Source organism: Setaria viridis, chromosome 8, assembly GCF_005286985.2.
Source record: "Setaria viridis chromosome 8, Setaria_viridis_v4.0, whole genome shotgun sequence".
In the NCBI taxonomy this organism is placed as follows: Eukaryota; Viridiplantae; Streptophyta; class Magnoliopsida; order Poales; family Poaceae; genus Setaria; species Setaria viridis.
In genome coordinates, this window is record NC_048270.2 from 3,009,530 (window position 1) to 3,080,060 (window position 70,531).

Sequence of the window (70,531 nt, forward strand, 5' to 3'; positions counted from 1 at the left end):
ATACCAACGTTTCTTAGTCGTGTCCTTGCTTCTCTGTTGCAATTGTGGCTTACCACATCTTTTTTAGCTTAATGTACCCTTCATGTGATGTAGTCATCTTTGTCGAACATTACCTTAACGTGTGGTGAACAAATTTTTAGCCACACCTTAGCCATGATAGGGCAAAAAAAAAATGTGTGACAGTGTTTGCACATCAATCAAACACGCATTTCCCATTCATTGATGGTCCATTTTGGAACATGATTCTCAAAACACAATGATAACGAATACGAAGGATTGCAGTACCTTGGCAAATCAAATCATAAAGAAAATGGAAAACACAAGAACGACCGTTTGGATGGAATACAAGAAACAATATGCCGCAGCTCGCCACGCCTATGCTTAGCTTCTGTTTGGTTGCCCCTGAACTGAAGAAATGTTTGGTAGCTTTGGTGTCTCTTCTGTTATTTGCATGGACGCAACTCGCCAAAAGCTTGACGTGGAAAATGCTCGCCGCAGCTTAGCCAAGCCGCATCTTAGGCATGGCCAGTTAAGGTATGGTCAGCGACCAAACATGGCATAAATCCCTCGTTAAAAATAAGTGCCCTCACATTAAGTATTTATGTATTTTTCTATAAATTCGGTGAAAACTAAAAAAAGGTTGATTAAAAATAAAACTAAACGATTTATAATTTGGAACGGAGGGAGTGATTCCATAATACTCATATATCTCATTTATGTTGTAATGAAACATAGTAATTAAAATTTTCTTTTCGAGATCGTACCGAAGTGCAGAAATATGTCATTTCTTGGCTGGTCAAATCGGAAGAGAGAAAGGAAAAAATAACAGGCGATAAAAAGGGTCCCAGGTTCACGCACTGGTGTCGTTCGTTCACTCATAGCTAATCGTTGCCGAGCCCAGCAGGATCATCGGCATCGGATTTGGGTCCTCTCGGGGCACAGCGCGGTTACGCATTTACGCAGCGCAGCCCTCGAACAATCACGAAACACGGGTGGTTTATTTGCCCCTGCGCCTAGGGAACGAACGAGCCGATGCTCTCTGCTCGCGTTATTTGCAAGCGGCCAAGGTCAAGATTCTCATACGGATCGTGTCTGGTAGGCTACGCTACGAGTGGGTTGGTTTGGTTTTTCTGGTGTTGGTGCACTGCCAATTCGACATCCATGTTTGGCACTTTCCCTTGCACAGATCCCTCTTGCCCAGGGCACTCAACAATTCCTCTCATTCTTCATATGCCATGTGTGAATATTTTTGTATTATGCAATTTGTTATTTTATTTATTGTTACAACGCTAGGTCTGCTTGTCTAAAATATAAATAGTAGATAGTTGTCGAGGTCGGTCTCGATAGTGACGGTTCCCATCAAAAGAAGGTTCATGTGTTGTGATATTTGAAAGATGCATATATGATCGATAGGGGTAAACCACATGTCAGAAGATATAGAGCTAAAATATCAAGTGATTTGGATAGAAGGCGGTATCCATTGAATATTCATCAACGATCTACTGCTTGCTTTAATTGTGATAAAAACAAGGTTAATAATGAAACCACAATGGTCTAGTTAATTAGGCCAGTCTCAATGCACAATATCAAAACTGCAAACTTGATAATTGTGCCTGATGTGTTTCATGGGGATAAAATTCCTCTTTCATTTTATGAAACTACATCCTCTCTCTCATCGTAAAGAACCTGACAAGTCAAAAAAATTGCTGATGTAGCATAAAAATTAATGCTGATAAAACTCTCTATAAAACTCCTACTAAGAGTGGCCTTACTTTTCTCCATACGAGAGATGTGATTTTTAAGCTTCTAGAACCAACATCTATTTCCACACAAAAACAACACAAGTGCAAGCATCCACTATCGAGCCATCGTAATCTTTCTTGGATTGGATTATGTCATCACCTAGCTAGTGTTATTAAACAATGAAATGACACACGTTTCCGGAATCGTGACTTAATTCCAAACTAATATGTATATGGTGGGCATTTCTTATATCATTTTTTTTCGATAGCTCGAGAAAGTGATGCATTTTGTGTGTGTGTCCACAAAGCTTTTTAGGTTTGTGACTGAACAGCGAAGCAAACAGAAACGGATCCAAAGCTATGGCATGATAGCGTTTCCCTTTCAGATTTGTTGGACTGGTCAAGAACCAAGCACTTTGTTATCTGAACATCACACTTGAAAGGGATATATCTTTTGTTTATGGATAGATCTTGAGCAAACCTAATGTTCTCAGGCATTTACACACTGCTTTTGCAGAATCTGAAGTATGAACACACAATGTCCAATATCTCGTGGTACAAGGAGAGAAGCGTCTTTTCACCAACTGATGAGACCGGATTAACCCTCTCCCAAAAAGGAGAATTTTAGTAAGCAATGGATTGACGTGGGCGTCTCCAGTTTGATTCCTAGTCAAGTGTATCTAACCACGACGATCACAGTACTGCTCCCTCCGTTCCAAATTATAGGTCTAAATTGTAATATCTATAAACTAAAAAAGTCAAAACTATTGAGTTGCATGCACCAAACAATTCAACCCATAGGCCGCATAGGCTGCAATTATTTTATTTTAATCGCGCCCGCCAAGATTCAAACTCGAGTCCTCTCGCCCTGATACCATATTGAGTTGCATGCATCAACTAGTTCAACTCAAAAGCTTAAGCTGATGAGGAGAGACGGATAATTCACTTATACTCCAACAGAAACGACCTACAATTTGAAATGGAGGGAGTACAAGATTGAAGAAGAGATACAGATAGATGACTTAATCATGATTAGGGCTCATCCGAAATAGGAAAATGCAGGAATTTCGCATGAAACGATTCAATTTCCATACAAAATGGAACAAAAGCTCTCCACTTCTCCTAGCTAGTAAACCTGGTGATCATGCTTATTTAGATTTTAATGAAATGATTACCAAGCATCAACTCAATTATTCAGTTGATACACCTTTACTGGAAAAAGGTTCCAATCGAGCAAAAGGGACAGCCTCTGCCAATCTGAATGGCTTATCTCTACCCTTTGCTTTCTTCTCATCTTTATGCAAGAAAAGAAATACTACTCTACTATATAGTAGTATTTGTTAAATGTTAAACTACCCCACCACCCCCTCAAAAGCATACACGACCGCATAATTTGCCCTCCAAGAACACCTTTCTGAAGGTCCATATCGTCATCATTGTAAATGCTCCACATTGTACGATGAGGGGTGTATGTCAGTATGTGTATCATGTATGAGTATATTCACAAAAGCAACTAGATCAAATACTCTAGCTAGGTTTGTGAATCTGCCACATGACATGTTCCAATTGCAGCATGTTTTGTTTATGTTATCTGGATTGTCTTGTTTGGAACAACTTTTAGCAGTGTTGTACTGGTGTAAAGCTTTGCTAAAAGTTGACAGGTGGAAATTAAAATGAAAATGGAAATGCAAGAAAGATTTTCACAGGGATCTTGATTTTTTTTCCCGTAGATATGCTTTTGTCCACTGCATTCTATGCACTAAACTAGTTGAAATTTTATTTGAACCATTGTCAACTTCACAGACTTGCATGAGAGTTGAGAATACTCTAAGACCTTGTTTTGAAATCATGAATCCCTTTGGCATGTGAATGAATCCAAAAATTGGAAGCACGAGAAAGTTTAATGCTTTAACGTATGACAAATGTAACAAAACAAAAGGACTCAGGCAATCAAAACATTAAACATGGATTTGGTATAGAATTAAAGTGATTCCCCATTTTGCCCTTTGTGGAGGGAATGATGGCTGTCTCGGGAGCCGCGAAGGCGAAAAAAAAAAGGAAAGAAAAGGGAAGTAAACAAAGCAAGGAGGAAGAAAGCGAGCGAGACACACACACAACAGTGACACCACCACAGGCGAGGAGGAGGGGCAGCAGACCAGAGAGTGGAGAGCAGCCAGCAGCAAGGCTGAACCGCCGTCAGCTGAGCTAGAGCATCCGCCTGCAGCAGCAGCAGCAGCTGCTAGCGACAACGCTGAATCCGAGGGGAAGGCTCGCCGCAACCGTGGCTGCCGTCACCGGCGCCGCCGCCGCCGCCGCTGTTTGTGAGAGGCGCCCGCCTTGTATTTGGGACGAGGGCGACCCCCGCGCGGCGAAGGAGCTGACAGCCGGCCCCGCCCTGTGATGGCTGCTGCCCGCGCGCCGGCGGCGAGGGGAGGCGTGGGTGCTCCGGAGGCGGCGGCGAGGAGGGGAGGCGGTCTCCGCGCGAAGCAGGCCGGGCGCGCCAGTTGCCGCGGCGCCTAGTGCGAGCGGCGGGCGGCGGTCTCCCTCACGGTCCGAGCCGGAGAGCTAGGGTTTTGCCGCGGAGGGTGCTGGGGTTCTAGCTGCGCGGCGGGAGGAGAGTGGGGAGGAAGGGAGATGGCGGTAGGGGACGCGCTGCGGCGGCTGTGCGAGGAGATCGGGTGGTCCTACGCCGTCTTTTGGAAGGCCATCGGCGCCGCCGACCCTGTGTAAGCCGCCGCCCGCTGCCGCCACTGTTTCCTCAAATTCTTCCTTCTTTTGTGTTTATAAGCTTGTCCTCTTGCTGAATCTCGTAAAAATCTGAACTTTGTAGCCTTTGTGCTCATTCTTCTTCGAGATGTTCGATTTCTGGTTGTCTCTCTCCGGAAATGCCCATTCCCGTTGCCTACTCTGTTTTGGAAGCTTGAAAAGTTTGGCACAAGGGGATATTCGAGCTCAAAACCGAAAATTTGGAGTCTTGTTCGCAAGCATTTCCTGCAAATTTCAGATTCCTAAAGTTGAATACTTGGGGAGTCGACTTATTCATTTGATAATCTTGGATTGTTTGTCTATGCTTTGAACTTTAGCTTCTCCTTCCTAACTTTGGTTGAATTTTCTCCTTTTCATTTACCACGTTTTCTCCCTTTCTCATTTCTATCCTTGGAAATGTGCAGGCGTTTGGTGTGGGAGGACGGCTACTGTGGCCACACGTCATGCCCTGTCGGATCTGAGTCTTCTGAAGCTCTGCCCAGTGACACCGGGTGCTCTGTTCCTGCTGCTGACACCATCTGCTCGCTTGTCAACAAAGTTATGGCGTCGGAGATTCATGTCGTTGGACAAGGGTAAGCAAGCCAGTGACTGTTTCTTCCTTTTCTTCACTTTCCCTCATTTGGTTAGATAAAATCTTCACCATCTTGGTTTGGTTACCCCATCATTTCTTTGTTAGAATGCAACAATGCTCTCGACTGCTCCTTGGATTCATCATTCATGGCGGGTGCGCTTGTGTTTTTGTTTCCGGCAGGACCGTAGGCCGTGCTGCGTTCTGTGGCAATCATCAATGGATCGTCCACGGTACTGCCAATGGTCACGAGCTCTCCTCCGAGGTACGGGCAGTACTGGAGTGCTTCCCTTCTGAATTCTGAATTCTCGAGTGAAATAAATGCGAACCCAATTTCAGTTTTGTCTGGCTCCATTTTGCTGCCACCTCATTTAAAGCACTGTGGGGGTCAGTCCTTGAACTTTTGTCATTTAGTGAGCTGCTTTTTATTTTGGACAGCTCATTCTGCAAAAATAAAGACACATGGGCCTGTTGTAAATTATAGAGGAAAGAAAAAAGAGAAGGGTGTTTGAGGAGTATGTAATATAGATTGCCTTTCCTGGCAAAAAGAAAAACAATATAGGCTGTCTTTGAGTAGATGACGAAGTCATTTGTGTGAAGATCTTATAACTGTCTCTTCTCAATTTGGTTTGGTGTTTTGTTACAATGTTCTGGAGATCTTACACCATGTTTCCAACTTCATAGGTGGCTGCTGAGATGAACAATCAGTTCAGAGTTGGCATTCAGGTGAGCAGAACTTGGATGTTGAATGTTATATATTGGCGGTGTGCTTTTGGAACTCATTCAAAATACTCGTGCAGACTATTGCGATTATTCCTGTGCTACCGCGGGGTGTGCTGCAGTTGGGTTCTACTGGTTTGGTATGGCTTCAAGGCTCTAGATACATGCTAAAAAGTAGAGAAAACTTTCAACTTTTACACTTTGAAATTCAGTACCTTTTGTTACTACTAGGTCATAAGGCACCACTAATCCATAAATGTTATTGATTGTGGTCCAGTATTTATCGAGATCCCTTTATAAAGAATATAACTGCCACACTAGGCTCCAGAAAGGCAATTCTCCAGCTGTGGATGGTAGTGGAAAGTTGAAAAGAACAATAGTGCATTCCCAAATGAGTACATGCCATTCAAAATTTTGAATATGCAAACTGCTAAACATGGTATTTGAACCACGCCACTGCAAATCTGGAAACCTGTTATTATGCTAATTTGAGAATGTCGATTGCAAATTCATGGCAACATTTCATCTATGCCTTCAGGGATGGCATACACATACATCTCTGGTATCCTGTTTCATGATGGAATAGTTAGAAACCTTTGCATATAAAAACTTCGCAATATATATTATTATCGTTTGTTGCGCATGCTGTTAAACATTATTGTCAAGAACAGAAAAGGTCATGAAAAACTTCAGTGTGATGTTATCAGTGGGTTTTTGTTTGCTCTCTATAATCTACGTCTAAAAGTTGAAAAAATGGCAGGTTATGGAGAACACAAATTTTGTGATGTTTGCAAAGAAGTTGTGCTCTCAGCTAAACAACCGTTCAAGTATGGCTGCATCTGCTTCAGTTAAAAATGCTTCAAGTCAGCATGGTCAGTCACGTTCTGTACACGGCGTGATTCATGTTCGCTCTGATGACAGCAGCTCAAAAATCTGCAGTCAATTTCCAGTGACTTCTGAACAAAACAGCTGTCCTGGTACTGCAACTGTGTCAACTAGCACACCACCAAATGCATTACTGAATGCATCTTTGCTTAAGGTTGCGCAGCAGAATGGTCATCCTGTTAGAGAGAACTTTGTATATGCCAAGCCTGATGTTAGGTTTATACAACAAGCATCCTACTGTGACAGTCGACTTGGAACTAACACACAGAGTGTTGCTATGAGCTCAGGTTTGATCTCCCCTAGCTTGACCTCGGTGAAAAAGCAGTCACTTTTGATGAATGGCATTGGAGAGTTAGAGTTCAGTAATAATGCACATTCATCAGCAGATTTGGCTAGAAATGTTATTTTGAGATCCCTTGTGCACCAGGACCCTTCTGCCTGTGAGAATACAAATATCAATATACATCGTGGAAGGTATGTGGTATCCAATGATAGAAATGGTCATGGGGATTTTGATTTTCTAACTGTAGGTGCTAGATCAAGTGGGGCTAACTTATGTACCAGTGTTCCGAGTCAAGTATTGGACCACACTTCAGGAACATTGCAGCAGAAACAATCTCAAGTTCTGTCCAAGGTTCCCCAATCTTCTGAAATATCTAAGAAAATGGCAAATCCTGAAAGAGGGTCATTTCGAGTTCCTTCAGCTCCAGCTTCTGAATCTGATGGCCAGGTTTCTAGCAGCTTGAATGTGGGCCAAGAGAATCAATTAAGTAGGTCAAACCATTTACTACCTGACCAAAATATTAATAGAGTTAATGATCCAAGCGCTAATGTCAGCACACAGAGAATGAAGAACCTGGATGTATGCGAGCTCCCAGGAATGCCCAGCGAGAGAGCTTCCTCATTGCTTGTGGAGCCTGCTGCAGATAATGACTTGTTTGGTATGTTTGGTGCTGAATTTAATCAGTTCACCCAGAGTGTGGGTGCTGATTTGGTCAGCTGGAGTGGTGCAGAGTCTCAGAATTCAGATAGAAATGTGCCTGAATCATCAACATATCTAGATAACTCACCCCTCTTCAGTTCACTAGACACTGAGCTTCACTGTTCTGGGATGTTTTCACTAACTGAAACTGATCAACTATTGGATGCTGTCATCTCAAACATCAATCCAAGTGGCAAACAGTGTCCTGATGATAGTGCTTCTTGCAAGACTGCATTGACGGATGCTCCTAGCACATCTCATCTTGGTCCAAAAGACTTGAAGCAATGTGAGTCCTCCGGCGTCCCTTCAGTGCTAATTAAGCATGAGTCAGTGCAGTTTGTTAAACAACCATGTTTCTTTGAGAAACCTGAGGATGGCTGTCTTTCCCAAAATAATGGAATGCACAAATCTCAGATACGTCTTTGGATTGAGAGTGGTCAGAATATGAAATGTGAAAGTACGTCAGCTTCTAACAGCAAGGGTGTTGATACGCCAAGCAAGGCAAATCGAAAGAGATCTCGACCAGGAGAGAGTCCTAAGCCGCGGCCAAAGGACCGACAGCTGATACAGGACCGGATAAAGGAGCTTCGTGAGCTTGTACCAAATGGAGCAAAGGTATCCTCTTGCCGTCACAACTTCTTTTGTGATAATTTAAACATTTGAATTGCATATTTGATTTTCAAAGTATCTGCAATAGTGTGCTAACACTTGTCATCCAATTCATGTCAATAGTGTAGCATTGATGGTTTGTTGGAGAAAACAGTTAAGCACATGCTTTTCTTACAAAGTGTGACAAAGAATGCTGACAAGCTCAAGGATTCTACCGAATCTAAGGTATCCACATTCTTTACAATCTTAGTCTTGGTTTTGGTTTATGACAGAGAAAGTGGATTATAGCTTACTTGACAAGGTGGAACCTTCAAATATTTAACTTAATCCTCTGTAATTTTTTTTTGAGGGCAAACTTAATCCTCTGTAATTGGAGAATGTCCTTATACAAAGAGTCGTCTTCATGCAGATACTTGGTGGTGAAAATGGACCCCTTTGGAAAGACTACTTTGAAGGTGGGGCAACCTGGGCTTTTGATGTTGGCTCTCAGTCAATGACATGCCCAATCATCGTTGAGGATCTTGACCGACCTCGTCAGATGCTTGTAGAGGTAATGGCTATTCTTCTAGTTATTCTTGATGATATGATGTTCCATAAGGGACACATGTAATTGTGGCAACTTGTTTGTCGCTGCAGATGCTTTGTGAGGATAGAGGAATCTTCTTGGAGATAGCTGACTTTATCAAAGGACTTGGATTGACTATCTTGAGGGGTGTAATGGAAATGCGTAAAAGTAAAATCTGGGCACGATTTACTGTTGAGGTAATATAGCTCAATGTAGTGGTTAGGCATTCTGTCAGTTGAAAACCCAAAGTAACATTCAAAATGTTCATTCCATCATTAGAGCTGAAATAATGCTGATGATTGCTACTTCTTGTGGATTTGCTTTGCTGCTGATTTATCAACCTCCTTGTTGATGCTGATTGAGGCTGTTCATGCAGGCAAACCGGGACGTAACCAGAATGGAAATCTTTCTATCACTTGTGCGCTTGTTGGAACCGAATTGTGATGGCGGAGCAGCAGAGAACGCTAACAACATGAACAAGCCTCTGGGTTTGGTGCACCAACCTATTATCCCCGCAACAGGTCGCATCCCGTGAGCAAAGTGGAGGAAACCCTCAAGCATCTTCCAAGTGCTAAGAGCAGGAGGTGTTCAGATAACTTCTGCCATGACTAGCATCACCAATATGCCAGTGCACCACCTGCTTCGCAGTGACATCATAATCTGGGCAAATGTGGCATCATCCTTGGCCCCTGATCGCAGAAAGTCTCGACACACGATGCATGGACGAAGGAAGACGGCGACATGAGTGATCATTAGGCAGTGTTCTGTTTGTATGATCTTAGTTTGTTTGTTAATTAGTTAGCACTGTTTGGTGGTATATTAGTGGATTTTTTGTACTGTTATTCAGAATGGAAATTCTTGGGTTGATTTATTTCACGCAAAAAGATGGAATACCGCCTTTACAAGTCCCTCACATCAGAACTAGATAGCCATTGTCTGAGCTGATTCTGAGCCTCTGAAGCATTACTCTTATCTGATTCTTGTGTTATCACTCATTGTTGCATGCCAACATTCAGAGGTACTAGATCACTTGATTCTAACTGAAGCCAACATATATGAATATATCCTACAGGGGCAGAACTATCCACAATGTCATCCAGCACATGGTGCTTCCAGTGAGTTTTCAATGTGCTAGGTTTACATATACATTATTGCAGTAGCCAAAACCAATACTGAATTATACTACATACTAATTGGCCAACTTCTACCACATACACTTCCAAGTTCCAATTCCAATATACCCCTTTCACATATTGTACTGTATACCCCCCCAATTCCTATGATCATCTACATATAAAATCTTGTACAATGTTTAATTTGGGTATCAACTAGTTGGCTATCATCCTATACCTATATACATCGCCCCATAATATATCCCATCTTTTCATGCCCAAAACCTATAGTCCAAGCTTAACTGCATGCTTAAACATGTAAGCATGTTTAGGCCTGAACCTTTTATTTCTATACAAGCCCTAAATCGATTAATCGATGGATGGAGTGATTAATTAATGGCATGGACCGCTGCTACGCTACCAGCTAGGCGACGAAGTCCCTCATGAGCTGCGCCGCGAAGGACTTGGTGCTCTGCATGTTCATGTCGTAGCCGCCGGCGCCGCCGTGGCTGCCGCCGTCGCCGCTGGCGCTGCTGCCCATGAGGAACGACGCCGTCTGCTCGGCGCCGCCGCCAGCGCCGTGCGGGAGGCCGAGAGTCAGCGACACCCCGCCGTTCCCGGCGAACGCGAACGGCTCCGAGCCGAACTGCCCGTACGGCCCCGGGGCGAAGAGGGAGTACCCGCCGCCGTCCTGGTGGTGTTGGTCCCTGGCGCCGGCGCCGCCGCCGCCGCTCTCCATGAACTTCATGAGCAGCTCACGGTGGCTCACCTCCTCGTGCTGCTGCCTCGCTGCCGCCGCGGCCTGCGCGTGCAGCGCCGCCATGTCGTGCACGTGGTGGCTGTGGAACGGTGCCCCCGGCTCGTCTCCCCTCGCCTTCTTGAGCCTGCGCTCGACGTCGTCGGCGTCGTCACCCTCGTCTTCGTAGAAGCCGGGGTGCGCCGTGTGCTGGTCCCCGGCGAGCTCGAGCAGCGTGGAGCCGTGGACGCCGCCGCCGACGCCCTTGGCGGACGACGCGCCCTCCGCCCCCACGCGCCCCGCGGCCTTCGACATGGCGGCGCCGCTGCCGCCGTCCGCCCTCGGCGTGACGCCGTCGACCCCGTTACTCGTGTCGCCGCTCTTGGTCCCGCCGCCGGACTTCCCCTCGTCGTTGCCGCCGTCCTGGTCCTTGGTCTCCTCCAGGTACATCTCCTCCACCATCGGCTTCCACAGCCGCACCCTCGCGTTGATGAACCAGTTGGACACCTAATAAAGATCAAATTTTTCACAGTTTTACTTAAACCATCGCAATAGCAGTAAAATCGATCAAGCAAGAACACGGACGATAGGAATTAAAACAAAAGGATTCACGGTTTTACTGGCTCACCTGGCTCCTGGTGAGTCCGGTTTGCTTGGCGAGCATGATCTTGTCCGAATCCTTGGGGTATCTGCGTGACAACACACAGGGATCCATGCGGACCAATCAGCGTCCGACACGATGAGGCGAGACCAGTTGCATTGCATGCATGTCGCCAATCGCCATGGACACGAAAGCGAGCAAGAAATGCAAAGAGCCAAAGAGCGAGCAATGGAGTTGCTCGTAGGGCTCGCGGGCCCCACGTGTCGAGCTCTCGAGCAACAAGAGAGTACAAGGCTCATGATGAGCAATGGAGCTATAGCAATGGCGGAGTGGAGTGAAGTGAGAATTGAAGGGAGATAAGTAATGAATAGCTTACGGGTGCAGGAAGTGCTCGAAGAGCCATGCGCGGAGGATGGAGACGGAGCGCTCGGGGAGGCCGCGCTGGGGCCGCCACGCGCCGCCCTGCATCATGCCGAGCTGCTGGAGCGCGCGCTGCTGCCGGAGCTGGTGGTCGATGTAGCGGAGGCGGGAGCCGACGGTGCGGCCGCCGGCGGCGACGGCGGCGTCCGCGTCCTCGCCGAGGGCCCGGCTCGCCGCGCGCACCTGCGCCGCGATCGCGTCCCGCAGGCACCGGAACTGCCGCGAGATGGTGCGCAGCGCCAGCGCCGTGTACGTCCGCGCCGACCCGGCACCCGCCGCCGCCTCGAACGACGCCGACACCGCCTGCATCTGCCCGTGGTACTGCCGGTACCGCTGCTCCACCTGCCACGGCACACATCGACATGGTCCCAACAAACATCAGAATTAACAATCATTAATCAGGGCGTGCTAGCTGATTAAGTAGTTGATTAGTGTCCTAGTGATGATCCAACGAACTGTTTGTTCGTTAACGGGCTCTATCAATGCTGATCGGTGCAAATCACAGCCGCATGCAACCGCTCCTAAGTTTTTATTACATCGCAAAAAATGTTTTTTAATCTTTTGTACTGGTGGCTAGAGTACAGTGTACACTCATGAAGCAGGCTATTGCAGACAAAAAGAGACACACATTTGATCAAGCAAAGAATTGAAGCTTGTTCGTACTGGCATGGACAAAAAGGACAGCCAAAAGAATGGCACTAGTTCATTTTATTTTACCTGTACAATCATGGATGCATGAATAAACTAGCATCGATCCTATCTGAAAAATATTGTTAACAAACCTCCACTTGCTATGTTTCATTTAGATGAGATAGTAGAGGATATGGTTTTCTTCATTGCCACTTGTTAGTTTCATATATTCATTTGTAACTAAACTTCTAATAAAATTTAGTTTCATATATTCATGTACAACTTATCTTCTACCACACTTTATTCGGTTTATATTGTTTTCAGCTTCTTCCTAAAAATATACCGTGTTCACCGTATTGTTAGAACTGATTTTTTTTTAGTGTAAACCCGTAGCCGTAGACAATTTTGTGCGTAAAAAAAGAAGTGGTCACAAGCTAGGTGTTCAAGAATCTAATTATGGGGACTGGGAATAAATCACATAATAACTATTTTTTGATAGGTGCAAATCACACAATTAAAGGGCCAATAATTGGAACTAGCAAATTGTTACAATATGCATGTTTGATTAAGAGAATGATTTAAATTAAAGTGGATGGAAGTTTGGAATATATATCCAGGAAACTGAATTTAAAGTTGGACACTGTTCCAACAACTTGTGTCACTCATCTTTCAGAAAAAGAGACAGCAAAACAAAGATAACCGAAAAGCAAATGGCTCGTAGCCTTTAAATATAACGCTGTCTAAAACTGTAGAGGCAACCAAACAGCAAAACACCACCAAATATCTCTGCCAACCAAATTTAGACGCAATATTAAATTCTCGCAGATAATAACAAAAAAAAGTTCATCGAAATCAAGAACTCACAATGATTCAACAGCAATTGAAACAAGTTTTCTTTTTTTCTAAAATATCTTAGAAAAAGGAGAAAAAATATCAAATGGGAAAATGAACAATTAATCCTGCTGAATTATGCTACTGACCTCGTCAAGCATGTTGATAAGCTTGCTCTTCTTCATCTGCAGCTCCTGCCGCTCCGCCGTGGACAACTCCGGCGCCGCGCTGCCGCTCTTCGCCCCGCCGCCGTCCTCGGTGCCGCCACCGGAGACGCCCTCCGAGTCCTCCTTCTTCTTCACCGCCGACAGGCTCTTGGTCGCGGCCTTGGCCTCCTCCACGCCCTTGCTGACGCTCACCACCTCGTCGAGCAGCTCCTGCGCTGCCTTGAGGTACTTGGAGCTCATCACCATCTGGCCCTGCGACGTGGCCGACGCGCCCACCAGATGGTACTTCCCCTCGTCGGCGCCTCCCACGGCGGCGACCGTGACCGGCGGCGCCTCGCGGGACGATAGGCTGAGCACGGCGCTGACCCCCGCGGCGCCGGGAGTCTGCGCCTGCGGCGGCGACATGTCGGCGGCGCCGCTCGTGGCCGGGGCCCAGAGGTTGTAGCCCGCCGGTGGCGCCTGCAGAGGGATGCCGACGAAGTGCTGCTGCGCCGCCGACGGTGACTGCTGGTGGTGGCCGAAGGACGCCGGGGTCATGGTGCTGACCGCCGAGTTGAGGAGCATCATGTTGGCCGGGCCAGGAGGGGACGCGCCGGCGTCAGCGTAGCCGGCGGTGTAGCTCGGGTTCATGAGGTACAGCGTCTGCAGGCCGTCGGTGCTGGCCTGGATGTCCGTGCCGGCGCCGCCGTGGTAGTACGCCGCCATCTCCGATGGATCGACGCCGCCCAAAAATCTTGGCTTTGTGCTTCAGTGCACCGAAATTCTCCTCAATTAGCTTCAGTGAAAGATCACAAGCTTGTGGTTTCGCCTGCGTGCCAATAATTAAGAAGAAGAATCGAACAGGTTAACACTTCGGAACAAGGAAACAAAATTTTAACCAAAATAAAAAGAAACAAAATACCAGAGCAAGGATTCGAGGAAATTGTGGAAGAACTGGATCCATGAAAGAGAGGTGTAGAGTGAGAGAGAGATGCAAGGTGCAGCAGGTATATATGCATGGAAGAAGAGGAAGAACACTAGCTGGATATATCTGGCTGTAGCTCTAGAAGAGGAGAGAGGATGAGAGAGATGTGGAATAGGCATCAGTATCAGAAAAAAATATATTAATAAGAAAAAGGCAGGCATCCATCTTCATCAAGTGATTTAACAAAGAAACGGTGCACAGATGTCAACACAAGCACACACACATACACATCACTCAGCTCGCGCACCATCTATCTCTCATCATCTCTCTCTATATATCTACCTGCTTCTCATATTACCTCAAGAATTGATGCAGCTCATGAGCTCCTGCACGTGCTGTCCCTTGCTTCACATAAGAAAATTATCTTACTGCGTCTCTCTCTCTCCTCTCTCTCTCTAGGAGATAAAAAAAAGAGAAGGTCGTTGAAGATCCTAGCTAGAAAGAGGCAGCAAGAGGAAGGGAGATAGGAGGAGCAAGAAGAAGGTTGATGTAAGAGTACCAAGGTATCAAGAGCATGAGATCACTCATGTCAGTGTTGAGTACCTGCAAGAGTTCCTTTATTTCCCTTTTGCTCTCTCTCTCTCTACAGAAGGCACCGGCCTATATATCACTCCTCCCTGCTTGCTCTCTCACCTCCTCCAGCTGAAAGGGAAAGAGAAGAGATAGGGGGAGAGAGAGAGAGAGAGGGAGAGGGAGGGAGACCAGCTAGCAGGCCAATTAGTAAAGTCTTTTAGAGAGAGAAAGAGGGATGAAAAAGGGCAGTGGAGGAGGGATACCCACCTCCCACTTCCAATATTATCCTCTCACAACCCCCACACAACTTTTCCCCCACTTCCCCTTTTTTATTTTTTTTCTCTCTAGATTTCTAGCTAGCTACAAGATTTTTCTCCCTCTCTCCCTTACTTTCTCTCTCATCTGCCAATGAAAGCAATTTAGGTGTGCACACCCATCTGTACAGTTTTGGCCTTGGCTGACAAGTTTGAGCACACAACACAATCAGAAATAATGGACTGGTGTGTACAAGTAGGAGTAATTAATTGTGCACTCAAATATTAACCGCGGATTAATTTTGCGTACTGTTACAAACTCAATCAACACTAATATTTGATTGCAAATAGATACAGTTTTATTAGAAATTAACTACGGTGGCCTCATCCTCAGTTTTTCGACAGAAGATTGTACAAAAAGAAAGAAATTTTTATTTTCCGCAAGCACAAGGTTGTATCTATATTATACATAGGAGATATTTTGACGAATAAACAAGTAGTAGTGCCATACAAGAAATCATTTCAAAGAAACCATTATTGAACCAACTGAATTGAGGAGTGTTTTCCATAGGAAAGGTACCACACAATGTTTTGAACTTTGAAAGTCCATGTGATTTGACACACTTTTTTCTCCTCATCATTAGTTGCAGAGTTGTGCAGAGAGAGAGAGAGCCGCCATAGTACTACTCTGAGAGAGAGAGAGAGAGAGAGAGAGAGGGGGGGGGGGGGTTTGATAGGGATTTATATGTCAGGGTGTGTGTACTATTGGCACAAGGTGTGTACGTAGGCCATAGGGCACATGAATTGAGATAGATATGGTGAGAGATGGATGACAGACGGTCTGCCAATGTACACTGACCTCCTGCATGCCCTGACTGGCACAGCTGCTTGTGTGTGTGTCAGAAGAACTAGGAAATGTCCACGTCTAGGCCTTTGCTATCTCACTTTTTTTCCTTTGCCTTTTGGAACCTGTCTAGGTCACAATTTTAATACACTACTTGTACTATACATATACTTGTATGTGTGTGTGTGTGAGAGAGAGAGCTATGCTTGTGTTCCTTTTGCTTTTTCCCTTTTTGCCCTCTCACTCTCCAAAGCCCAATCTTCTGGGCATGTATTGACTGTCTTTGATGCGTGGCCTTTTGTTTGTTAGGGTATTTGTTTATGCACTAGTCTATTTCACATCTTAATCTTCCTGCTAAGTGAAGCTAGCATCATGCATGATAGTCTTGTCTCTGCACTAGTGGTTAAGATATTAGTTTGGGTTTTTTCTCTTATGTCAGGTGATGGAAGGCTTCAGAGGTAAAGCGATTGAAAGCTCAGGAATCCAAAACCAGTTGCCTACATCCAGGAATTGATTGTTATTCCAGGAAGCTGGTATATTCATTTTCAGCTAGCACATCAACAAACTTTGCAATGCAAAATGACATTTTATTTGACATTATATTATTTCTCAGCTGTTCACTTGATTACAATCAATAGTTCTAGATATCTATTTGTATGAGTGATAATGGGAAATATGTTTTGACAAATATTCAAGAATATATATTGCTCTTTATGCGGCTAGGTTAGCTAGCTAGCTCTAGTGTGTATGTATTAATTTATAGTTTCCATGTTTCATCAATATAATCCATTACGAACCCAATGTGTTCCACGATCATATATGATAAGAAATAGAGCTGAAAAGTTATGTAATTATCAAAGAAAAGGATGTCATATGATCCAGAAACATATCATTTCTGCTTGTGCACACAAAAAGGGAGTGATGTTAATGTCAATGTTGACAATCAGCATCATCAGCCTCTTACGCATGACATTACCTACGAAGTTAGTCATAGTCTATCAGTTTGACCTATTGGCAAATGCACAATATTTAATAACTGCATCAAGAAACTAAGCACAAGTAACATATGCATCTAGCTATAGAATAGAATAACTTTTGTGATTACTCATTAAGAACAATCCATTCCCGCATTCCAACCTAGTTCACACATATCTATATATAATTGAACCTTGATAACACGACACATGATCCACATTTGTAGGTACGTGCAAGATTGTAGGTACATGCAAGAACATTCCTGAACATATTCTTTGATATAACTGGGTGTGTATTGGGTAGATAGATCGATGTTGAAATTTCCTCAAAAAAGGCCCAAAAGGTTGCAAAAGCAACGGAAGTGAAAAGGTTGTCCAACCTTGCATGAAAATGATGTGTCTTTTGTATTATATTTTATTTGTAAATGATGAACATGGATATGTCAGTCATGCAAATACTAACAGAATGTATTCCTTTTGAGGAACTAATATAATGCATTCTTATAATTGTAAACACAATGCTTGTTTTGAAGATTTTGATTAATTCTATCTACCCCCAATGCATCAAAATTTTCAAAAATTATGCTACCACTCTAAAACATATAAATGTAGTTGATATCTACTCAAATATTAGTATATGTATCGCATCTTCTCTCTCTCTCTCTCTCTCTCTCCATCCACTGCTTCCACGGTAGCTATAGCTTAACAATCACTTGTACACATATTTTCATCATATATATTTAGCATGGCCATAGTAAGCTGTTTACAGGCTTACTTTATTTTTCTTGCAATATAGGAAGTTATCACACTTTTGTTATTACTCGTCATAGACTAAACTCTAGACATTTGATGTTGTCTAATGCTTAGTGTTACCATTGGCGTGGTGCTAACATAGATGAAAATGTAATAGATCAAGAACGGAGGGAATCAAAGCGAGGTGGGCCCTCTACACTATAGAAAGTGTAAATTGGGTGCAGCATTATCACTTTGCTTGGTGCATATTCTTTTCCAAAACCCTTTCTTATACGCAATCGGATCTGTCTCATTTGCTGATATTTATCCGTCCTCTTGAAGTTCCAGCCACGTAACCCTGATCCCTATTCCATTCCTTTTCCACTCCCAACATAGTGAAGTCTCCCGCTCATCGTCCCTTTTTTTTCCACCTTTCCATGCATGCTTTTTATCGTTTTGTTATCTTGCTACAAGACGCATTCTCTATATTGACCTACCACACGTCTTTATCGATTTTGCTGGCAATTTGGTGTGGTTGTCGTGATATATAGTAATACTAAACCAAAGTATTTCCCAACAATTTCGATAACACAAATTTGCAGTTCTATTATACTGCTACATCGGTAGTTGTACCTAAATATATATATATTAGTATATGTGAAAATTGGCATATTAATCCAAATTAATCTTATATAATAATCTAGCAAAGGAGGTATTGAAAGAAAGGAAAGAAAGTAGTTTTCTTGAAAAAAATGTGCTTATGCAAAGAAGATATTGTACAGTGGCCATATTTAATGGTGCTGTACCAATTAAGAGACATGAGAACGCAAATGAACGGAAAATAAAAAAAAAAATCTTCCAGCCCCGGCGCGCACGGCCGGCCCGCGTCGCATGGGGTGGTAACGCTGACACGTCGCCCCAGCCCGCTCCGCACCTGCCCCTCGCCCGCTCGCGCTCACTGGCAGCTGAGCCCTACGATTACCGGGTCCCACCCGTCATAGCCGCCGGCACCTGCCCGGTCGCTTTTGGTGGTGGGCTTCCCCACGTGCCAACCACCCTGACGGAGCCGCGCACCCGCGCGTGGCCCACCGGGCCCCACCCATTTACTCCGTTCACACAGCGCTAGTGGGGACACGTGTCGACGATTGATTGACCCCAGCAGCCACAAACGCAGCGAGAGAGGAGCCCGAGGGCGTCCGTGCGCGTGGCCGCAGAGGATCCCGAGGGATTCGGTGGGGGGTGCCGCCGGTTGGCCCGCACGTCGCCGTCGCGGGCCCCGGGCCGACGGGGAAAAGGTCAAGGGCCCGGCCAACCGGCGGTCGGCAGCTCGGCCCGCGCGTCGCTGTCGCGGGGCCCACGGGCCACTTTCCCCGTTGGCGCCTCCCGCCCGCCGCCTGCCTGGCCCGCCTGTAAGGAATATGTGCGGGGCCCGCGGGGGGAACCGGCCGCGTGGAGCCTGTCTCGCGCCATCTCCTCTCCTTTCCTTTCTTCTCCCACCCCGGTGGGGGCCCGCGTGGATCTCGTGCGGCCTGCGGCTGCGGCGGCCGAGCGCGCACGCCGGAGGAGCGCGCACGAGGCGCGGCGTGTGGCCGTGCGGGATGGGGTGCGGTGGCGTGTCGGCAGGTGAGGGGGGCGTGCGGCGTGGGCGTGGTCCGCCATTGTCGGGGCTCCTTCTCTCTCTCTCTCTCTCTCTCTCTCTCTCTCTCATCCTCTGCTCCATGCATACAGTTTGGTGATGGAGATTAGCTAGCTAGGGTTTTGGGATTAATGGAGGGACGAGGAGTTTCATGGGCGTCGGTACGTCCGTGCGGTCGATCTCGTCGGCCGGGCACGCGTGCAGGGGCGATGTGAAAGCAGTTCTTGGCCTATCGTTTTCCTAGCCTGCACTCCGATCCTTGGGAATGCAAGGACTCCATGCATGAGATCTTGTCGGTGCCCCCACGGCTGTTTCATCGGCAGAGAATTTAACATTTAACACCGGCTCTCTTGAAGGTTGTTGAGAGCTTGCCTCTGTTTGCATCACGTTGGAGTAGCTTTGATGATCGGCCATGCAGAGTCCGCTTAGGCTGGTGAAAGGTACTCCGTAGTACTGTACATTCTACTTGCGCCCTGCTTGTTTAGTTCATTCTCGAAATGTGGTTACTGATAGCACGCGGTGGATTCCGTTGGTACAGCTTCTGCTTAGACTGTAAAAGGAACTATGGACTTCATTTTCAATATACTTGTTGTATAGTGTGGACAATAATTAAAGAGGGCAAAGGACCATCCTATTTGTTGTATAGTGTACACATCTATGTTTTTTTTTCCTTAAGATATTATGCCAACTCACTCTAAAATGTGCATGGGGCAGAATAAGAAAACATAGGTAAAAGTTACCTTGGAGTTGTAGAACAAGTATAGCAAAAAAAAAAAGGTAGAAGAAGCTATTAAACAATAAGTACGTATTATGAAATGATTTTACATCCTTGAATACTGATGGCCTATTTGGATTTCGTATGCATTATAAGAATCTCGATAGTGGATAAGGATCATTCTGGCTAATAATAATCAGTGCTGTTTAGATTTCTAGATTATCATATACTCCCTCCGTCCAAATTATATGTCATTTAGCTTTTTTAGATGCATAGATATTATTATGCATCTAGATATAGGGTATATATCTAAGTGCATAATAAAGTTTATAAATCTAATAAAGCAAAAACGTCCTATAATTTGGGACGGAGAGAAGATTATAATCACTCTCTTTCCAAATAATATCCAAACAGTGGTGTTGATATAGATAATGGGATTTTTTCCCAAAAGGACGGCAAGAGCTTTGCTGCAGATTTTATTAGACAAGGGAAAAAAATGGAAAAATAGAAGGGATCTGAGGTAGTTAAATTTTTATAGTCCACACAAAATTCTGGGTATTTGAATCACATAGGAATGTTTAGCGCTTTCTGTAATCCCTGTGAGATCCATACATGCTGTTTAGATTCCTAAATTCTCATGTAGATTATAATCACTTTCTTTCCAAATAATCTCCAAATAGTAGTGTTGATGGAGATAGTTGGATTGTTTTATTTTCGAAAAGACGGCAAGAGCTTTGCTGTAGATTTTTATTAGACGAGGAAAAACAGGGAAAAAAGAAGGATCTGAGTAGTTAAATTTTTATAGTCCACACAAAAGTCCGGAGTGTTTGAATCCCATCGGGATGTTTAGTCGACTTCTATAACCTTATACTAATGCTTATCATATATACCGTGAGTCTCTCACGCGCGCACAATGGCTGCACACCTTTCGGTTTACTGCAACCCATAAAAGTTGCTGTGCAACTCGCAAACTAAAAGTTTCCAAAACCATCTGAAAGGAAAGATGAGAGACGCCGATAAAAGAACTACAGTACAGGAAATGGTTTAGTGAAATCACTTTGACTAAGACAAGTGCACATGCATGATGGACGAACACATGAGCAGTGCTCTTGCCTCAGATCGCACAGCTCAACTATGGATCGAGATGCATGGTTCGTGCACAGGGCCAGTGATCTGAGCAGTCTTTTAAAATCAAAGCTGAAAGAGAGGAACATTAGCAACGCCGCTAATCCCCCCCACCCCCCACCCTACTATACTTTTGATGGTCTTTTGCTCTCAGGCGGCCGGGCCTCTTTCCTGCACGTCGCGCTCCGTATCTTTTCTTCCGATTAGTTGGCCGGCCCTGCACCGAAGGAGAAAGCCGTGAAGCGCTTTCCGGGTAATTTTCTACCGGCGAGCTTCCCGTTTCGGAAGCTCTCGTCGCCTCGTGCGATCGTGTCGCAAGCGATCGCGATCAACTTGAATGTTTTTTTAGCTCAAATCACGCGTATATGCATGCTTTGTTACATCATAGTCAAACTAATAGTTTTTGGAAAACCACTCGGTTTCGCCTGTGTTTTCAGCTAGCTAGCGGTATCTATCCATCGTGCAACGATAATTTCAAAGAAATATCATTTATAAATAAATCTATTCTTTCTACGACAACACACCTAGGAGATCTGCGCGTCATTATATTGGAAATCCGGTGGTTGGCGGGCAATGACTCATGACATGATCTCTCGTAGCTAACCACCGGACCCCACAGGCCACACGCACAGCTACTACACCTGTGTTGATGCGTCCAATGACATGACAAGCCTTTGCATGCATTGTGCTGTGTATGTAGCTGAAAGTGCATACACGCATTAATTGTTTGGCGCACCTATCATTCTTTTGGAAGATGATCGACGAACACGATGGAAGTTGGAGTCCAATCGGCAGATCTCGATGCTGCCGAGCAAAATCTATCTGGATGTGACGAGGGATAGTCTCCAATTTTCACCTGATGCTAACTGCAGATAACAAAGCACGTACTCGTGCGCCTCCGTAAAGCTGCTGGAGATCAGATGCGAGACAGGTTTCGGAAAGGTATCAGAGAGATAAGTTTATGCAGGTCTTTCGTGTCCCCAGCGACTGATGGATCATGATGCCCGGCGCCTTTTTCGGTGTCGATCTTGCTGCGGCACAAGCTTCATTAGACGGCGATTATTCCAGATGATTTCTTCTTTAAATATACGCCAGGGTCTTAAATCAGAACAAAGCAGTTTTGCCGGATACACATCTCTTTGATATTTTAATCAAATGGGCTTTCACTGCTGGAAAACTGAGCATTTGTCCCGAGGCTTAAGTACCGGTTGCATTTTGACCCGGTACTAATGTGAGCATTAATACCGGACCTAACGGATAGTCCTTAAGATGGCCCCTGTGATCCCCTTTAATACTAGGTGGAGACTCTCACCCGGTACTTAAAATGCTCCACCCGCTGCCGCTTCTTATCCGTCTGCCCCCCCCCTCTATCTCTCTCTCCTCTCCCAGCTTCTTCCTCACCCGGCCCTTAGCTTCCTCTCCTCTTCTGCACCCTCACCCTTAACTTCCTCTCCTCCTCTGCCTCTCCTCTCCTCCCCCCTCTGCTCGCCCCTCACCGGCAGTGAGGAGCAGTGGCGGGGCGAGGTGAAGCGGTGGCGGGGCGGAGGGCGGCGGGGCGGAGAGTGGACGACAGCGGGGGGAGGGGGTGGGGGGAGGGGTGGCGGGGCTGGAGGGGGATTTCTTTTTTTTAAATTTTTTTTAATACCCCTAAAGGCCCCCCTTAGGTACCGAACTAGTAGTATCGGTTGCGAAACCAGTCCTAAAGGGATTCCCAACCAGTAGTGATGGGGCTTTCCCAGTAGTGTTTTATTCCATATGAATTTGAAGAAGAAAAAACCAAGCATGAGTTCTAGAATTTTTTTTTAATCTTTGATCGACAATATCTCTAAAAATAATTTATTTTGAATAGAAAATTTTACATTGTACAATAATTGGTTTCAGATAAATATTCTACTAACATCATTTTTACATTTTAATACTTTATAATAATTGGTTTCATGATAAATCTACTAAAGTCATTCAAAAACAAAGTTATGATTAATTGCGCATATGTGTGTGGATAGTGAATCGTGAAACACCAGCTCACCCGAGAAGCAAAGCACAAAAGAATCAACCAAAGGCTGCCCAATGTTGATGGTTGATTGCCCTACACTTGAGTCTGTGGAAGACACCCTTGCCAAGAAGTCATCATTGGGAACACTACCCAATGCCCATATATATCTCAATATCTGCATGCTGTGCACACCATGCAGAGAGATAGGAGAGTTGAGCGGATCATAAGTCCATGTCCAAATAGGAAGAATAGGACAGGGACCTCTAGCGCTCTAGGCTAAGGTTATCTGGTTGGGAGTAACCGGCAGCTGGATCAAGAAGACCACCAGAGCAGTGAGAGACGTCCCAATCCGGTCTTCATCACGCCCAGGTGCGCGCAGCCTTGTAGGACATGCGTGCTTGTACTTCCTCCTACATACTCACTCAAATAAAAAGGTCCCTACACAAGACTGGATAGCTGGTCAACTATGGCACATTTGAACTATGCATGGGTTGATGATGATCACTTTTGTCCACGAGGTGCACTTCAAGATCGATGCAAGAGAGACTTTTTATAAATTAGCTTCATCATTATAAATAAGTTTACCTTATCTTATTTGTCATCATCATGCCCTTGGAGAAATCCACTAGGTCTATGGTATCTCTCTTTTTTTTTCCTGTTTACTCTAACTTTTTTTTTAGGATACTTTTTACTCTAACTTTAACTACTGGAGATCTTGCGAAATTCCGATTCTCCAAATTAACGGCAATTGTGCATAATTTTAAGCGAAATGGTACAATATTGGGCATCTTTAAAAAAACACCAATAACAATGTAAGTAACAATGTGACTCGCAAAAGAAAAACCAATAACAATGGACCGCGTGTGGATTTTATTTAGTTTTATAAATTTTGAGGTTGTGAGCAATAATAACGTGACACGGGAACACGGGCCGCGCAAAATCCACAGATTATTATTGATTCCTCCAAGCGTATAGTAACAGTGAAGAGATATAAAACCTAAAAGATCAATGAGAAGAAGAAGAGATAATGAAGATGCACAGCAATGGTGCACTATGCATTAGGCGATCAAATGGATGGATCCAGTGGTTGGCCTGATCCGTGGACGTGACTGCACGTATCTCTGAATAATCCCGAACCACCGAATCGACGACATCTGCGTGATGTATCATGGCCACGGTAGGACCTGTCACCTGTGCGTGTATCCCATTAATTTTTTTTTGTTTCTTTTCAAAAGAGTATTTTTTTTTATAAAAAAACCCATTTTATCTATGCATGCATTTTCCGACATGCACATTATTTCCCTCGCGTGTCATGTCCCCTTTATTAACTTGCACGCGTGCTCGATCCACTTGGTTCCAAACAGTGCAGAAAATCTCTGGCCTCTCCAGACGCCACACACAAATGCATGTACGTGCAGGTGTGGTACACATGTACATGTACTGTAGGAAGCACGAGACGACGCCGGCCGGTGAGGTTGATGACGCCACGTGGTGCGTCATCGTCACGTCCAGCTAGGTTGGTTCATGCTTTCTTTTGTGCAGGGAAATTAGGGCAAGAGTACTGCACTTACTCCGTGGATTCTTGGATGGAAGCTGGAGCAGGTCGGACGGGTCTTGTCCTGTCGAGCGTGTGCCGGGACGGGATCGGATGTCATCTCGTACGTACTCGATCATAGGCCGTGGGTTATTGATTAAAGCTAGAGGCCGGCTTTATTGCTTTGCACCATGTCTTCTCCATCGGTCGATTGGCCCCTAGATAGCTAGCTACTGTTCATTCCGTGCGTAGGGATCGGTATGATCGAAAGCGAGGCGACGGGTCACCCGATCGGAATGACGCTAGTTCTTGCTTCTTGGGTCCATCGATCCATCGACACACGATGTGTACTGGATTAATGGGGGCCATGGAATTGAACCCCAGCTGCTGATCGTGGATGCAAAGAACCGTCGTCTGCTGCAGAGATGGATGCATATAAGATTGTTGACAACATGAAAACGACACGGGTGATCGGTGTGCATGCATCATAATCGGACACTGCTGAAAGCAAACACTGCATGTGTTTCGACTTTCGAGCACTGTATATTCGGTGAATGCGAGTAAGGACGATAGCCGCGCTATAATCCGATAATCTTTGCTTCCTGAAAGGTAAATTGATAGGGAAAAGTGAACAATTCACTTTGTTTCGATACAGACATTGATCAATCCCTCGTATTGGTGCAAAGTTTCGAGACGAGGGGATATCGTGAAGAGCACGACACACTTGTACAAGGATCTGACTGCTGCTTACTGTACCAACACTGCTGTCTGTCCACCTGTCAGAGATTCAAAATTGCACATTTCGCATTTTGCACCGCCGGATCGATCGATCGAGTGCATTTAGACCAAACAACTCCCTGATGCCTCTATCCAAACGGCCAACTGTAGGTGCAATGACCAAAATACAATAATCAAATTAATATCGATCCTTAGGAACAGCCAGCCAGAGAGCGATAGGGCAACCACCACTTGATCACATCTTCGATCGATTAGAATCTAATGGTGCCGAGAAACATCGTCCATACCACGGCACATACCATGTCACCATAAACGTGTATCTCAGTGTCCCAAATTCATTGTGCAACCAATTTTAGCGTGCACCAGCCATGCATGCCTAACCTAACCTTCTTTTTAGACTTGTTCTCCTTTTGTTTTTCATTCCAGAATCATTGTCACGCGTGCTTGCTCATAAGATTTCATCGACCGCGACCCTAAATCCCAAGCCACTATAGTGCAAAGCACGGGTCTACGTGTCAGTGACTGTCGGTGTCGGTTTCATCACGGATTTTATCCATACCCACACCTATACTCAACATTTTTTTTCTTTCGCACGACAGACAATAGGCACTATAGGCGTCACCTTGGGCCTCAATTCCACATTGAGGACGACATCTGGGGGCGTAGCTAGGGACTTTGCTTGGGGGACCTCTCTAAGCAGACGCCATGGAGAAAGTGGCAGCTAGCTACTAGCCGAGCCAAAACATATGCACGCCAAGTGCGCAGAAATTCCTTGCAAGTGCACGGTCCTGTGGTTTTCTTTCACGCGAGATGGTCGCAGGCGCAGTGTGCAAGGATCAACTGGCCTTGTCTGCACTTTGCTATCTGTTACAAGTGGTCACGGGGTCCATCCCAAGTCTAAGTCAATTAACCGATGACGGAGAGATTAAGGAGCAAACAAACCCAAGATTACGACGGTTCATGTCTTCATCTAGAGGTACCTCTCAATCCTCCAAGATTATGCCAAAGCTTTTGCCTGTTAAGAGTCAGTCAGCCAACAACGACAGCAGCTGGAGACTTGAGAAAGAGCACAACTGAGATGGGTATGATCAGGACATCACGGAAGCATGGCTTGCCCAGAGAATATCTGCTACACTTTAATGATCTGATTTCCTCAGCGAAACAATGAGCAGGGCAACATAAACGGTACATCTATACACTTGAATCTCCGGAACTTTACAACCCTCAGCCTAAGAGAGCAAAATGACAGATTAAAACTTGGGTAAGACAACGAATTAAAGAATGATGCGATACATTCAACACCTACATGATGTTGCTATAAGCTGTTCGGGGTTACTACATCAGAGGGGACTAATTTACACAGCTTCTGATATACATCTGTACATACCATTGTGGGGTATAAAAGGTTTGGTCAAGCACCAAGTGCTTCCCTGATCCAACTTCGCTCCATCGAGAAATATGCATTTGCCAATCAGGCAACCAGCTGTGTTTCAGCTTCAGGACCTCACCGCAGAGCAAAGGAAGCTGGTTCAAAAATGTTACAACTCTTTCTGGAGTAGTATGTCTCTCAAGGAGACGGCCTCTTGGGTCAGTTCAGAGTTGGTATGTGAATGAGGCTTGCTCCTTGCGGCCCTTCTCGTGGATGTCGTCAATTAGTTGACGAAGCTCTGGGAAGATTGTTACGATCGCCTGTTCTAACATCGCGTACGATAGTTGCTTAACACAGACGTTGGACTGCAACCACAGGGTAATGTATCATGTTAATCAGACTGATGTGTCGCAGAAACCTTAGGATAATAGGATTTTGAGTTTTACTTACTTGGAGGAAGTAGTACATGTCCCTTGCACTACGTCGGTACTGCTTGTACCCAATTATGCTGACTAAGGTAGATGGAGTTCCATCTGAAAGGGCATTCCAAATCACATTAGCATTCTCCTTAGCAAATCATATTAGTTGGATGACATGGTGGTACAGGCATGTGTCTAATAAACGGTAGCTAAATGGTGCATTTCTTGAAATCCAGTTAAGTGTCTAAACAAAGAAAGGAGTACGCTTTAACTGGAAGTAGTGAGTCTGGAAGAACACAGTATTGGTGCTTTCATTTTTTTAGTATGAAGTGAGTCTGGAAAATGTTCGCCAATGCATCATATATTCACAACTATTGCTTCTACACACTACTCCAGATTTTGCATATTTTTTTGCTTGAAAGACACCATATAAATTTGCACACATATACCATCCATCAATCCTTAACATTTTCAGGAGAAAATGTAAACATAGAAAGGCGACCAAAGAAATGAGTCAAAACAAGTTAAAGACTGACCTAAAAGAAGTTTCTTAACTTCACTGGCATTTCTAGATGCCTCAAGTTGAAACTCAAATGAGTTTGCACAGCTCTTTTTGGAAGTCCCAGTTCCAGATGACTGCTTGTCAAATTGACTTATGCCGGAATTCCCTTTATATCCATCCAACTTGGTGAAGAATATACCATTAGGCCAAAGGGTCTGGTGAATGAAAAATCCATTAGATGCACAAAAAAGGGAGGTCAAATTTTTCATTACTTAATTTTTTTTATCGAACACGCAGGAGAGCTGCGTGTCTTTGTATTAAGAAAGAATGAATAGTCCAATTACAAAACCACCACCTCACCTTGGAGGCTTGGACTAGAATGAGAGATGTGGGTTTTGAGCATAAAAAAATAAACCTTACAGAAACACGAACTAAAAGGGCCTGAAAATCCATTAAAAGAAGTTTGGTAAAGAATCCCTGTTGGCTCCGAGCAGAAAGAAATAACCAATCTTGGGACGAAACTTATTGGTGATTGACCATAATACTAGGATATTGTTTTAGCACCTAAGCATGCAAAGATTTGGTACCACAGAACTGCACTTCTGTCATAAAACCTATGAACCTCAAAGGACCAAGAAATTATTGGACTACATGTATTACAAGGGTTGGTCCATGTGAAACACTATCCATTTGGAACAACTCTTTACATGGTTTGCTCAATCAAACAGTTTAGGCCTCCCCATCGCATAATGAAAATAGCAAATTTCAAACTGAAATTAAAAAGAGAACCAAGATAAATCTAGCGAAGGAAAAATAGATAGCCTCCTTACATCTTGAATCCAACGTATTACTTGAACAATGACATCATCTCTTCGGAGCCAATTGATTTGTCTTATAATCCATTCATCGATTGCATCTTCCATGACCAACTGCAAAATTTGTTTTGATATCCAAAGAACTTGTCTCCTGAGGATGCCATAACATATCAAGTAAAACATCATGCTCTGCTATCAAAAGATAGAAACAACTGGGTTGCAAAAGGACGATTAAATTGTGTCATCAAAACATGGATGGTGAAAATGTTTAAAATTGGTCCGCACAGGGCTATGATCAGGGGAAAACAGATTCCCACAACAAATTGAAAATGAATCTTTGTCCATCTGTGAGAAAATACAAATAAGTTATGAATGCAAATGGCATACTGGAAGGGACACCACCAAAATTTCATTATCATGCAAACAAACATCAGAAATAACATTGCCAAAATATATTGACAACCATACTGATATCTAGTAACCAGTAAAATCAGGTCAATCAAATGCCTTGGGTTGTGTACTTGTCTTTTTGCTATTTAACAGTAGTCTGAAACTAGTAAGCAAATTCTAAGGAACACATTAGATAAAGTTCGTGAATCATGATAGCAGGAACTAACCGTATCCAACCGCGTCGCTTTAGCTGGAATACCTTTTCAACCAGGTTCAATAAAGGTACGCTAACATTTGTTGGCATCCACTGTCAAATACCATTGAAGGTTTATTATGAAAGGAAAAAAATAAGAATAGAAGTTGCCTGTGATCTGCATCAAATAAATTATGTAGTAATAGATGTGGTGTACCTCAGGAGGAATTCCTGTTGGATACTCGAATGTATTAAGAGATGACATGTTTGAAGAATCAGAATATGCCCTCACAGGTTTTTGTATCTGTCCGCTGACTTGTGTATCCAAACCAGAGTATGTTTCAATGTGCTTAGTATCATTTGAAGTATGCCCTTTATTGTTCACCTCATTGTCTGAGTGGCATCCGCTATTTGCAGATGAGGTGAGATCTTCATAGTTACTATCACCATCAGAAAGGCTACGAGCCCTTTCAAAGTTTCTATGATGCAAATTTTGGTTATCTGTCTCCTCGTGGTTCCAAGATAGAGACATTCTATTATCTGTGAATTGTGCAGTGGCACTAGAAGGTGGCGTGCCAACCGCCCGTTTTAAACCATCTGAAACTCCTTTAAATTGTCGAACAATGTCATCCATCGCATCATCAACATTAACTGTTGCAAAACAAATCATTATATTTAAGAAAAGAACATCACAAGTTCATAAATTTTAAGGGGAAAAAGGGAAAAGTGCAGGGATAAGCATACCAGCCAAAGTTTTCATAACAGAGGTGGACTTTCCAGCAGAGTAATTCTAGAAAATGGAAAAGAAATTAACTGCTAAGCACCTCAATGAAGTATTAAAGAAGGCGTGCACATTCTTTTGTTATTAACAACAAGGCTTATAAGGATTTTGTTGCTTAAACTACATACCTTTGATGATGCACTTAGAAAATCCCAAACTTCATGCTGCTCTGCAATATTCGCTATAGACAAGAGATCCTATTGAACACAAAATGAATATCGTCAACACATCTGAAGTAAAATATGAGGAAAAATGCTAGAGAACAAATCATACTTGAAGATATTTGTCCAGGAGAATGCATCGTTGGTGCACAAGGTAATCATCAACACTAGATGAAAGAAAACTCTTTGGAGGCAGATGTAATGAATAATTAGGAATCTCCTTCAGTTGTCGATGAAGACGCTCAAAATTTCGGTATCTACAAACAGAGGCTATAGGTCAGCATCATACCTCCTACTCCTTCAGCACTCCAATTAATTTTCAAATTTCAAAATAAACAAAGTAAAACCATGCCTTCTTTTCACAAACCAGGTCTTGTTATCTGCATCAGTCACAGCAATAGAATAAACTGCAAAAGATTTTGAACCTAGTTTCTCGAAATATGCACCAACAACCTGAAAAGAATAAATGCACAACCAAGACAAATCACATCAGATGTTAAGAATTTATATTACTTCACATAAGTAGATGCATATTATATCAAGAACAAGAGGACCGAAGGTGATGTAAAATTGTTAGACCTGAAAAATCATGCAGAAACGGAACCTGCTGTAGAAATTAATTATCAGAAAAAACACACACCGCAACATACCTATAGTTGCCCATATGACACTGAATAACTTCATATGCTCACCATATACCACAAATGTCTCATTGCCATGTGGGCTGGGCCTCACGCTCAGCCTTACAATGAGCACCACATTTTTTTCTCTTAAAAAGGAGTGAATACAAATTAAGCCAAAAAAAAAGTACACGTGACAGTTCTCATCAGACACCTGGTACTAATGTTAATGGAACCACTGAAGCTTGTATGCTATACAGCAAATGCCGAATAGGGTTAAAAAGAATCGTGATGCCCATAGCCAGATTCCTTATGGAATGATGAGAATGGGAACACATATGGGAAGTAATATAAGGTCTTCAAGGACCGCGACTAATGATTGATTTCTTAGGAGTAAAAAGGCACAGCCTGAGAGCAAGTGAAATTCAAACTCCGTGCCCATAAATGTTTAAAACACTATGTACAAAAAAACAAAGAAACAACAACATGCAAAACAACAGAATCAGCAATCAATTTGCCCTGTAATTGTACAAACTCTGAAACTTATCTCACACAGGAATGAGATAATCCTAATGAAATAATGGCACTATGACTTATATTTCAAAAGAAATTGTAGTGAATACTACTATCTCCATCCATTGTTGTAGGGTCTATATTGATCTGAAAAAGCTTTCAAAAGTAGGTGTTGACTACCGATTTCTCTTACATATATTGTCAATTGCTACTAAATCAACATCACATTACAAAACATTGAAATACGAAAATGTTGATACAATTTCTGGACACTATATGAGTATAATTTGACTAATAAAATTTAACCTTTTCAAATCAAAATATGCCGTACAAACAGAGTGATCAAATTTATTAGTAAAACCAAGCAACATGATGACTGCGAATAAGAAAAATGATACCAGAATGAGTTCTTGTGAAAGGGTCAGAAAAATTACCCGGCATCTTATCTTCGGAGCATGCAATACTACCTCACCATGAGAGGCAAGACCAACGACTTTCTCATCCTGATTTTTCCTTGCATTTCCACTTTCACTGGAAACCATGGGTTGGTTACTTTTGACCAAATATCTTTTTTCAATATCAGGAGTACTACTAGACCGCTTTAGTTCAGCTTTTGCACTGTTGCTTGCTTCATGTGTTTTTTCCTTGCTGCTGTAATTAACTTGATTCATCTCTTTTGGTTTCATTTCATTCTTATTTTGTAAAGCAAGGGGATGACTGCCTGTGACAAAAGCGGATTGAACATTCCTATTGGTACTTTGCATCAAGTTGACCATGTATTTATCATCAACAGATGCAATTCTCTCATTGAAGTTTGAAGAGATCTCTTTACCCACTGCCCCTGCACTTGGACTGTTATCACCTCCAGAACCTTTCAATCTTGATGAATTGTCTGTTTTATTCATTTTCTCCTGGTAATTTCTTCCTATTGCCCACATGTTCTCAAGATTCTCAGGGGCAAGAACCAGTGATTTTCTTTTAGTAGCTGCATTCAATCGCACCGCCCAGTCTGGTTGGCGAGGCTGGATGGCACTGTCATGGTCATCCTCTGACACTTTTGACTTTCCACCTTCAGATGTAACAAGTGTCCTCATGCTGGAATTATTTCCTGGAACTAAACCACTTGGTTCTACAGTCAAATTCCTTGATTCCTTTTGAGAACCTTGTGAACCGCCTTTGTACGACGAACGATCATGCACTACCATCACAGTTCCAGTATTAGACATGTTTGTATTGCCTCCTACATTGCTCGTATCATTGTTGTTTAGAAGGTAGACAATTAACTCGTTCATATAGCTGAAAAAAGAACAAACATAAAAGCAAAGATTGGTACTTACAGTTACAAATAATCAACCGATATACTGCTTTAAGATGAATCATTTCCATAAATCAACCATCATAGCTAACAAAAACTTACATCTACTAATTACAATCAGCAGTGTATGATTACTAAGCAGAGATTTAAAAAAAACAAACGGGACTTCAGAAACAAAATGTACAATTTTCTTTGAATATCATGACCCAAAGTGAAATATCTGCTTTGGTATGCAAAACACAAATAAAGTGAAGTACTAAGATTTAAGAGCTTACATTGGACTAGCGAAGTTCATCACTGGCTGCAAGACTAGGCAGGTCATGAGTTCCCTGGAGAAACAGCGAACTAGTGGACTCTGAGCATCTTGTGGTCTCAAAACTAGAGCCATAATGCCCCCCACAATTTCTTGAAGAACCTAACAACCATATTAATTAATTGTTGTATTTGGATTACATGAAGGCCAAAATTGTTAGCTCTTACCTTGTACTCATGCTCTGAAGATAATAGTGCTGGATGAAGTTCCTGTGAAACTATTAGGTGCTGCTTCAGTCTCTCATCTCTTTCCTCGGAAGACAACGTCCTCATAACATCAGCACCAATCAGAGCTTGATTTTTCCGGAAAACATCTAAATGGTTTCCAATCAAATCAACCATATCCCTGAAATAGGAAGGGGGGGGGGGAGAGAACTTTAACAGAGAATGATGAGTAAATAATGGTATACTATGTAGTAAACAAAGCCTTAAGTCACCTTGTTAGCAAGTCAACTAGATTCATCTCTTTCACCCTGCCTGATACTTCACCAAGAGCATGGAGTATTAAGCCCCGTATCAGTTCCGGGGCCTCCCTGTCGGGAGTAATATCTGAATAGAACAAGTCCAAAACAAAGTCCCTCAAAATATTCTCAGTGAAACTTTCAAAAGCAGCCTCAACCGAAGGTGAGCCAACTTTCCGTCTCCATCTTGAAACTGGTGGCACAGTTGACAGTCGATGATCATTAGAAGACAACTGCCTCTTTGACACTTGAGACAAATATGTCTGCTTACGTGCAGACTGTTCCCTCCAACGGAACTCCACTTTGAAGGAGAGATATCGGAGAAATGCAAGTATAAGGATTGACATGGGCACATTTGTCCACATTGATTTACTTGTATCTATTTGAAACAAAATGATACCGATCTTAGCATGGGCACAGGATGATTCATTTAAGAAGAAATATGCGAAGTATACAAACATAAAGAAATTTCTGCACACAAAGTCAACAAGAGACAAAATATAAAAAATTACTAGGGACTTACAGGCAGCCAACACATTCACAGAGTGAGAAGTGAAACACAGAAAGAAAAGAAGGTTATTTTGACAAGTAAAAGTGTATAAAATATATGACTGTTTAGCATATAAACAAAATTGGACATGGCTCAATACTGACTTATTTTACTTCTGTTTCCACCCTTGTGAGGCTAAAAAATGATCATTTATTTGAAGCTACTTTTCCACCTGCAACTAACCAAATACTTTAAGAATGGTACACAAGTTTGGGACCTATAGGCAATTAATTTCTGTACAACCTAACTCAAGTTTAAGCTCTAATAAGCATTCCAAGCTAATTCAAACAAGCTCATTTACTAATGATCACTGTAACCCTAGTAAAGAGCAGCAGCAGTAGTGACTTAATGAATGCAAGCAGAAAAACAGCAACTAAGATCCAAAAAAAATGCCACGTAACAGCCATCACAGCTCACCATCGGATAGATTCAGGATCTCTAAAATGGTGTAAGCACAAGCTACAGCTGCCAGGCTAGCAAAAGGTCTCTACTTTTGTAACGCATTCTCCAGCCAATCCCCTCACGATCCAGCATCTACAGCAGCCGTTACCCAAAATCTCTTGCAACTACGCTAACCCATTAGCAATCGCAGTTCTGTCCCTCAGATAATAATGGAGGGACGGGGCAACCGCGGCAAGCCAATCTAATCCCTCATCAGCGCCCGTGTTGCGGGGAAAGAAAAAAAACTTCCGGGAAACAGAAAAGCAATTGGGCCTCAAAATTAGGGGGGCAGGGGGTGCTCACGCGTGAGGAAGTAGGAGATGGCGAAGATGCAGAGCGCCCACCAGACGGTGCGCACCTTGGCCTCCTCGATCAGATCGTCCACGCTCTCCATCCTCTTCGGCATCTCGGCCTGCACGCAGGGGCGCGGCCTGGGGGAGGCGGCGGGGGCTCAGGAGGGATCGACCCGGGTAACGGATCCCCCAGAGGGCTCCGCCGCCGCGGGCGCCGTCGCTGGAGAAGAAGGCCGGGCCGGGCGGGGTGGCGGCTCGGCGACTCGCCTCGACGGCGATTTTTTTAGATTTCTTTTTTTTTCTCTCCTTCGGATTTTCTTTGAATCCGGTAACGTGCCCGAGTCGAACCAGCCTTTGTGTTCCGCGCTGTTCCTCGGCGGGTCCGTGCGCGGCACGTAGGCGGCTGCCATGTGGGCCCGGCCGCCCGTGGGGGCCACGTCACACGCAGACGGCAGGGTCCCGCTTGGGAGCGTCCCGGGCGTCCGATTGGGAAGGGACGGCGATCCCGCCCGTCTAGTTCTCCGGCTGTCACCGTCTGCGGGTGACAGGTTCGCGCGCTCGGAGGTGGTGGGACCTGCTGTCAGTGGTCGGGGGCGGCTGCGGAGTGAGTGGCTGGTTTTAACGGTCAATAACGATAATCATGCCGGTTGCCTGTGACCGACATGTGGGGCCCATTGGGGTGCAGCAGTCCTAGGAGTCCAGGGCCGATGATTCCGGATAGGAAAGAGACTAAGACTATATTGCTACACTTCAGCAGTCTCATAGATCGTCTTATGCAATATTACATAGGATTTTTACTGATGTGAAGGAGAGAAGGTGATGAGAGAGAAAGAGGTCGTTGTTTTACGAAACAACCACCTCATAGGCTAGATTTTAGAATTACGAGACGACTACTCTACCGTTGTATGAGTTGTGGTTGCATGCAACTCATAATATTTCTTTTTTTTCTATACATAAATTAAGGGAATAGAATTATCATGAGACAACTTAAAACGACAACCTATTGTACAATTTATTTGTTAAGTTGTCTCATGATTACATGTTAATGCATGAGACCGCCTATTAGACAACACCAATGTACTTGCTCTAATGGGGAGCCGGTTGTTTCTATTTGTTTTGCCTTTTTGAATATTTAAGGGTCTCAGATTAATTTGAACTCTTACCACCTAGAAGGTAATCGGTGTACTGTAGCATTGCCCATGAGAAAATAATAATATATTTAAATTTTTGTACGAAATATAGGTGTTGTAGTGATGAACATTGACTAGGAGCACAAGTTTGATTCCTGCTTGGGCCTATATCCCTGTTTAAACACCAGCATGACAGATTGATGCAACTGAACTAATGACATGATAAAGACATGGCACATATTAACCAAAATAAGCAAAGCTTTGGACAATAACCGCCAAAAAGAACAGGGTTCAAATTGATCTACTCAACTTTCCACCTTATTTGGAAGAAGATTTGCATAAACCTGCGAAGAGATTGGACTGGCAATTGTCTTCCTCTTAGTTTTTCCCGCATCTAAATCTACAGCTGGAACATGGAAGACTGTTGTAAAGAAATTTCTCATTCTGTGACTTTCTGATGGTATTGCACAAATTTTCCACAAAATCCTCCTTTTTTTAAGAAGCAGGAGGGGATCCCCTACTGGTTAAAATAAAAGAAGCATAAAGCGATTACAAAGGGAGAGAGAAAACAAGGGGAAAAATGAGAAAAAAGGAAACAGAACAGCAGTTTTACAAAGTGTGTAACTAGACATTCATGTTGGGTACAAGAGTTGGCCGCGCTCGGTGCAGGACTAAGGAGAATTCAGAAATGAATTTCCTCGCATTGCTGAACTGAAGGGTCTATAGCTTTGAACATCCAATCATTTCTAGTTGTCCAAATGTACCAAGTCATCAAGATGATGATTTCCATAAAGAATGGTACTGCTAGCTTTTCTTTGATTTGTCTGAAAATGGAGTTAATTGACCTTGTGGTGATGACTTGAGACACCAATTGAGCTCCAACACGCTTTTGCAAAGTTGCATCTAAGGAATAAGTGTCCCACACTTTCTCTCTTTTGCAGGATGCATATATTACAAGTGTATGACTCCATGTCCATTTGTTTCCTTCTCAAAAGTTCTCATGTGCTAAGCCTATTTTTGAGCAACAGCCAGAAAAACACCTTATGTTTCATCTGACACCTAGATCTCCATAGTCAAGAAAATATTGGATGTACATTCCTATGACCAATCATGGCTTTATATGCCTTGGAGTGCAGAGAAGAGAAGGTTGCCCCAAATGTAAGCCCATTTATCCTTCCTTGCAGAATAGGCATTCGTTCAATGGATTGTTGTAGGGAAATTAGTTGACTATGTGCCTAGGTTGAAATTGGCACGTTAAAATTTTGGAGAAGGCTTGTCTGGTTGGTAGCATCCTTGAATGAGATGTTGGGGTTTTTGGCAAAAGAGAAGATGTAAGGACAAGCTTGGGATTGAATAGAACCATTCCACAGGTCATGCTAGAAAAGCATAGTGGAACCATCAGCAATTATAGGGGAAGCAATCCCTTTGTATGTGTCAAGCAGTTTGACTATGTCCCTCCACCAGAAGGAGCCTTTTCTTCGCTATCCGAGCAACCTGCCACTATTATAATAGTTATCCCAGACAAGTTTCACCCAACGAATGTCTGCTTTTGTGTAAAATTTGTGAAGGAATTGGAGAAACATGGCATCATTGTGGGTGGAGAGGTTGGTTACTCCTAAATCACCTTGCTTCTTGGGGATGGATACCATGGTCTAGGCAGCTTTGTGTGGTTTCTTAGATTGCAATTCTGCCCCTCCTCCACAACAGTGCTTCCTATATTTATCCAATTGATGTATCATTCCCTTGTGTAGTTTCAGTGTGGCTGCATAAAATATTGGTGATACGGAAAATACTGAGTTGACCATCTCCAATTTCCCCCCTTGACTAAGGAATATTGATATGCTGGCAAGCCTTTTTTCTATCTTCTGAATAAGGGGGAGGAAGTCAGCAATGTTTGGCTTAGTGGTGCCCGGAGGGAGACCTAGATAAGTGCATGGGAGGGTTCCTTTTTGACATTCAAAGACTGAAGCCAGGTGTTGTAGAGTTTCTTTAGAGATATTCAAGGGCATCATGACAGATTTGTTGTAGTTAACTTTCAACCCAGTGGATGCTACAAAAGTGTTAAGAAGGCATTTGAGGTGCAGGAGCTGAGTTGGACATGCCTCCATTACCAAAAGGGTGTCATCTGCATACTGTATGATTGGGAAGTCTGTCCCTACCCTCTCTGGTATTGCTAGTTTTAAGTAGTCCTTGATTCTTAGCATTGTTAATGATGGATTGCAGCAGGTCAGCTGTTAGGGCAAAAAGAAGTGGGGATAGTGGATCCCCTTGCCTTACTCCCCTTCTGTAGTGAAATAATTTTCCTGGTACTCCATTTAGAAGTAATGATGATGTCCTAGATCCTAGAATTGCCTGGATCCATTTGAGTCATTTCTCTCCAAAGCCTTTATGCCTTAGAATTTGTAAGATGGCTTGGTGTTCAATTTTGTCAAAGGTTTTTTCAAATTCCAACTTGAGGATCACAAGTTCCTTTCTAGTTGTTTTACAGATATGCAGATACTCAAAAGCCCATGCTAGACAATCATGAATAGATCTTGATTTAATGAATCCATACTGATTAGTGTGAATGATCCTCAAAATTACTTGTTGTAACATGTTTGCTAGAAGCTTGGTAATGAGTTTGATCGTGGAGTTGAGGAGGGAGATTGGCCTGTAGTTTCCAACTGTTGTGGGGCAATCTTTTTTGGGGATTAGGGTAATGAATGAGGCATTTATGCTTTGGAGGTACAAGTTTCCTTCATAAAAATCCTCACAGAGCTTATAGAAGTCTTGGGAGATTGTCCCAGCATTTTTTGAGAAACTCTCCATTAAAACCATCAGGTCCTGGCGACTTGTTACTTGGTAGTTCAGCTATTATCCTATCTATCTCTTTTTTGGTAAAGGGGCTTTTCATCGAATCCAAATTGTCATCATGGCTAAGCAAAGACCCCAAGTTGAAGTACATATGCGTGAATTCTAAGACTCCCATCCTTTCTTTATAGGTATTCCAGAGTAGTGTAGCTATAACGACCTCAGTTAAAAATCCTCCACGTTAGTCTTAATCCGAGTCCCTGATCCCCTGTCTCAGCTTTACCGAGTCTAAGTGCTCAACCCCCAGTTCGGTCCCGACCCCCTTGACCCGACCCCTCGCCGTTTCCCCCAGTTCCGACCCCGCCGACCCCAACCCACCGCCGGATCTTTCTAAGCCCTCCCACAACGCCTCCCTTCAATCTGAGGCGTGGACCACCGAGACTGACCGATGGACCCACGAGATCTTTCTCCAGAATCTCCCGTGATAGGCGCACTCGAGTTGCATGCCTGCTTCAGAGTTCCCTAGCCGCGTGGCTCAACTCCTCTGACGCCCGCCGCTCCGCCTAGTCACCGGCCACGACCGGATGGATTCTCGCGCCCCCTTCCCCAATCGCAGCGGAAGCTCCTCCGCTACCCTTTCTGCAGCACCTCGCCGCCCGCGCCCATCATCACATCACCAGATCCCAGCTACAGAGCCCGATGCCGCCCGTCTTTTCCGTCGCCCCTCCACAGTCGCGCCGCCCCGATCCTCGCTACGCGACGATTCCTCCTCCGCCAACCCAGACCACGGTAGCGACAGCTCCTTTTCCCGCCCTATCAGAGCTCCGCCCCAACAATCTGTTGCTCCGCGCTTGCCCGCGCGACCGCAGCCGCCCGTCTTCTCACCTGTGCGCCCTCGTTTCTAGCACCGTTTCCCCGGTCACTTCCATCAGACCCACCGCACAACGACGCCCGCCTCCGCCAAATCTCAATCACCGGCAAACCCGCGCCTGCGCCGCCCTGTCATCGGTGCCCACTGACCGCCGGTGTCATCCCCGAAGCCCTGCTCCACCGCCCTCGTCGCTCAATCGCCGCCCCGGCAGAGCACTCCATCGCTTCTTCCCCGGCCTTCGTGCCGCTCTCCCCCTTCTCTCTTCCGCACAGCTATAAAAGGGAATGCCGGAGCCCCGTCGGAGTTCCCCTTCGCCATCGCTACCCTCCTGCTTGCTCCCTGTTCGTGCTCATAGCGCCACCGCCTAAGTCTGAGGAACACTCCTCTCCGCTCAAACACCACCTTCCCCAATCCACCAGCCACTGCTCCCTGTGCTGCACAAGAGCTTGCTTGTGGTCCACAAGAAGCACCGCCGCCGCCGAAGTACCACCGGACATCCTCGCCGCTGTCCCAAGCCTTAGTCTTTCCGCCCAAGCCTGTTCTTTCCTAACCCCAAGCCTCATCTGTAAGACGAAGGTAAGCTACCGACCCTTTGTTCGCCTCGTCCGACCCCTCCTATCTGCCCGACCTCGATTCCGTCTCGCCCGACCCTGTCTGTTCCGCCGACCTTTCTCCGTCTCGCCCGAGGGCTCGGCTGTATCTTTTTCCTTGAACCGAGGGTGTATGTGTAAAACTTGGGGACTTTTCAGCGTTAAGTCTGAGGACCCCTAGCACATCTATTCCTCTAGATTAAGGGTCAGATCATAAGTTCCTTCCCATCCGACCCTTATATCCTGATCTCCACCATCCCAAGCGAAACCCCCACCCTCCTGTAGCTTGCCGCAAGTTTCTGGGCTCAAACTTGCAAGTGTTGCTGTTGAAATAACCATCTAAATGCTAACTAATGCATCGCATTCGTGTAGAGCTGCGTCTCACCGACGACTTCTACGAGCTGCACCCGGCGCTAGAAGATGAAGGTGTAGCCGAGCTCCTGCCTCCAGAAGCCGAAGCCGCCCAAGCAGAAGAGCAGCTTCCCTCCTCCTTGTTCGAAGGCAAGCCCCGGATGCATGAATCCCCTGTGTTTTACCAAACTTGCGCATGCCTTCTTTATCATGCTTGTGCATTTACGTATAGGAGTTGTTTGGAACCATAGATGCATAACTTAGCACCCTTGATCTGAACACTAGCTGTTGGACCGAGTAGATGCTTTGCTCAAATAGGAAATGGTAAAAGCTGAGTGATTTCCTGTCACTCGCGAGTTGTAGGAGTTGGTTGTTTCCTCTTCTGTAACAACTATAAGGACGATGGACGGGGCAAGGTGTTGGGTAACCCTTTGGTGGTCGGTTGATCGCCCCGTCTGTCTATGAAACTTGCTAAGGCCCGACAGTGGTGGTGTTCGTGATCAAGTGTTTGAAAGTACTAATCTCATACCTAGTATGGGATGGGGAAGCCTAGTACCTGATTGAACTAGGGCGTGGCTTATACCCCTGCTGTCCCTGGAACGAGGTTCCCATGGTGCATCATGTGGGTGCAAGTGCGGTCACAGTACAGTAGAGACCGGGACTGTGGAGCATTGCATGCCAAGGGAAGTTTGGACCTGACACGCGCCTGGGAATTGATGGGGACGGCCGACACAGGAAGCGACCCTTGTGGTGCGCGGATGTCGTGAGATTAGATTCGCCATGCATGGTTAAGAAACTCAAATCGATTCGTCTGCCTCTCACAGTTTGAGATTGCTTGATCGCTATGTCACCCTGAGTAATAAAGGAACATGATGATGACATGGTCTTGATGATGATATATATACACCTTTTGGTTGGTTCTATGGTTGCTTAGAATAGGTTGCAAACTTAGACCGGATAGTGAACTCAGAACCGGAGCTAAAACTTGAAAGTAGGGATACACCTAGCGCTTTTGGCAAACAAACCCCTCAGCCAAAGAGCCTTGCATGTCTAGAAGTGGTGGAGTAGCGTACTCCCTGTCGGTTAAGTCTTGTTGAGCTTAGTAGCTCAGCCGTGTTGTGGCTCTTCTTTTTCAGGTGAAGTTGCTACCTCTGAGCTTTCCTCCGCTGGCACTTGGCCGCCCCAACTCCCTCCGGGTTGGACGGTTGAGTGGGATCCCTCCTCGGACGGCGAGGAGAGGGATCGCTGACGTCCCGGATGGCCTCACTCGGGATGTCCGACCCCGACGAGTTAGCTTCCGCTAGTTGTTTACCTTCTGTTGTTTTTCTTCTGAACCTTGTAAACTCTGATGTTCTTTTATGGCCAAACTAAATGGTTAATTTGTTAACTCAGTGGACTTGTTGTATTCTCTGGAACCGCTCACCTTCGTGTGGGTTTGCTATTCGGTCCTGTTCAAGTGGTTAAATCGGATGAAATCCGACGGCACTTCGTGTTTACTTGGTTAAGGCATGAGTGTCGCATATCAAGCGGCCTAATCATGTTTAATCAAGCAAATTCGAAGTGGATCCGCCACAGTAGCCTTAGCCTCATGATCTGAAATTTTTGTCCTAGAGATGTCAATGAGTGATGTGATTGTGTTCCTCCTGTTTTTCATAGATGCATTGGCATGAAAGAATTAAGTGCATTCGTCTTCCAATTTGACCCACTTGAATGTCCCTCTTTGCTTCCAATATATTCTTTGTTGATGAAGGAGGTTCTAGAGGTTTGTTGTGATTACTTGTCTGAAGTTCCATTCTTCTAAAGTCAGATCCCTAGTTTCCTCCATAACATTAAGGAGTTGAATTAGATCTTTGCAGTTTCTAATTGCCGCAGCTAGGTTTGGAAGCTGTGCTTTCCAAGCATTCAGAACTCTTCGGAGATTTTTAAATTTTGCAGTTATTCTTTTGGTGTTGTCCCCATTCAGATTTGGTAAACTCTATGCATGATTCAGGACCGGGATGAAATGTTCATGCTCAAGTTAGAAATTCTCAAACCTGAAAACTTTGGGCCTTGGGACATTGGTACTTGCTGAAATAATGCAGGGTGTATGGTCTAAAGTGTCTCTGGACAACGCTGAGACATATGTGTTTGGGAGAGCAGTAGTCCAGGAATTGCTGGTGAAGAACCAATCTAGTCTCTCTAGGAGTGGACTTTGTTGCTTCTTTGTCCATGTAAATTTGCATCCTTTTAATGGCAGTTTAACTAGTTGTAGACTAGTTGTAGACTGCTAATAGCTGAATTGAATGCCAACATTTCTTGGATATTGCCACCTGATTTATTTCTATCCTCTGGCTTCCTCTGAGATTGAAATCACCCACAATGAGCCACTTTTCATCATCTGGCATATCTATGTGCTTATACCAGTGTACGAATGCTGCTTTTCCCTCTAAGGTGCATGGTGCATAGACATTTGTTACGATCCAATTATCTCCTGTCAGGTCATATGAAAATTTAACTGACTGTGCAAATTGGTTTTCAAACTCCAAGGCACCAGCAAAATTGGAAGTATATATGTTGCTCCAGAGTTTCCAATTGAGGGCAAGAACACGAAGTCATTCAAGTGTGGGGGATAGAGCTTTTTGATGAAAGCAATATCAAAGGACTCTTTTTTGGTTTCCTGCAGACAAAGGATGTCACACTTCGATTCATAGATTTTGCTCTTGACCACGTCCCATTTCTCAGAAGCATCGATCCCCCTAATGTTCCAAGATAAGATGTTCCAAGTTCTTTTATGCGTGTCTTGATTCATGTGATTGTCTTGGGAGGCCGATCGGATGCACCGTAGTGAAAATGTTTTTCCATCCGGAAAGATCCCAAATAAAGACCCAACCTAGAGTATTATCCCAGCTAAGGATGCGGATATTACCCATAAATAACGAGGAAGTATAAGAGAGTGCTAAATAGAGATTCAGCCCCAATATAACACAGATACCAACCAAGAAAGCATTGCTAAGTCCACAAAAGCCCACCAGACAGCAATTGTGGGTGTTAAAAGAGTCCACACCCCCAAGGCATTACAAAATAACCAAATATCCATAACACCCATTAAGATAAAGATACATTGATGATGAATTTAGTAGATATCATTCTACTAATTCTTCGGCTTCTTGAGCGGCTCCTGGATCTCCGCATCCTCGATCTTTTTCTTAGCTTTCTCTTTCTTGGAGCTGATGATTTTCCTTGTAAACTTCTGACTGCCAATCTCTTGTTTACTTCTGCCTTTGTTATTGAGGTTGTCATCTGTTAAGACATCACTGCTAATCCTGCAGAAATCTGAGCCAATATTTTTCATGGTCTTGGTGGGTAGGGTTGGAGGAGTGGCCACGCAGGCAAGGCAGTTTCTATTGTCATAGCTTGAATGCTTGAAGCCTTCATTGCGGTTTCTAATCCTAGGGCTTCTCCTAACCTCAATTTCAACTTGGGGAGTGATGTTTTTGGAGCCTTGCTGGGAGGAGCTGGAGTTAGCCACCATGTTGCTATTATTGTATGAAATACACTTAAGTTCTTCTCCAACCGGATAGGATGCTGGGATGGCAAAGGATAAGGTAGAGAAGGTGGTGGAGCAGGATAACATGAATCTCCAGACCTGGGAGTTCAGAAAGTTTTTGGCCCATTCGAAATGTGCCAGTGACATGAGCATCATCACAAAGAAAGCAACCCAATCTGTTGGAATCTGGGTGACTTGTTCAGGTTTCCCCACTACGGAGAAGTGTCTGGCCCACAATCTGTAGATGTCAGGGCAAGGTTTGGGACCATTTTTCATCTTGTTCATCCTGTCAGACCATCCTGGATCAGCCCCTAAAGGTGCTACTCATGCTGGTTAGGGCCATATTGATGTTAAGGTTGACAATGAAGTGAGGCCCATTGCTGTTTGGCTACTAGATGGCTAGGAGGAATTCAGGCAGATAATCCTGATCCACTATCATGTTAACTTCATCATTATCCTCCACTGGTTGCAAGGCTTGTTGTTGATCCTCCTAGCCCACACCCTCATTAACATTTAGAGGGCCCTGATCTATCTCCAGTTGGGGGTTGTCTTCCTGTACTGGATTTGGCTCCTGCTGGGCTTGGATGCCCTGCCCATGGGCCTTCTGAGCCACACTGGCTTCAGAGTCCTGAGATGCACCACTGCTCAAGGAAGAGGACTGTGAAGCTCGTGGCACCGAGAGGCTCAATTGCAGGTTCATTTCCTCTTGCTATTCCTCATTGCCATCTTCCTCCATCGGCTCTACAGCCTCGTCCAGATTCTGTTGAACTTCTTCCTAGGCTTCTTCAACTGGATTTTCATTCAGATTAGGGATAAGCTTTGTGGCCTGGAGATGCTGAATTTGCTCGTCCTGTTGAGTTTGTTGCTGCTGATGGTGCTACCTGCATTGGACCAATGCCCGGGAAGATGAAATTATCTTCAACGCTTGGGGGTGGGATGTTTTCATCTTGAAGCTGTCCACCCAGGAGGTTTCGCTGGATGATTTTGCATTGGACGGTGATTGAAACCCCCTCAAAGTCATCTCCTTTTGTCAGCATGATGTAATGGGGAACGTCTTCTAAATCAGTGACCCTGGCTTTCATAATGAGTCTGGCCAAGATATTGTCTTTCTGTCAGCATATCAGCCTTCCAAAAGACCTGATTGTGTCGCGGATATCTTCAACATTGCGTGTGTCTATTGGATAACCTATGAGTACAAGCCAGCATTCCCTGTTAAAAAGAACCCTCCGAGCATTTGGGCCCCTATTGTGATTGACAACCTCTATATCCAGACCTTGGAACTGATGCGGGCTGTGGTGAACTAAGGCATCTCGATCAGTGACCCTATTCATCTGAACATATGCCTGAGCCCTATGAAACAGGCATCTCTGAATGTCCATCACTCGGAGTTCATATTGCCCCTCAAGCAGACCAAGAATGATGTTTCTCACTTCAGCGAACGGGATCTCACCAGGGGGGAGGTCGGTGATGGTGACGACCACCATGTCCTCTTGGCCGGAGCCATCTGCTGATTGACCACCCTGGTGAACTTGGGCTTCCCCTGAACGAGCACCCTGGCGAAGCCCGGCAGCATCAACGGTGTAGGGTCTACATTGAGGAAGGCCATGGCTTCCGACTTGAGGATGTCGTCGGCATCACTAGCTACATTGGAAATAGGGGTTTTTTTGCACTGCTAGGGGAGGAGACAGAGAGGGCGAGATAGCCGAAGGGTCGGGAACTGTTTGTATTCCATGAACCGCTCGTCCAAGTGCCTCTATGGAAGGGAAGGTTATCGGGCCTTGGCTATTGGGTTGAGAATGCTGCGGATTCTGCTTTCTAAACCAAAGGAGCCCAACATCAGAGACCAAGCAGTGGTTGGAATAACTGATAAGAAGTTACAATTGGTCACTGAGTTAAATCGTGCCGTAAAATCTTGTAGAGTGTGAAAAGCCACACTTCTTCAAGAAGACGTGGCCCTCTTGGTTGCAGCGCTAGCACCTGATCTGGGTTTTGCATGCGGATGAAGGGTGGTTGGGAGATAAGCAACGCCTGCAGTTAATGGAAAGGTCTGCAACAGTAGCGGGCTTCGAAAAAGTTGGGCCTCTCGGTCCACGTCCAATGTAGCCCTTTGACTCTTCCTGGATTTGAATTTATCTGGAGAAATTGGATTCGAACTCAACCTTTGAAACACCGATTTACGGGGAAACTTCAATCTTGAGAACATTGAGCTCTTTAGTTTAAGATTCTCTTGAGCATTCCTTGAAATTCCGCTACGGTTCTTGTTGGTGGACTAATAAACTCCTTTGCCCAGGGGAGTTCATTTAGCACCCGAGAGGGGTAAAAGAACAGTTTTAACCACATCAACATAGGTGGCCTTAGAATTCCTAGAGCGAGGAGATTGCCAGGCATAAGAAGGACCAGAATCCATTTTGGCAAATTTAAGAGCCTTTTGAAAACCCCCATCATTGCAAAGAAAGAATGCCAGCTTGTAAAATTCGCATTCAATATAATAGAGATCAGAGACCAGAAAGCCCACTTACCGATAATGAACTTTGAATTTAAAAATTTGATCTTCCAGTTGCTCTGCAACGAATTTAGCAGTCATTCCCCCCAAGATTGATTGAACACAGATATTCACTGAGTCTTTGGTCAATTGGAATCTATTTTTGCTGAATGAAACTAGCAGGGGAAAACCCTCTCCTGCTGAGTTCCCATTATCATTAACTTGAGATCCCAGATGATCAAAAACTTTAGCACTAAAGGTTTTGCCCAATTCAAAGTCCATTTTAGAGAAATCCATAGCGCAGAGGGTCACAGCTCAAGAAGAAAAAACACAGGGAGATTAGACGTTCCCAGTGAAGAGGTTAGAGGAGGCAACCATGGTGAACCAGAGAGATAGTCATCACCTAGTTTGAAGACACATAGAGAACCTCCGTTGTCATCTCACAGATGAGGCCACGAACTTGGCGGGAAGAGGGGAGGCTTCTTACCAAGAAACCCGAGGATGTAGTGGTAAAGGTATAGACGTCGAAGGTGGCACGGGGGTTAGCGTGACCAGGGCAGCCAACGCCAGGAAGCTGAGGCCGTGGTGAACACCGGTGGAAAAGGGGGAGGAGGTGGACGCCGGGACCGGAGTGGTCACCGGCGGTGAGGGGCGAGGCTCCTCTCTCCGCTCAGCACACCTCGTCCCTTTTGCTAGCGTTTCTCTCCTTTTCCTCCTTTGTTGTATACATTCTTTACTTCCACAAAACCCTCCTTTATCCACATTAAAAGTTTCTAAATTTTCCTTGCGAGTCATCCGAGGTTTAAGAAATTGATTCCAAACCCTTCAAAATATTTAGCTCTGTCACAACGTTCTTCCATGGTTCCACCCATCATGTCCAGAACTATGACTCGGTGTTCTGCTAAAAGGACCACCACAATACACTACCAAGAACATTTTTCCCCAATCGAGAGCAGATCCTGTGGAATCCGAACAGTGATTTTCAAAAAACAGCAGTAATTCCTTCGGAATGGAGAGGGCATCCAGGATGGCGAGGAGATCCTCTACCAGGTCGTCCCGTCTCCAGCTCCGGCGGCTGATCCGAGAGCCCGTACCGCGCTAGTCCAGAGAGACGGTGCGGTACCTGGCAGCGGCCACGGCCAGCATCTGGTGGCGCCACGAGTACCATATCTTCAGGAAGCTGTGCAAGAACACCACCATCCCCAGCTCCCCTGAAACAAAAAACGACAGTCGTCGGCTTGCCGAATCTTGAGCGCTATGTCTGAAAGAAAAGAAAAAAAAGGGAAATCTTGAGCTCAACGGCGAGGAAGAGGAATCTTTGCCTGCTTGGGCTACGTGGAGGTTGAGGCCTCGGATGGGGAGATGGCTGTGCTCAATCTGCTGCTGCATGTTCCTGGCCACTTCTGTTTAGTTCCTTTGGACTCGGCACGGTTGCACCTACACAGGTTTGGGAGCTTCGGTGGTTGACTCTGGTTGGGACTAGTGGACATTGGTCACTAGACAGTAAAGATGCGGGCCCTACATGTAAGGCTTATGAGTGGCAGGTTTGCCTTTTTTATTTTCCTTTTTTATTCTATCATTTTTCTATGTTTGAAATATATAGGTTTTTTTCAAAATAGGATCTTTTATTAATTTCAAAATTATTAAATAGAAGTGAAAAAAAACAAGAAACGGCCTTACAATATGATGGGAAAAAAATCAACGTACTACAACAAGTAATCTGTAAAATAGATTGCCATCCATGTGTCCATGTAAAAATAAAATTATTGGCGACCTACACCAAATATCAAGATGGCACTGCAACCAAATTAAAATCTATGCTAATGTTTAGAGGATAGTCGAAGTATAAAGTTATCAGTTTATACGGAGTAACTAGGTAGATAAACTACAAAAGTGAAAAGTATTATCTTTTTTCTAAAAGTAAATCATTCCTACATAACCACATGGACCAGCAAGTTCCAACCCCTAAACATTCCAGATAAAGTGAGACACAATTGTTAGTTTGATCTCCACCGGACTCGGCCCAGTCCGACCCTTATCTCGCGCCCTGATCGGGGGTGCACAACCAACTCATGGTTGCGGGCCCCCATCGCACAGCGCACATAAATAGAGAGGTGGGGGCCGGAGGGGAGGGGCACAGTGACCAAAGTTCGTCGTGCTCCACCATAACCACCTACAACCCTAGACGCAAGACCCGGTCTATTGCGTCCTGTAAGCAACGAGAAGCGCCGCCACCGCGCTCGTCATCGCCGCTCGCCATCAATGACTTCGTCCAAAACTCTGCCGACACCTCACACGCACACACCGTTGCCACTACATCATCACCAATGAGATGGCTGGCGACAACAACTCATCTTCACAAGGCAATTCTATAAGATATATCTCAGCCGTAGAGCCCCTCAATGGAGGAAATTATGGCTCATGGCGAGAGTCAGTTGAGATGGCGCTTGCACTGTCAAACATTGATGTAGCACTTACTGATCCTTATCCCATAGCTCATGTGGATCCCGTGAGGGCCGACAATGAAAGCGAAGATGATTTTAACGCTCGGGTGCGTGATCATGCACCAATTAGAATGAAGTACGACATTGATCGTGCAGAGTGGGACTAGTCGACTAGAAAGTGCTTTATGGTGATTAAGAGCACCATTATGGAGGCTATAAGGGGAGCAATCCCATAATGCACCACCGCTAGGGAGTACCTAAGAAAGGTGGAGAGTCAATTTACTGGCTCTTCAAAAGCTTACGCAAGCACTCTTATCAAGAGGCTTGTTACTCAAAAGTATACTGGTGGTGGTATAAGGGAGCATATATTAAGAATGAGCAACATGGCTTCCAAACTCAAGCCCATGGACATAGAGCTCAAGGATGAGTTTGTAGTCCATCTGATCTTTGCCTCCCTGCCCAAAGAGTTTGAGGCTTTCGCTGTTAATTACAACCAACAGCCAGAAAAGTGGAGCATTGAGAAGATGATTGCCATGTGCGTGCAAGAAGAGGACAGAATCAAGAGCTTATGTGGTGATTCTATCAACTACGTGAGGCAAAATAAGAAAAGGACCTTTCTAAGCCACAAGGGAAACCTCAGTGGAACAATGCGTCCTCTTCTATGGCAAAAGGAAGGCTCTGATGATTGATCACCATCAAAGATCAAACCATGAGGAGGTGGTGGACAAGGACACTTGCAAATGGTGCAAGAAGAAAGGACACTACCAGAAGGACTGTGTGGATTTCCTGAAGCATCCGTGTAAGAAAGGTGAGGACCTTATTACATTTGTAGATGAATCCTTGTATTTAAGTTATGCAAAATCTACTTGGTGGATTGATTCAGGTGCAACTGTTCATGTTACAAATTCATTACAGGGATTCCATACGAGGAGGACCCTGCAAAGAGGAGAAAGAAGCATTAAATAGCGAATGGAGTTGAAGCTGAAGTCGAAGCCATTGGAGAACTCCCATTAGAATCAGTCAATGGTTTTGTACTTCATCTTCGAGATGTTCTTTATGTACCCTCTTTGCGTAGAAACATAATAAGTGTATCACGCTTAGATAATGATGGTTTTGCTTGTCATTTTGGAGATGGACAATGTAAAATCACGTTTAATAATAAGTGTGTTGGTCTTTCCTTCTAACAAGACGAGTTATATTTGTTATTACTTTGTGAGAACGTGAATGTTGTAAGTGCTGAGAATGAGAAAGTCTCATCGTATATGAATGTAAGAAATAAGCGGAAAAAAAATTGATGACGTATCTTCAAAATTATGGCACTGTCATTTAGGCCACATTTCAAGAGGAAGAATTGAACGATTAATTAAGAAATCAATTCTTCCACCTTTACAATTTTCAGATTTAGAGCAATGCATCGATTGCATTGAAGGAAAGTTCGTCAAGAAAATTAAGAAAGACGCCAAACGAAGCGCACGAATTTTAGAGATAATTCACACAGACATCTGTGGACCATTTCCTGTGACATCTTTGGATGGTTATGATTCATTTATAATATTCACAGATGATTATTCTCGTTATGGCTACATTTATCCAATTAAATAATGATCAGAAGCATTGGATAAATTTAAGATATTTAAGTCTAAAGTAGAAAATCAACATAGTTTAAAGATTAAAATAGTAAGATCTAACCGTGGGTGGGAGTACTACGGTCGACATACCCCATATGGCCAAGTTTCTAGACCTTTTGCAAGGTTTCTACAGGAAAATAGCATAGTTGCCCAATATTCTATACCGGGCGAGCCTTAGCGGAATGGAGTAGCTGAAAGACGAAATTGTACCTTAATGGATATGGTGAGAAGTAGGATAAGCTACTTCACTTTACTGATTAGTTTGTGGATGGAGGCTTTAAAAACCACTATTCACATTCTTAATCAAGTATCAAGTAAGTTGGTGTCTAAAACACCGTATGAGTTATGGACTGGACGAGAGCCCTCATTAAATTATTTACGTGTGTGGGGCTGTCCAGTTGAGGCTAAGGTATTTAACCCTAATATTGGGAACTTAGATCCTAAGACAGTTAGTTGCCATTTCATTATCTACCTAGAGAAGTCAAAAGATTATCGTTTCTACTGTCCTGACAGATACACTAAGTTTGTAGAAACGAGACACGTTGTCTTTTTGAAGGATGAGATGATTAAGGGGAGCACGATACCCCAAGAAATCCAGATATCAAGACAATCCAGGTGTAGAATATTGGAAAATGGTAAAGAAGGCATTGCATTATGCGCAAGGCACAAAAGGCCTCATGCTAATGTACACAAGAACTGATTCCCTAGAGATACAAGGGTACTCAGATTCAAATTTTGCGGGAGATGTAGACGATAGAAATTCGACATTAGGTTATGTTTTCATTCTCGCAAATGGAGCCATATTGTGGAAAAGCTCCAAGCAAATTGTCCCTGCATCATTCACTATGTATGCAGAGTTTATAGCATGTTATGAGGCCTCGGGATAGGCAAATTGGCTAAAGAAATTTGTACCCGGGTTAAGAGTGGTAGACAGCATCCAAAGACCGCTCAAGATATACTGCGACAATGAGCCAACAGTATTCTATGCTCACAACAATAAGTTAAGTGGTGCTGCCAAATACATTGACATTAAGTTTTATGTTGTGAAAGAGAAAATCCAGAATCATACCATAAGTCTAGAGCATATAAGAATAAAAGAAATGCTCGCGGATCCGCTTACAAAAGGCTTACTGCCCAATGTGTTCAGAGAACACTTAGCCGGCATGGGTCTACGGAGAAAGCCTATGATCGCTGGATACTAAAGGCCTAGAACAAGAATCCGTTTCAAAGTGGAAATGTGTGTTGTAGCTGTCGAATTTGATAGTACGTAACTAACTATTATGATGAGACATGCTCTATATACTGATTTATGATGAAATGGGTGCTAAGTTAAGTTCAAGTCTGAGTTTAAATGAAAGATGAGATCAAGGGGGAGAATGTTAGTTTGATCTCCACCGGACTCGGCCCAACGGCTGAGTCACCGTGCTCCGCCATAACCACCTACATCCCTAGACGCAAGACCCGATTTATTGCACGCTGTAAGCGACGCGAAGCGCCGCCACCGCGCTCGTCATCGCCGCTCGCCGTCAACGACCTCGTCCACAACTCCGCCAACACCTCACCACGCACACCGTCACCATTGCATCATTGCCAACGAGATGGCCGGCAACAGCAGCTCATCTTCACAAGGTAAAGTGAATCGCAGTTGATAAATTCCCTAGATTGGCACCTGGTTTTCAAGTATCAATATCTATCAACAATAGGTTTGAATGAAATATTCCCTTTACCTTGAAATCTGATTTGCGACCTAGTTCCTGCTGGAACCAAAATCTAGACCCTGTTTGAGAAGGTTTCTTTTCACAAAACAGTTTCTAGGAAATATTCCACTCCTTCAAATAAACTACTCCCTCCATTCCAAATTGTAGATATAGTGTATGTCTAAGTGCATAATAATATTTATGAACGTAGAAAAGTCAAAATGACCCATTTGGAACATGGAGGAGTAGAAACTAATGAAGCCAGTTTTTTTTTACTGGCTCCCGCAAACCAAGCCGGATTTGGTAGAGCAATTAGCTCTTTACCTTGAATAGTTTATTACCGGGCCCATTCATTGCGTGCTATCTGATGCAATAAAAACAAGGTATATTTGCTTACGTTTGATGCAATCCAGCTAGGGGAAAAGCAAACGGACATGATTGCACTCGTAAATTCTCATGTACAAAGCATATATTCCTTACTTGAAGTTAGAGTAACCACAGTCCATAGGCTGCATTCTGCAAGCCTGCAACAGAGTGATACACTGATATCCATGCATGTCGTGTCCACCAGCACGCGCCATTTGGAAACATGGCGGCTTCTATAACCTCAGCTGAGCGATCTAGCAGCCTGAATAATGCCGTGGAGATCGAATTCGTTCCACCTACACCCATGAACCCCGAGCTTCTCGTGGCGGCATGCCACGGCTGCCACACGAAGCTGACGAGCCTCCTCAACAGCGAAGATCAAGACACAGCCATCGTCGTCGAAATCGACCGGGGCACCAGCACCGCCGCGGCGAGCTCTCCAGCATCGTCGTCGCCGTCGTTGCTCCTGCAAGGCGTCACCTCGGACGGCGACTCCGCGCTCCACGTGGTGGCCGCCGCCGGGGACGGCGACGGGTACCTGAGGAGCGCCGAGGTGATCCACGGCAAGGCCAGGCACCTCCTGGAAGCACGCAACAAGGGGTGGAAGACGCCCTTGCATTGCGCCGCCAGGGCGGGCAACGTCGAGATGCTCACCCTTCTCATCCGCTTGGCCGGAGAAGAGAGGGTGAGGGCGCTCCTGAGGACGGAGAACGGGGTCGGGGAGACGGCCCTTCACGAGGCGATCCGCGCCGGCGACGTGCGGGCGGTGGACGTGCTGATGACGGCGGACCCGTGTCTGGCCAGGGTCCCCGACGGCGGCGCCGGCTCCTCGCCGCTGTACCTAGCCGTCGCGCTGCGCCGGTATGCCATTGCACGGGACTTGCACAAGAGGGACAGCCAGCTGTCCTGCTCCGGACCGGGTGGACAAAATGCCTTGCATGCCGCGGTTCTTCAAAGCGAAGGTACATGCACAATACTAATTACTCACATTTCCCTAAAGAAGTCGTGTTCTTTAAATTTTGTTTTGTACTCCCTCCATCTATTTTTACAGTATAGTATGACTTGACACGATATTCCAAATAACACTTTCATTATTAATTTATTTTATTTATTCCCAGAAATTTAGTTCACTAGGTTATATTATTTATGGTTATAAACTTATAATCATGGTAAAGTATAAAAATAATTTTTAGTTAAATTATTGGTTAAAGATTGCAAAGTTTGAATCTTGACATGCGTAGGCACCTTATAAATAAAAACGGAGGGAGTAGATATAAGGCAATTTTAAATTGGTCCGAGAGGGAATGAGAGAAGATTTAGGAAAAACGTGGAAGTGGGTCTTAGTTTGGCCTCATGAATCTTTGATCAAGCTGTTTTATAAGTGGCAAAGGTAGATGTGCTCTTTTAATTATGTGCTTTAAATTTATAATCTTTGCTGACAGAATATAAACCCATCCTCTATATCTATTTTTTAATGTAGTCAAACGTAGATCCATCCCATTACAATCTTTTAATTTTATAAATCAATTAATAAATTAGTGGATTCAACAAATGTAGATCCATCCCATTTTTATTTTATAATGAAGTAAAAGATTAGTGGGTTAATTTTCAAATTCGAGACTCAAATATGGGGCTGATCTAGTTTTCTATAGAAAATTTGAAATGGTGAATTGAAAAGGACTTGCGCCGAGATGTCAATATTAATCGTAGAGCTAATCCATAAACGAGTTCTTCCAAGTTTCAACCGTATAAGAATTAATCTGTAATGCAGAATGACAAGGTTGAAAAGACTTAAAGGTTTTGTCCTATGTTGTGGTCATGTTGTTCATTGGTGAGTCAGTCAAAACACAACTAGAACCGGTAGGTGTACAACAGACTGAAATTGTAATCCCTGGAGTTCCGATCCGAAAGCAATATGAACATCCTTCGCCTAGATATAGGGGAGAGGAATCCTTATCTCACTATTTTTCTATTGTCGTCTAAATAATAACACTAATAAGACTCCGTTGGACAACCTTTCAGAGATGACAAAATTGCTTCTGGAATGGAACAAGCAACTCACTAAATAGCAAGATGAACATGGAAACACGCCGCTGCACTTTGCGTTGTCACTAGAAAGTGTGACACGTGGAATGCTTCCCCTCTATGCAGTGCCAGTTAAAAAGGGAAAAGCTATTGCAACACTTCTGAACATATCTGAACAACCATTGGAACTTACCAGGCAATTACTGGAAGCAGATGCATATTCAGCATTTCAACCGGACAGAGAAGGGTCGTTTCCAATACATATTGCAGCCTCGGCAGGTAGACTTTCAGCAGTCAAAGTTTTGGTCACAATGTTTCCTGGATGTGCCGGATTGTGTGACTCTGATGGAAGAACTTTTGTTCATGTTGCCGTCAAGAAGAAGAGATATAGTATAGTTGCATATGCATGCCAAACGCCGGCATTGTCAACAATTTTGAACAAGCATGACATTGAGGGGAACACTGCTCTACATCTAGCTGTAGAGGTTGGGGATTGGATGATTTTCGCTCGCCTGTTTGTCAATAACAAGGTGGACTTCAACTTACCAAACAACAAGAAACATACCCCGCTAGAATTTTCTATTAACACTATTCCCACAGGACTGTACTGTCTCCTGGTAATATAGTTAAGTGGAAAATAAAATTTCTCACATGTTTCATAAACTTTGAACAAAATTCAAGCAAACTAATATTTCTATATATCCTCTCTGCAGAATTCACGAATTTTGATACAGGAAACACTAATAGCTGCCAACGCTACTCGTGGCATTTCTCGACGGGATGCTGATATGGAAGAGTATAGTCCTCAATCTGAAGCAGAGAATGAGGAAAAGGGCTCTGCAATAGTGTCAAATTCAACACAATTCCTTAGCGTTGGCTTAGTATTAATTACAACGATGGCATTTGGTGCTACTTTCGCGTTACCTGGGGGCTACATAGCTGATGACCACACTAACGGAGGAACGCCAACTCTAGCTCGAGTAAAACAATTTCAAGGTTTCATGATGGCAAACACATTAGCCTTTTTCTGCTCATCGTTAGCTGTCCTAAGCCTTGTGTTCGCTGGAACACCTACAGTTGAGTTGCCGATGCGCTACATGCACTATAATATATCCATATGGCTATCTTTGAATGCAGTAGGATCCTTAGCCATAGCCTTTGCAATAGCTGTATACATCATGATTACTCCAGTTGCTGCTAAAACCTCTCTTGCAGTCATTGTGGTGATTCTTTCTATAGGAATTCTCCATTCTCCCTCAATAACTGAAAAATTTACTGTGCTTTTGTTAGTTCTCTGTATTAGACCAGGAATACTGCCAGTACTAAGATCTACTATCTCTAAGGTAATGTTACTCATGTGTTGGCCACTTATAGTAATATTTGGTTGGCAAGAACTTTCATCACGGTACCAGTGATTTGAACAAGAGGCCTCAGAGTGATATTGTGATATATGGGCATATTTCTTGTTCACCGTTGTAAGTGTTGTCTTCTTGTTAATTTGAAATGGACTTTCTTATGAACAAGACACATTCTATTGTTTGAATCGGTGGTGCATTTTGTTGTTTGAATCGGTGGTGGCCCCATATGAACAAGAAAAGAAGGGGACAAAACGTGTTGGAAGTGAGACACCTAGATCTGTGATTCATATTTTTCTATTTATATATGGACATATTTCTTGTTCACCGCTTGTAAGTGTTGTCTTCTTGTTAATTTGAAATGGACTTTCTTATGAACAAGACACATTCGATTGTTTGAATCGGTAGTGGCCCCATATGAACAAGAAAAGGAGGGGACAAAACGTGTTGGAAGTGGGACACCTAGATCTGTGATTCATATTTTTCTGTCTCTAAACAAGCATAAATGTAACATCCCGAATTTTTTCGGATTGCCTAAGATTGTGAGTAGGATTGTATTCTTATACTCATATTGTAATATTGACTCATGTTGTAAATAAGTATCACATGGCTCACAATGGAGATAGCAAGCAAGTGTGTGATCCCATGATACAAATAAAAGATCAACGGCAAGCAAGAGTAAAGTGAAACTTGGGGATGTGTTCTATGAAGGTTGACCTACAAGTCTCCAAATTATACGATAGCTTGTTTGATAAAGTAAAGAGATCATTAAGAAAAGAATAACAGTATTCATAAATGGATAGTTGCAAGACTTCATGTGCATATAATAGAAGGACATGAGTTATTTATTGGCCTTGTTGTTGGAAGCTTGCAACTTATAAGAAACTCTTTATCAATCAAGAACAAACATTTGAAGCGGATTTCAAATGGGATATTATTGTTGATGTCAAAAGCAAAGCTAAACTCATAATGACTTGAATGAATGAAGAGATCAAGTAAGAGATTTGCAACGAGGTACTAAGCTTGGTCAAGTAGTGACTTGAGCCATGAACGATGATGAGGTGAAGTGGCTATCTCTTGAGGATTTCTAGGTATCAAGTCAAGTCTTATCGAGAAAAACAATGCAATGCATCTAATCTATTGGTGGTGCCTTACTGGTCGCCTGTCACTGAATATTCTGCCCACCTCATTTACGCCCTTGCTTCTACCTCATGCATGTTTACAAAGGAAGTCTATCATAAGCTGATTGACAAGTTCAGGGAATTGCTCTTGAACAAAATGGGATCCTTCTGGTATGTAAGTGATCTCAAGATCTGGGGTGATTTCTTTCAGCTTCTCACTAGACATGTAGTCCTTCAGTGCTGGAAAGTTGAGGATGTAGTCCTTCTGACCCATGATCACAAACATTGGCACTTCAAACCTTGGCTTAGCATATTCAGCTTTTGCAGGTTTGGTCCTATTAAGATATAAAAATATGCTTGTTAATGACAACCTTAGTTTGTAGAATTTTGACATATCAATGAAAGGCTAAATAATACTATAATAGACATGTATGTTTGTCATGGCTTCAACTAGGTATTGGTATATATTTCTTACCTGTATGGAATTTGTAAGGCCGTGATGAAACCTGATTTCTCATACAGGTTGGTGTAAGCTGAGAGGTCTTCTTCCCTGAACCACTCAGGCATCGGTGTTGAGTCATCTGCGAGGTCCATAATCTCTTGTCCTTGCTTGGCAACAGGAACTTCACTCCTGGAGAAGAGGATATAGATTGTGCGCATGATCCTCCTCACATCAAACCGGCCAAAATCAGACTCTGCTCTTCCAGTCTCCTAATTAGGTAAAACAGCCACACAATAAATGTTTTTCAGAGTTCAAATACAAAAGCCCAGGAATACGACGTCTTCATAAAAGGACTAGGCCATAACGTGGTTTCAGATTTTAGTGCCAATGTTGTGGTTTGTGGAAGTCTGAGGAGCATCTAGCAATTATGCAATTTAATGGCAAGAATAGAACTTATGAAAGAAAATGCTCAGTTATATATTTACCCTCCATCTGTATATGTAGAATCCCTCAGGAAGTCCGCTGAAACCAAGGCTTTCCACGAGAGGAGGCACTCCAAAGGTAACAACACCACATACGCGGTCTGGCTGACAGAGGGCAAGATCAAATGCTGGCTTGACACCAAAATCCTTTGCAACAAGGAAGACCTGACTTGTGTTGAAGAGGAAGGAGTTAGGACACAATTACATAGTGCTCAATGATCAACAAGTTATAATGAATTAATATGACTATCATCATATCTATCAATTTATCGGGTAGGACTAATTTAGACTTAATGTTGATTTGAAGTTGGCATATGGTATTAAGGTATCTGGAATTAGTTTTTCAACTGATTCATTTTGCCTGCCTTATTGAAGTCATTCTCTCTGTTTTTTTCTCTATGTAATCATTGTATAGCATTCCTAAGTTCCTAGGTTACATCTAACACACCAAATTGTATTCATATAGCATAGATCTATTCCCTCCACTCCAAATTACAAGTCATTCGAACTTTCTTAGAGAGTCAAACCATTTTATGTTTGACCAAAATTATAGAGAGGATCACAAAAGTTTATGGCACCGAATAGATATATTAGAAAAATATATTTAATGAAGAAACTAATGATACTTATTTGATATCATGAATGTTAGTACTTTATTGTATAAATTTGGTCAAACTTGAGATATACTTTGACCCTCTAAGAAAGTTGGAATGGCTTATAATTTGGAATGGAAGGAGTAGTTATTATCTCTAGGAGAAGATGGCATGTCATTTTTGTCAGAATCATCAAGATGTACAGGAGACTAAATTTAAAAGTTTGAAGAGAAGACTGCTCATCATCTTTGTTAAAATCATCAAGATATATAAGAATTGACAACTCAATCTGCACAAACTATTATATGGTCCTCAATGCAGACATGGCAGAAATTAAGTAGTTTAGACACACCTTAGAAATGGCAAGGAAGTCAAGAATGGCCAGGAGAGCTTTCATCAAGCCCTCCCATGATGCTTGTGCTAAGTCAGGAGGTGGCTCAGAGAGGCCATATCCGGAGTGATCAGGAGCAATAGCACGGAACCCAGCTGCTGCAGCCGCAACCATTTGGTGCCTCCAGGAGTACCATACCTCAGGGAAGCCATGAACAAAGAGCAAGGTCCCGACTTCACCTGCAGAAGAACAGAAAGATTAAAGAACGGCTGGTGTGGATTATATGCCTACTGAATTCAGTGAGAGTGAAACCTTTTCCAATAGGAGCTATACGCAGCTTGAGCCTTCCGATGGGCAAGTAGGAGTGCTCTATCTCCTGATTCATCTTTCTTTACCGAAGTGGCGAAGTGCCGCTTTGGTTTGCGTAGATTAGGAACTCTTGATGAGGAAACTATTGAAAGCATCTTTAACAAGTTAATGAAAGTCAACTACGGGTACGTGCTTTGGTTGTCTATATGCCTGAGCCTGATGCTTTATTGTTTTATAATATTTTATTACCAATTTACTTAAAATAATCAATGCGTCGCCGGTAGGTGAGCTGTCGATGGAATGGCTTGACGTGTTTAATGTTGAAATATCATTTTAAACACATTTTTATATCGTTAGCGACGATGTGTTTTAATCGTGTAGCTTCATTTCAAATATTCTCGGAATACTAACGTCACACGTTTTAAAATCGTATCATTTTTGTTTCCTTCAAAAATATAAGTAATCAGGACATTTGTCGGTCGTTTCTACTCGTTTGCATGCATTTGCATAAACCAATAAAGGATGATTTGCAGATAATGGGTACATAAGGGAGCAAAATTATGCGGAGCAAATTTTTGAAACAAAGAAACTTTTATGAGAAAGAAGAAATGAAACAAATTTTTGTGACAGCCATTTGCGGAAAACAAAAAAAATTGAAGCAAACATTTGTGGCAAATTTTGATAACAAATTTCTGAGAAAGAGGAAATGGAAAAAAATTGAAAACAAACATTTGCAAGAAATTTTTGAACACAAGTCTGAATTTGGAAAAAAATTGTGATGAAATTTAGAAAAAAAATCTTTAAAAATATGATGAGCAACAAGAACATGAAAAGCAAAAATCGGAAAGAAAGAGTTACGAGTAAGATTCGAAAAAACTATGTAGAACTTGTTTCAACAAAGTCTCCAAAGAGAAAAAAAAAAGAGAAAAGAAAAAAAAAAGTCACAGAGGGTTCCCGCCACACCTCTTCCCCCTCTCCTGTGTGCCCGATGGGCTCCGCCATGGATGCCTGCCCCGCAAGCCGGCGCGCTCCGCTGCCCTCGTATGCACCTTAGGAGCTCAACATCGTTGCCATGCTTCTACGCTCCGTATCTTACCCACCTTCGATGGTTGAATGCTCTGCCTCTAGCCACCGTCCTCCACTCCACTGACTATCGTCCTCCACTCCCGTAGTCATGAGGTGGAAGCCAAGACAATACTTGTTTTAGAGTTGAGTAGAAAATTGAGGTAGATAAAATTATCATCTTACACGGAAGTAACATTTTCTAAAATGTGAATGTACAAAGAAGCAAGCAGGTTAATGATGAAAGAGGAGTAAGACTAGGAAAGGTAAGGGTAAGCCTATAGATATCTTGAAATTTTTTTAAGGTTGTAAACAAGTATGTTTGACTTTTTTTCAGGGGTAGAAAGTATAAATTCAAGCTTGAAATAGGTCCAAAAGAGTAACTGGTCCATTCCACCACGGGCTTCCATCTCATGTCCTAAGCCCAACCGCTCATCGTAGCTAGGGCTATTTGTTTGACTTTCATGATAGCTTCTCAGCATGAAAAGTCAAAAGCTCAAACATATTTCTTTTAAAAAGTTGGAAGTTGCAGAAATAAATAGAAGTAGACTTGTGCCGCCGGTTGAAATGGCGGTTAATGCCGCCCGCCTCCGCCAACTCATTTGGCGGTAACAGGCCCCCCGCCCGAGTCCCCATATGCATGGTGGCAGAGGCTGCCACAGCCCACCGGCCACTCACTGCGTGCTGTAGCGTGCGGCAGGCGGCGCCTTCCTGCCGTTTGCAGTGGCTCTGCTCGCTTTGTGCTTTTTCACTAGCTGTACAAGTGATAGATGAGTGCTACAACGGGGGTGTTTGGATACCCCTGCTAAACTTTAGCACCTGTCACATCGGATGTTTGGATACTAATTAGGAGTATAAACAGAGTCTAATTACAAAACTAATTGTGTAGATGGAGTCTAATTCGCGAGACGAATCTATTAAGTCTAATTAGTTCATGATTTGACAATGTGGTGTTACAGTAACCATTTGCTCATGATGGATTAATTAGCCTTAATAGATTCGTCTCATGAATTAGACTCCATCTGTGCAATTAGTTTTGTAATTAGCTTATGTTTAGTCCTCCTAATTAGCATCCGAACATCCGAAGTGACCCTACTAAAGTTTAGCACCTCGTATCCAAACACCTCTTGAGGCTGCAGGCTGGTTATAGCAGCTAAAAGCTGCTGCTACGAGCAGCTGCGTGCTTGCAGGAGCACTGGAGTAGTCGCTTCAGGTTTGTTGGAGCACTGTACAGCAATCACTTACGAGCAGACCAGCGCCCGATAAAAGGAGGAGAAAGTTTGGGTGGGACATACAATGTGTGCAATCAATGCCTGAGTGGAAAACAATAAGAGCTAAAGCTGCTGCCTTGTGCTCGTGTTTGCAGGCCTAACCGCCTTCCGCCCCGATGATATGACGGTCATTTCAACCGGCAAAACACGGCAGCACGTACCAGCCGGTACCCTTCCACAATTTCAACCGGTGAACCGCCGTTTCAATCGGCAAAAGGACCCCTATCGTCGTTTGGTCCAGCGATATAAGTCTATTTACAAATTCTTGGTTCGACTATTTATTTCTGCAAAATCATAAAAATAAATATATAAAAATAAAAAAATTTCCCAGCTAGGACGCATGCGCGATCGCTGCCGGCCAGCAGGCCCGTCCCTGGGGTGTGCGGCCCATGCAACTGTATAGGGCCTCCATTTTTCGGGGCCTCCATTTTTTGGGAGCCTCCATTTTCCAGGTCTACAGTCCATCAAGCTCACTAATTTCTAACCCAAAACTTATTTTTCCTATTCATTTGACTCACGAAGGAAGGCCGAAGCCCAAATGCTCTTTTTCCCGTCGGCGGCCGTAGTGCCTGTTTGCCAATTGTCCGCTCGTCTCCCCAGCTCCGCGGCTTCCAATCGTGCATCTCGTCATCGCTTCAATCTAGGGCATAGTTGCGCCAGCCGCTACTATTGCTAACTGGTAGTTGTCATCGTCAATCGTTGAATTGCACGTCCGCTAGAGGCTTGAAGCAGGAGGCGTGGAGCTGTGGAGCTTGACTCCGTGAGGCCTTCTGGTTCCTGGACAGGAGTGCTACAAGACAAGCTAATCACAAGATAATATTATTTTTCTTTACTTGATCGATTCTAAATTGCTTCACGTGGATTAGTGAATCAAAATTTTCTTATGTTTTGTGTACATGTGTATGGATTGGTCTAGACTAATGTTCCAAGAATCAAGATCAAAGCCATGCACTATTAGAAAATGACCTCTCATCCCTAACCTTAGTACCGGTTGTTTTTGGAACCAATACTAATGTTAGCATTAGTACCGGTTTCAAAATTGAGATCTCGCGGACCCCCTCTATTACCAAATGGGGGTTCCACCCGGTACTAGAGGGTTTCACCGCCCAACACTTAGATTTTTTACGGCTTTGATCCACGCGCGCTTCTTTATTCTCCTGCGCATGCGCATGCCCGGCTCCTCCCTCCCTCAGATCCCACCGGCATGGCCTTATCCTCTCCAGAGCCGCCCCCCTCCTTCTTCTCCCTCCCACTCCTATCTCCACCGGCGCCGTGCCTCTCTCCCTCCCTCCCTTCCACCAGCTCCCTCCCTCCCTCTCCCTCTTGCGCACCCTCCCTCGGCCTCCCCACACCTCCTCCCTCCAGTCGCTGGTGTGGGGAGGGGCCAAGGAGGAGGAGGGAGCCGAGGAGGAGGAGGAGGCGGGGGTGGAGGGGACCAGCGTGGGGAGGGGCGGAGGAGGAGGGAGCCGAGGAGGAGGAGGAGGCGGCTAGGGGGGCGGGCCGGCGGGGGTGAGGGTGATTTTCTTTTTTTTAACTCTAGTACTGGATGGTCAGTACCGGTTGCACAACCGGTACTAGAAGAGGGATTAGGACCGGTACTAAAGGTTCTTTTTCTAGTAATGATGTGTTCTGCAAACCGATCTAGAAAATTTGAATCAGGTCACCAAAAGCGTAAGAAAAAACAAAGGATGGAAGAATTAACTCAATCTCAAAAAAGGAGCTATGGATAGATTTATTAGAAAAAAATCGCGAGTGTCCTCCAATAATCAGACAATTAATCAGAGTCATCTAATTGATGATGATGCTGACAGTGATCCTATAGATGGGCAAACAGAGACTGAAAATAATGTTGAGATACATGAAGCTTTTAATGACAACACAAATGAGCAAATGGATAATAATGGTGATAATTTGGATACTAATCTCGTTGAGGATGTTGATGATTCTTTTCAGCCTGATATATTGATCCTAGGTATTGGGATTCCCTTGATTAAAATAAATGGACGTTTTAGCAAAAAAAGGGACATAAAAGAGACTTATCAATTTAGAAAGGTACTAGGGATAGATATTCTAGAAGGTTTTCTGCACTATTCTATACTAGAGTACTATCAAATGGAGAGCATTGCGATAGGGATTGGCTTGTTATTCTAAAGAGCTCAATAGAGCATTTTGCTTCAGTTGTAAATTATTCACAAAAGGGAACCGAAAAGGTTATCTGGCAAATGAGGGGTATAGTGATTGGGCACATCTTGGTACTAGACTTAAAGAGCATGAGACTGGACTTAAAGAGCATGAGACAAGTGCTGATCATGTTGTAAATATGACCGCTTGGTATGAGCCACGTAGTAGATTGCAAAAGGATCAAACTATTGATAAAACTGCTTAGCGACAAGTTGAGAAAGAAAAGGACTACTGGAGAAAAGTTCTGTTCAAAATTGTGGCCATTGTAAAATTTCTTGCCAAGCATAATCTAGCATTCCGTGGTAGTAACAGCAAACTATATGATGATAGCAATGGAAACTTTTTGGGTTTGGTAGAGATGTTGGCTGAATTTGATCCAGTTATTCAAGAGCATGTTCGTCATATTACAAAATGATGAAACACATGTTCATTATCTTGGTCCTAGGATTCAGAATGAGTTGATACACATGCTTGCTTCTGTTATTAAGTCTGAAATTATTAAGAAAATAAAGAGTGCAAAGTATTTCTATGTCGTTCTTGATTGTACCCCTGATGCAAGTCACTAAGAACAAATGTCTTTAATTATAAGATATATGAATACATCTTCTGGTCATGTTTCCATTGAAGAATCCTTTCTAGGATTTTCAGATGTAAGCGATACGACTGGAAAAGGACTCTTTGATGTGCTACAGAATGAGCTAAAGCAACTTGATCTTAATATAGATGATGTGAGAGGACAAGGCTATGATAATAGGTCAAATATGAAAGGATGCAACAAAGGGGTAAAGACAAAAATTTTGGACGTAAATCCTAGAGCTTTCTATTCTGCTTGTGGTTGCCATAGCCTTAATCTGACACTTTGTGACATGGCCAAGAATTGTGGTAGAGCTAAAGAATTTTTTTGGATCATCCAATGCATCTACACAACATTGCTAATTCCACTAAGAAATGGCAGATTCTCAAAGATAACATAATAGGGTGGACACTCAAGTCAGTCAGCTACACGTTGGGAGAGTCGTGTTGAAAGTGTTAAAGCTATTAGATTTCAATGTGCAGATATCCGAGTGGCTCTACTTCAGGTATTCAATATTTTCATATTATACTGATAATGTCGTAATTCATTTGACCCTGTCTAAATCTAATGATATGTTGTTTCTTTTAATCTCAGGTATCTAATATTGAAAATGATGTAAAAACAAGTGGTGAGGCTAAAGGTTTGGCAAATACAACTTGGAGAGTATGAATTTATAGTGGCAATAGTAATTTGGTATGAAGTATTATATGCTATTAATTTATAGTAAGCAAACAGTTGCAATCAAAAGATATGCTTATTGATGTTGCTATTGAGGAAGTGGAGGGGCTGATTGCGTTCTTCAAAAGGTACATGAAACTGGTTTCTTAGATGCATTGGAGACAACCAAAGGAATTGCACTTGAGAAGAATATTGGTATAGAGTTTCGTAAGAAAGATGAGAACCCAGATGACACAAATGCTTCCACACAGTCTGCAGAGGAATCATTTAGAATCAACTATTTTCTAAATATTGTTGATCAAGCTATTTCCTCACTTACAACCAAATTTGAACAGTATCAAGGTTACCGAAATATTTTTGATTTCTTATTTACTTCGAACACATGGAAGTCATTGGATAAGAATAACTTCAAATCTTCTTGCGAAAGTCTTGAGGCGGCCCTTACAAGAAATGGTAAATCTGATGATAATGAACTGTATGTGGAGTTAATGTTTCTTCAAGATTTCTTTCCAGAAGAAAATATGGGTCCTGTTGAAATTCTAAAGTTTCTGAAGTAACATGATTATTTTCCCAATGCTACTATTGCATATAGAGTTCTCTTGACTATTCTTGTGATTGTTGCATCAGCAGAACATAGCTTTTCTAAATTGAAGCTACTGAAGTCTTTCAACGATGACACAAGAAAGATTTAATGATTTGGCCATGATAGCACTTGAGAGTGACATATTGGAGAAGATTAAATATGAGTTTATTATTGAAAATTTCATTTCAAGGAACACCAAAAGAGCGATGCTCTTCAGGTAAAGATTATGCAACCAAGATTAAATAGGTATGGTTCTTAATGTATCATATTTCTATGTAATACATTATACTATATATTATTTTAGTTTCGTACAGGCCTCGGTTTATGCTGGGACGGCCCTGCCGGCTAGCACTCTATTGGCATACAGAACTGCAAAAATCTCTTCCCGCACAAGCACAATAAAATTGTCTCCCTGCACAAGCATAAGAAAACTCTACAGAAGCACTAGCAGTTGCATCTTCTTCACCAGCAAGAAGAGCATGGTCCACCTCTGTCCAGTACAACATCAGTTCCAATCAATCCTTCATTGGGCGGCAGCGGCCAGAGGGTGCAGCAGCCTGGCCATCAGGTGGCGACGGCAAGCGGGGGCCAACAGCCTAGCCATCAGGCGGCGGTGCCCAGCGGGGGCAGCGGCCAGGCCATCAGGTGGCAGCGGCCAGCAGAGGCAGCGTGCAAGGTGTTGGGATACGAGGTAGGCTACACTAGCGCAAATCAAAATTTCTACCGCGTAAAACCAGGAAGAACTGCCGTATAAGGATCACGGGATTACCACTCGACGCACTACTGGTGCGGAAGATGTAGATTTGCGTTGATGCAGTGAAGACGATCAACGTAGTCGTACGTAGTCGATCAACGTAGTCGTACGTAGTCGATCACGTCAACGTCCAGCAGCTCCTCAGCAGCTCGTCCACGTGCAACAAGATCGTCCTCGTGCTGCGGCTCGTCGTGGCTCGTCGGCGGCTCGTCCAAGTGCTGCAGGCGCAACACCTTCAAGGTATCCACACGTGCAGGGAGGAAGCGTCGCAAGCCGGACTGCTAGATCCGCGAGTTGCAACAGGCGAGGGCGTGGGAGGCGCGGCAGATGTGTTTCGCCAAAAAGGTGTCAACCCTAGGGCGCCCCCACCCCTCTATTTATAGAGGTTCCTAACGGGCCTCTAGGTCCGAGGCCCATTAGTACTTCTAAACCTAATCTAACTCTGATCACATCCGAATTGGGCTTCCAACCCCTTAAGTGTGTGACCCTATGGGTTCGGATACGTATAGACATGGCCCGAGTACTCCTACTCGGCCCAATAGTCAGTAGCGGCCTCTAGCAAGATGTGCCAACTCCTATACGCACACGAAGATCATATCAGACGAACCATCACAACATAATATACATGTTGTTCCCTTTGCCTCACGATATTTGGTCTAGCTTCAAGCCGACCGCTCTTTCTCGATCCTGTGATTCGGAATCCTTTTGTAGGTTAACTCTTAACTGTACGTAGCATGGCCATGCATTTTCGGATCCGATCACTCGAGGGGCCCAGAGATATCACTCTCAATCAGAGAGGGGCAAATCCCATCTTGATTGACCATGTCTCATAGCATGCTTCTTGACAAACCCGAAAGCTACCTTTATAACTACCCTGTTACGGCGTAGCGTTTGATAGCCCCTAAGTAGGTCGATCCACATCTTGAATACATGCGACAATCTCAGGTCTAAGGACAAAGCGTATATGTTGTTTAAAGAGAGAACTACTTCTCGTGTTGGGTCAGTCCTAGCACATGTCTCCACATGTGTCCACATTATTAGTTCAACATCTCCATGTCCATGACTTGTGAAACATAGTCATCAACTAATACATGTGCTAGTCTAATATTCATGTGTGTCCTCACATGAATTCCAACTAGGGACAACTTTAGAATAACCATACAAGTAAAGAGTTTCACATACAATTCACATAATTGCAAATCAATTCAAGTATCCTTTAATGGATATTCAATGAACACAATATACAAATCATGGATACAAATAGAATATCATCATCTCTATGATTGCCTCTAGGGCATACCTCCAACACAAGGGGGGTCAGAGGCGGCCACAAAGCGAGCAGGAGCGCAGATGGCTAGGAGGCCGGCAGGGGCGACGAGACAAGGTGGCCGACGAGGGTGGAGGCCAGTAGGAGGCTGGTGGGGGTAGGGGCGACAGTGGCTAGGAGGACGGGCAGATGAGGGGGAGGGGGCAGAGAAGATGCATATGTGCAGGATCGATCCAATCCCACCAGGTACTTGCATCGTACATGTATAAGCAAGGGCAGATTGATCCTTTCCTAAGCTCGTAAATGGAAAAGAAAATTAAAAATGAATAAAAGGGAGGAAACGGTAAAGGAAACGAGTTGTCAACGATATGGGTGGTGGTTTTGTGAAGTCCATCTTCAGCCGCAAGTACATTGCTACACTTCAGCAGTCTCATAGATCGTCTAATGCAATGCCATGTAGGATTTTTGCTGATGTGGAGGAGGAAGGATGATGAGAGAGAAAGAGATCATTGTTTCACGAAACAACCACCTCATAGGCTAGATTTTAGGACTACGAGATGACTACTTTACTATTGTACGAGTTGTGGTTGCATAAAACTTATAATATTTCTTTTTTTTCTATACACAAATTAAGGGAATAGAATTATTGTAAGACAACTTAAAAAGACAACCTATTGTACAATCTATTGTACAATTTATTTGTTAAGTCATCTCATGATTACGTGTCAATGCATGCCGATGTACTTGTCTCGAAAATGGAACGGAGGACAGGAACAACTGTATTGTGGCGTAGATTCACATGAATCCAGCCTTTTTTTTTTGAAAAAAAAATGAGACGAAAGAGCGGCCTTTGTCTCGTACGATCTCACACACCTCGTGCACTTTTGTCTTTCTTTTTTATGGAAGCAACGAGATGAGCAGGAAAGAAGCTGCCAAGCTGGCCATTCATTTAGTCAATTTTTTCACTTTTGCAGAAACTCGGTTTTTACCTTACCAATTCGAAAGAACTGCCATTCTCGAGTAGCATGCAACATTTCCAATTCCATACGGTACGCACTACGCAGGAATTTTTCTGTTCAGAGTAGCCTAACACATTTTCAATTTTTCATGATGTTGCATGCCTCGAAAAATTGTTCTTTTTCAACATAATGTGATTTGTAGCAAAACGTCTATGCACATGGTAGATTTGTAGTAAGTTATATGAAAGAGCACGCCACACTACATGTGGTTTTTTTGTTAGCTGATATTTTGAATCGCTCAAGGCATAAATTTTTGCATTGTGTGCTAGCTCCTTTATGGAATCTTTAATAAAAGAATCGTCGAAGTCGATTTCATATTTATTGTTTGTATTCGAAATTTTGAACTACCGTAGCATCAGTACAGATATAATAACGTGTTTTCTGAAAAAAAAAAACAAAATAGACAAATAAAAATGGGGCATTCCGAGAATTGAACTCGGGACCTCTCGCACCCTAAGCGAGAATCATACCACTAGACCAAATGCCCTTGTTGAAATTTCCTTACTTTAAAAACAATTTAACCTTTGTGGCCCCATCATTTTCCAGTGCCATTCGACCTCCCCGCAACCGTTTCGTCTCCTCAGGTCTCGCCGCCGGCGAGCCGTTTCTCCTCACTCGCTCTAGATCTGCGCGGAACCGGCAATGCGAGGCTTCTTTGAGGCGAGGATGACTTCCCAAACGGCCAAGACGATTTCAGGCGCAGGGGAGGTGACCGCCGCTGCCCAGCAAAGCGTGGTGAGCTTCTTGCTGAGCCCGAGTAAATTTCAGAAGGGGGAAGTTTCTTGTGAGGAGCACTGGAGCAGCATTTGATGAAATTGCGGTTGCAAATGGGATGTATATGGAGTTTTCGGAAGTAGGGAGCGCAATCGAATCCCTGCCCTGCGCAACACAGGTAATCTCCTGTCATCGCTCACAACTGTAGATCTTCGTCCTCCTTGGATATATGATGTTCATAAGACGGATGTCACATTGACATTGCATAAACAGACTTTATCCTACCAGCAATTGTTTGTCAATCCCATAGCATGTGCTTTTTTTTCTTTTTCTTGCGGCATGATGCAGTACATGATGTGTTTACTTTACCTTATGTGCCAAATCCAAAGATTAATTCATGTTACAGTTTTGAGAAATCCATAGCTAGGAGCTTCAGACATGAATATAGACATATAGTACAGTGCCATCATTTTTCTCTTCTTCCGGAAACTGAAATGCGGCTGCATCACAACCTTTACTTGTTCAACTCAATTTTAATTGTGTAAGGATTCAATTATATGTGTAGTCTTTCTATTAATGAATTCCTTTCAGATTGTCAAGAGATCCTTTTATCATGGATCTTGTTATGGATGGTTGGGACATGCCAGCGCGCGGCTCCATGAGGTGGGATAGTTCATGCTAAACTTGAAAGTAGGTACCTAAATCAGAGTCAATGCTCCTTTTACTAACAACAGAAAATAGGACACCCGCTGGGCAGGTTGTTTTGCCTGAAATAATTGTAACATGACAGCAAAAGTATATCCTTAAAGAATTCAGACGCATATGCATAGTGTCGTGGATCATGTTACAGGTAACTTTCAACAAACACCAGTTACATAGCTTCATTTGCTTGCACCTCACTGAATTGAATATGAGCATCCAGGAGCAGCAAATGGCCCTAAAAAGAGAAAATGGTTTGACTGTACAAGTGGAATCTAATTATATGCCATTTGAAGAGAACTAGCTAGTGTGCTCTAACAAGGAGAACTGCAGGTTTTGCTTCCAACAAGAATTATAATATATGTGTGGTGGATCATGCTGTATATAGAAGAGACATCCCAACAAGAATGCACGAGGACTCAGATGCAGGTGCAACCATCAGAAGTTGATAACCCTAATTGGCATATTGTTAGAAGGTGACAGCTGTTCCTTCTACAAATACTCCGTTGCATATCTTGCATCACATTTCTTTTGCTTGTGCTTGCCAATCTGGATTTTAAGTCAAGCAACATGTGTATGCCGTGCAGCCAATAGCTGAGGCATCACATGTTTTTAGCTCACTCATTGATATCTGTTTCTGTAACAAGATGAAACAATATCAACTTGCCTTGGAGACAGATGGTTATGCAGCTGAAGAAAAATGCT

General features: G+C 43.7%; 5 protein-coding genes, 1 non-coding gene and 1 pseudogene across 9 annotated transcripts; 3 read left to right on the forward strand and 4 right to left on the reverse strand.

Annotated features, from left to right (window-relative positions):
- Positions 1-3,834: 3,834 nt before the first annotated feature.
- On the forward strand, positions 3,835-9,750 carry LOC117833510 (transcription factor LHW). The gene is made up of 10 exons (XM_034713032.2): positions 3,835-4,468; positions 4,913-5,080; positions 5,260-5,341; positions 5,761-5,802; positions 5,877-5,936; positions 6,557-8,278; positions 8,396-8,497; positions 8,682-8,822; positions 8,909-9,034; positions 9,214-9,750. The coding sequence occupies exons 1-10, from the start codon at positions 4,377-4,379 to the stop codon at positions 9,370-9,372; spliced, it is 2,694 nt and encodes an 897-aa protein (XP_034568923.1). The 5' UTR covers positions 3,835-4,376; the 3' UTR covers positions 9,373-9,750.
- A 203-nt stretch (positions 9,751-9,953) lies between these two features.
- On the reverse strand, positions 9,954-15,078 carry LOC117833512 (BEL1-like homeodomain protein 1). 4 transcript variants are annotated; one of them, XM_034713036.2, is made up of 5 exons: positions 14,842-15,078; positions 13,317-14,142; positions 11,663-12,048; positions 11,314-11,374; positions 9,954-11,192 (listed from the first exon to the last, which is right to left on the reverse strand). In XM_034713036.2, exons 2-5 carry the CDS (start codon positions 14,037-14,039, stop codon positions 10,374-10,376), a joined length of 1,989 nt encoding a protein of 662 aa, XP_034568927.1. In that variant the 5' UTR covers positions 14,040-14,142; positions 14,842-15,078; the 3' UTR covers positions 9,954-10,373. The 4 variants fall into 4 exon arrangements, with proteins under 4 accessions (XP_034568927.1, XP_034568928.1, XP_034568925.1 ...); XM_034713037.2 differs by having other exon boundaries at positions 14,798-15,078; XM_034713034.2 differs by having other exon boundaries at positions 14,597-15,076.
- Positions 15,079-26,467: 11,389 nt separating this feature from the next.
- LOC117833048 (uncharacterized) lies at positions 26,468-34,809 on the reverse strand. The gene is made up of 15 exons (XM_034712412.2): positions 34,502-34,809; positions 33,184-33,586; positions 32,915-33,092; positions 32,710-32,849; positions 31,554-32,415; positions 30,339-30,439; positions 30,099-30,243; positions 29,954-30,022; positions 29,789-29,834; positions 29,262-29,695; positions 29,079-29,158; positions 28,477-28,612; positions 27,681-27,861; positions 27,176-27,258; positions 26,468-27,090 (listed from the first exon to the last, which is right to left on the reverse strand). Exons 1-15 carry the CDS (start codon positions 34,602-34,604, stop codon positions 26,950-26,952), a joined length of 3,102 nt encoding a protein of 1,033 aa, XP_034568303.1. The 5' UTR covers positions 34,605-34,809; the 3' UTR covers positions 26,468-26,949.
- Positions 34,810-48,563: 13,754 nt separating this feature from the next.
- LOC140223626 (uncharacterized) lies at positions 48,564-49,637 on the forward strand (annotated as a pseudogene).
- Positions 49,638-52,518: 2,881 nt separating this feature from the next.
- Positions 52,519-56,557, forward strand: LOC117866980 (uncharacterized). The gene is given in 3 exon segments (XM_034751288.2): positions 52,519-53,328; positions 54,389-55,008; positions 55,105-56,557. Coding segments are annotated over 3 exon segments (2,061 nt in total). The 5' UTR covers positions 52,519-52,589; the 3' UTR covers positions 55,807-56,557.
- A 107-nt stretch (positions 56,558-56,664) lies between these two features.
- Positions 56,665-59,198, reverse strand: LOC117866861 (epoxide hydrolase 2). The gene is made up of 5 exons (XM_034751152.2): positions 59,028-59,198; positions 58,737-58,954; positions 57,795-57,956; positions 57,343-57,578; positions 56,665-57,202 (listed from the first exon to the last, which is right to left on the reverse strand). Exons 1-5 carry the CDS (start codon positions 59,098-59,100, stop codon positions 56,956-56,958), a joined length of 936 nt encoding a protein of 311 aa, XP_034607043.1. The 5' UTR covers positions 59,101-59,198; the 3' UTR covers positions 56,665-56,955.
- Positions 59,199-68,828: 9,630 nt separating this feature from the next.
- On the reverse strand, positions 68,829-68,900 carry TRNAP-AGG (transfer RNA proline (anticodon AGG)). Its single transcript has one exon. It is a non-coding gene; the product is annotated as a tRNA-Pro (tRNA).
- Between the last annotated feature and the right edge of the window lie 1,631 nt (positions 68,901-70,531).

Excerpts from the sequence above, each read along its gene's own strand:
- LOC117833510 (XM_034713032.2), top strand. The coding sequence starts at position 4,377 with ATGGCGGTAGGGGACGCGCTGCGGCGGCTGTGCGAGGAGATCGGGTGG. Across the intron at positions 5,937-6,556 it reads AGTTGGGTTCTACTGGTTTG|GTTATGGAGAACACAAATTT; the intron begins GTATGGCTTCAA and ends AAAAAATGGCAG. Across the intron at positions 8,279-8,395 it reads TTGTACCAAATGGAGCAAAG|TGTAGCATTGATGGTTTGTT; the intron begins GTATCCTCTTGC and ends TCATGTCAATAG.
- LOC117833512 (XM_034713036.2), bottom strand. The coding sequence starts at position 14,039 with ATGGCGGCGTACTACCACGGCGGCGCCGGCACGGACATCCAGGCCAGC. Across the intron at positions 12,049-13,316 it reads TTATCAACATGCTTGACGAG|GTGGAGCAGCGGTACCGGCA; the intron begins GTCAGTAGCATA and ends GTGCCGTGGCAG. Across the intron at positions 11,375-11,662 it reads TTCGAGCACTTCCTGCACCC|ATACCCCAAGGATTCGGACA; the intron begins GTAAGCTATTCA and ends GTTGTCACGCAG.
- LOC117833048 (XM_034712412.2), bottom strand. The coding sequence starts at position 34,604 with ATGCCGAAGAGGATGGAGAGCGTGGACGATCTGATCGAGGAGGCCAAG. Across the intron at positions 30,440-31,553 it reads CTCCGAAGATAAGATGCCGG|GTTGTTGGTGCATATTTCGA; the intron begins GTAATTTTTCTG and ends TATTCTTTTCAG. Across the intron at positions 28,613-29,078 it reads AAGCGACGCGGTTGGATACG|GAGACAAGTTCTTTGGATAT; the intron begins GTTAGTTCCTGC and ends TGGCATCCTCAG.
- LOC117866861 (XM_034751152.2), bottom strand. The coding sequence starts at position 59,100 with ATGAATCAGGAGATAGAGCACTCCTACTTGCCCATCGGAAGGCTCAAG. Across the intron at positions 57,957-58,736 it reads ACTTCCTTGCCATTTCTAAG|GTCTTCCTTGTTGCAAAGGA; the intron begins GTGTGTCTAAAC and ends AACACAAGTCAG. Across the intron at positions 57,579-57,794 it reads TCTACATATACAGATGGAGG|GAGACTGGAAGAGCAGAGTC; the intron begins GTAAATATATAA and ends TTACCTAATTAG.